The 72089-nt window shown below is 34.4% G+C and overlaps 6 protein-coding genes across 7 annotated transcripts in view; 1 reads left to right on the top strand and 5 right to left on the bottom strand.

Annotated features, from left to right (window-relative positions):
- Positions 1-572, bottom strand: part of LOC110702299 — a 1067-nt gene extending 495 nt beyond the window's left edge. Inside the window, exons 1-2 of the mRNA XM_021880002.1 lie at positions 281-572; positions 1-137 (exon numbers count right to left, since the gene is read on the bottom strand). The exon at positions 1-137 is cut by the window's left edge and continues 495 nt beyond it. Coding sequence (XP_021735694.1) covers positions 1-137; positions 281-572 — 429 coding nt within the window. The remainder of the gene's footprint in view (positions 138-280) is intronic.
- An 8003-nt stretch (positions 573-8575) lies between these two features.
- On the bottom strand, positions 8576-9846 carry LOC110702533 (putative elongation of fatty acids protein DDB_G0272012). The gene has a single exon (XM_021880253.1). The coding sequence runs from the start codon at positions 9634-9636 to the stop codon at positions 8839-8841; it is 798 nt and encodes a 265-aa protein (XP_021735945.1). The 5' UTR covers positions 9637-9846; the 3' UTR covers positions 8576-8838.
- A 29246-nt stretch (positions 9847-39092) lies between these two features.
- LOC110702531 (protein FIZZY-RELATED 2-like) lies at positions 39093-47292 on the top strand. Its single transcript, XM_021880252.1, has 10 exons — positions 39093-40114; positions 40561-40683; positions 40870-40974; positions 41106-41285; positions 41445-41507; positions 41592-41786; positions 45095-45196; positions 45271-45333; positions 45517-45585; positions 46857-47292. The coding sequence occupies exons 1-10, from the start codon at positions 39596-39598 to the stop codon at positions 46908-46910; spliced, it is 1473 nt and encodes a 490-aa protein (XP_021735944.1). The 5' UTR covers positions 39093-39595; the 3' UTR covers positions 46911-47292.
- Positions 47293-53225: 5933 nt separating this feature from the next.
- On the bottom strand, positions 53226-57301 carry LOC110702530 (protein STAY-GREEN 1, chloroplastic-like). The gene is made up of 4 exons (XM_021880251.1): positions 56676-57301; positions 56339-56509; positions 55854-56021; positions 53226-54080 (listed from the first exon to the last, which is right to left on the bottom strand). Exons 1-4 carry the CDS (start codon positions 56805-56807, stop codon positions 53673-53675), a joined length of 879 nt encoding a protein of 292 aa, XP_021735943.1. The 5' UTR covers positions 56808-57301; the 3' UTR covers positions 53226-53672.
- A 3375-nt stretch (positions 57302-60676) lies between these two features.
- Positions 60677-65328, bottom strand: LOC110702529 (pto-interacting protein 1-like). The gene is made up of 7 exons (XM_021880250.1): positions 63960-65328; positions 63365-63612; positions 63139-63265; positions 62338-62593; positions 61686-61818; positions 61507-61593; positions 60677-61356 (listed from the first exon to the last, which is right to left on the bottom strand). Exons 1-7 carry the CDS (start codon positions 64243-64245, stop codon positions 61231-61233), a joined length of 1263 nt encoding a protein of 420 aa, XP_021735942.1. The 5' UTR covers positions 64246-65328; the 3' UTR covers positions 60677-61230.
- Positions 65329-68133: 2805 nt separating this feature from the next.
- Positions 68134-72089, bottom strand: part of LOC110702528 (pto-interacting protein 1-like) — a 7075-nt gene continuing 3119 nt past the window's right edge. For both annotated transcript variants that reach the window (XM_021880248.1, XM_021880249.1), the window contains exons 3-9: positions 72021-72089; positions 71249-71496; positions 71023-71149; positions 70266-70539; positions 68856-68988; positions 68680-68766; positions 68134-68537 (exon numbers count right to left, since the gene is read on the bottom strand). The exon at positions 72021-72089 is cut by the window's right edge and continues 36 nt beyond it. In XM_021880248.1, the coding sequence (XP_021735940.1) occupies positions 68403-68537; positions 68680-68766; positions 68856-68988; positions 70266-70539; positions 71023-71149; positions 71249-71496; positions 72021-72089 (1073 nt within the window). In that variant the 3' untranslated portion in view covers positions 68134-68402. The remainder of the gene's footprint in view (positions 68538-68679; positions 68767-68855; positions 68989-70265; positions 70540-71022; positions 71150-71248; positions 71497-72020) is intronic.

The following is a 72089-nucleotide window of genomic DNA, read 5'->3' as shown; positions in this document are numbered from 1 at the left end:
ATTCTTTTCAGCAACCAATAATGTAGAAATAAGCTCAGAATATTTTGCAAAACCTCTTTCACGGTATTGCTGTTGCAATACAATGTTGTTAGCATGGAATGTAGAGAGTGATTTCTCTATCATTTGCACTTCAGTGACTGGTTGATCACAATATCTCAATATTGATACAATTTTATATAGTGATGAATTATAATCACTGACAGATTTAAAGTCCTGAAATCTCAGGTTTGTCCACTCAAACTGTGCTGAAGGAAGGAGTACCCTTTTGTGGTGGTCATACCTTCCTTCAGGCTATCCCATAGTTCTTTGGGATTTTCCACCATTAAATACTCAGTTTTTAAACTGTTATGTAAATGATGCCTTAAGAGAACTATAACTTTTGCTTTCTCTTGATCAGTAGGAACTTTAACTTGAGCAGGGGCATCTTTTTCGTTTCCTGGGATGGTAATTTCTTTGATTGTATGTTCCAATCCCCGAGCCTTTAAATTCATTTGGGCATCAACTGTCCATTCAAGATAATTATGTCCGAACAAGTCTAATACGTCAAATTGTCTTTTCATCAAGTCTCCCATTTTAACTACAATCAAATAGATAATTATTATTAAGTCAATTGAGTAAGTGATAATTAAAGTAATCAAATTATAATCATAATAATAAGCCATTTTAAAAACATATTTTGCTTCTCCCCCTTGGGTTATTATTATGATTTACATAAAGTTAAGCTAAAATAAAATATGATAATTACGTTAGTTAAACAACAACAGCAATAATAATGATAATAATAACAATAACAATAAATACTACTACTATTACAACATCACCGACAACAACAATAACAACAACAACAACAACAACAACAACAAAATAATGACATACATTAATGATAAGACAAAAGGAACATTTATTATAACAAAATGCACTTATAATCTACCTAGAAGACAAAAAAAGAACTTGAAGTACTACGGAGATTACATGCATTAATTCCCTTTGTCGAAAAACCGAGCGCTACTTATGTAAAATGATGAAAATCATCATTGCCATTAATAAAACTACTAGGGCCATAATTAAAACTAAGTATAGCTTTAATTTCCTTAAATCTTCTTCAAAGGTAAAGGGGTGTGGAGGTTGTCGGTTGCCGGCGGGAAACATGGTGTGGTGGCCGGGAATGAGCGAATAAGGGAGGAAGAGGAAATAATTTGAGTAAAAGTGAGGAGGGGATAAGGATTGTATGGTGAAATAAGGGGGGTGTAATCCGCTTTTTATAGGGGGTAAATTATCCGTTTCAGCTTTACACAACTGTAAAAATATCATACAATGTTCTAGTAGAATGGTAAAAAAAAATTGTAATCAAACTATTAATATTTACAAACGTAAATAAGTATAACACTGGGATGCAAGCCGTAGTGGTCCGAGAACCCTAATCTATTCATGAGGTCAAGGGTTCGAAAACTGAAAGAAATATAAAAGGTGTGTAATCTGAAATAAAATAAATATAAAGGCTGCATCATTTTTTTTCATTTTAGTAATTATGCATAAGTATGTAAGTATGAACATGATTTGTGTGACCATGAAATTTACCTTATTAACATGCATACAACAATAATTTCCACATGCAAAAGTAATTATATGTTACTTTCTATAACCATGCATGAGAGTTACCAAACTAAATATCATAAATAAGGTACGTATTGATATCCTCATTTTTATCAACATGGCTAATTATGTAGAGTAATTTTGTGGAGAAATATATTGTGAGTTTCTGGTTTAGAGGATCCCGTATGGGCAACTATAGAACATACTCCTCAAAATATATTTTGTGAAAGAAATTGAAATTTTTTGTAAAATTGGATAATCGGTATAGGTATACCTGATTGAAGATGGTGCTGATAACGTGTTATGAATTATATATATAGAGAGAGAGCTAAAGAAGTATTTTACTATTTGTAATATTATCGCACTATAGATGAAAATGAGAATGGGTGAATTTGCAAGTGCATTTTCACCATGTATTTATAGTAGAAACATGCTACTACTAGATATACATTAGTCATACATATAGGTTACTAGGTTTGGAAAATATTGGCTAATACATTTAATGGTGATGACCAAGAAGACCAAATAATTGTGTGGCATTCACACAAGTTACTTCATAACAATAACATCATTGATTGAAACTCAATACGTTTACACACCTTTTGTACAAATAGAGGCTATAGTATGCATAGTATATGCATAGTACATAGAAATGATACAAACAAGAAGTCAAACTAGTCAAAGTGCTTATAAAGAGTCAAACGTAATCGCAACAAAGAGTAACGCATGAAAATAATGCAGCAACAATATCAATTTTGGCCAGGAAGTTTGCCGTCCAAGAAAGTATTAACATGGCCTTCAATGGGAGGCCCCATGCTCCCACAGGCTTCGACCGCAAGCCCATCGGCGTTAAGACAACCGTTCATTGGGGATTTGGTTGTGCCGGATGCACGAACGACCCCTGCATCAGCACTCACTGTCACTGTCACCGGAAGATCAACCAGGTTTCGGGCACCCGAGACAGCATAGGCCATCACAAACATTGTCATTGCCAAGAATACTAAAGACTTTGTGAGTTGAGGAGCCATTTCTGTTTAAAGTTTTTAGTGGTATGAAGTCTTATGAGGTAGAGAAGAGAATATGTAAGTATGAGTAATTTTGAGTGTAATTTTATGATATGCAATGTAGTATTGTATAAACCCTTTATATAAGGGTTTCGAAATTATTAATTAAGAAGTTTAACATCTAATAGTTGTGTTCATGTTGTTATATGCTTTAAAATAATTTGTCATGGATCATGAATTTGGATTAGTGTATTATACTAGGCCGGTTTAATATAATACTTTAATAATGCATGTATTACAATTATATTTGATATGTAATTAATTGATCTATTCAACTAGCTAAGAAAGGTGGTTATTATGTTGCACGTCAATTAAATTCCTTATTTTAGCATTAATTTTTTGTGATGTGATATGGATGAAGACGGGGACTACAATATCTTGTTCCAATATTATACTTGATTGCCTCAAAGATGTCGTTTTTAAAGAGATATCTTTGAAAGGTCTTTGAAACATGAAGGACCTCTGTACAGGTACATTGTTACAAACGAAGGGAAAATTCTTATTTAATTGGGTTAATGTGGTCTACTTCACGGGTGATAGATGTTTTTAGCGAGGTATATGGGCCTCTATTCTTGGCTTGAACCCTAGGTAGATGTCCAAGTTTCTTTGGCTTAATTACGAGCTTGGTTTCAAGTTCAAACAATATCTTAGATGAACCAAATTCTTAGATGGAGTTACAATTTAATACGGAGTTCTATATGTGTCTCTATGTTCTGACGTTTTCCATTAAATGAAGGAATATAGTTTCACATACATGAGTTTTGTAGTTCCTATTTCGTTACAATGAAGCCTAGAAATTAAACTTGTAACTATATATACTTCGGATTTGGAATTTTCACTTATAAATTAGATTTAGAAAGTTCTACCTCAAGAACTTTACTTATATAAGCTCAAAATGTAATGTTTCAGGACCAACTCAACCAATAAAGCTTAAGCTGATGGTTGAATTCCAAGAATATGGCGCTTAATATTCCGCTAGAAAGTAGGGGTGGATATGATTTGAACCTGCGATCTTTGTCTCACGTATACTGCGATACCATGTTACAGGATCATTTCAACCAAAAGCTAAAAGTTATGGTTGAAGCCTAAGAATATGTTGTATACTCTATCACGTACAACTCAACATAAGTACTATATATATATATATATATATATATATATATATATATATATATATATATATATATATATTATCAAACTATTCAACTAATATTTATGAACAATTCAATTCACAATAGAAAGATGAAGGCAACAATGGAGCCTATATTCTTTTTTCGATTATTGTTGAGGTATAGCTAACCTTCTTAAACAACACATGTAACGACCACACATTGATGAAATAACAGAGAGCTAAACACTTTATAATGCTAAGAAATCACTCCTCTTACTGCCACATGGTTTTGGAATGGAACGAACCTCTTTGGACTTGTAACTTGGACTATCTCTCTCTTGGTGACGTTTGCGGTCTAGACCTATATTTAATATCATCTTTCATCAAAATAGTGAGATTAATATATAATTCGATCATGAAAATTTTAATATATTGGTCATCAATATATATGAATAATTATGTAATAATTAGGGTCACTAAAATTTTGGCCCGATCACTATGTTTAACATCACTTCAGCTGACACCTACGGATCTCCAGTGCAACATAACATTATTGTGAACCATGTCCAGTTAAGTTTTTCCCCGAATTTATTATCTCTTTGATTTAAAAGACTATCTTGGGTTGATCAAAAGCCAACAATTAATGGCCCAAAAAGAACATAAATCTTCAATATAATATAACTAGACATTTTTATAAGGGTTATCCTGTGAATTTTCAACCCGACCCGTTTTCTTGGGTCTTGAACAAAGTTTTTTGACCTGTAATCCGATATAACCTGAACTCGTTTAACCCGTAAATTGGTCAAATCTGTGACCCAAAGTGACCCAACCCAAAATCACTAGTGACGTGGAGAGACCCGACCCGACCGACTTGATTGACAGATCTAGTTATGCACCAATTATATATTGCAAGAACACACACCATCTATATCCTTTTAAAGATGTTAAAGTGAATGTGAATTAAGGGCTGGTCTTAATCATTTTTTCTTCATGTCATGCATCCTATTGGGTTCGAATTGAGTTCAAGTTGAATCAAGTTCGGTTGATTCAATTCGGGTTCAAATCTACTCGGTTAAGGTTTGATACGTATTTGAAGTAGATTATTTTATTTTCTAGTTAAGGATTGGTTTTGGGTTTGATCAATTTTGGGTTGGTTCATCGGTGGGCTGGAATCAAGTCAATGTTGGGTGGGTTAATTGTCGAATCGGGTTACATTTGGATCAAGTAAAGATTAGGTTGGGTTTGTCAAGTTCGGATTAATTCAAGTATAACTCATCAGTTTATTATTATGTTCATGTTTGGTACAATATTTGTCATTGTATGGTTCTTTTTGTGAAAAACTGAAATTAAATCAACTGGATACCTTATTTATGTTTTTGTTACCTCTAAAACATGTCGTGACATTATTATTAGATAACAAGAGAAAGGAAATGACATTTACACCATTTTTAATTTGTATACGTAAAGGCTAGTATACAAAACTAAACTGAAAAGCAAATAAACAAACCAAACTGAAGGATACATGACTAGTTGACTACATAAAACGTACAAATCAATGAATTGAAACAAGTCAAACCAGTCAAAGTGTTTAAAAAGTAAATTAAAAACAGTAAACTCCACTAAATTAAAGAAGTGCATGAAAATAATGCACCATTGACGTGAGGCAATTATATGATCAGTTTTGGCCAGGAAGTTTGCCATCTAAGAAAGTGTTAACATGGCCTTCAATGGGAGGCCCCATGCTTCCACAGGCTTCGACGGCCAGTGCATCGACGTTCAAACAACCGTTCATTGGGGATTTGGTTGTGCCGGCTGCACGAACAAGCCCTACATCCGCATCCACTGTCACTAACACTGGAAATTCATCGAGGTTTCGGGCAGCCGTGACAGCATAGGCCATGACAAACATTGTTATTGCCAAGAATACTAAAGACTTGGTGAGTTGAGGAGCCATTTTGGTTTAAAGTTTTTAGTATGAAGTCTTTGAAATACAAGGAGAATATGTAAGCAAGAGAGGTGAAAATATAAATATTGAGTTTAATTTTATAATGTGCTTGGTACGATTGTATCAACCCTTTATATAAGGGTTTCGAAATGATTAATTAAGATGAATAATGTGATAAAGCTATATATGCTCAAGTTGTAAGATGCATTAAAATATTTTGCCAGAATACATTATTAAGATTTGTAAATCATATTATTAGGTTTAATTTAAGTACTTTTAACAATGCATGAATTACGCTTTCATTTGATATGTATTATTTGATCCCTTCAATGATTCACAGAACACAGCTTGCAGTTTAATTGCCTAGGATATTATGTTGCACTTCAATGATTTGGATTTATATATGCGATTTCTTTTAAAATGTTGCTTTTAAGGAGATATGAAGTATACGTATTCAACTATTCAAAAAAAAAAAAAAAAATATACGTATTCAATATATGTGCAATGGTATGGGCCGGTGCACAAGATTGAGGCCCATTTAAGCCCTAACCCGACCCAAGAGTAAACGGATCGGACAATTTTCAACTTTAATGGGCTTTATATTGATCTCTGCTAAGTGTTAACCATATCAATGTCTAAGTATACTTTAAGGAACCTTATGAAATGTACTTGTAGTATTTTACAAATACACTTTAGAAGCTCTCTTATGATACCTTTTTAATACGGAGTACTATAATTTCAATAATTGGAAGTGTGCAAGTGATTTTATTGGTGCAAATTAAAATCAAATGATAGTATTAAGGGTACCCTTGACCCCAAGCTAAGAGCTGGCTTAACCTAAATTTGATTGTATTTCATACACATCCAACTACATACAATTGTAAACACGTAACTCGTATTTAATTAATTAAGTATTTTCCTATCCAACTACATATGTATTAATTATGTATTCCTTAAAGTATACTTAGACATATACTTGATTAATTAATAAATATTTAGCGTACAAGTTTTTTTTTTTTTTTTAAGAAAAACGTAATTAATTAATTAATTAATAAGAACTATACATGTAATTAATTAATGAATATTAGCCTATACACTATTAATACACATATTCATTAATTACGTATAACTTATGAGAACTTCGTACTGTACTAATTAAGTATAATTTGCATGAATACTTTGCCTATCCAAATTAATATTTTTTTTTATGGGTATCCAAATTCATATTTTGTATAGGTAAAAGTCTCATGAATTAATTGATGAATCAAGATAGGCTAATAGAATTATGCATTAATTACGTAATTTTATGTTTGTGTGATCCAATTCAATTATTTACGTAATAATTTACATATTCATGAGAACTAAATATTTAATTTATTACTTACATGTATAGGCTAAATATTCATTAATTGATTATGTGTATAGCCTAACTATTCATTAATTACAGAGGTTTTTCAGTGCGGCAAGCTACATGGTGCGGCACGGTTACTTGTATGGGTTACTTGTAGAGTGTTACTTGTATTATGAGGTTACTTGTATCGTAAGGTTACTTGTATCGTAAGGTTACTTGTATGTGTTACTTATATTCTGAGTAACTCGAGACCAAAATCCCATACCAAACCAGTAACACCCTACAAGTGACCCCTGATCAAAACCAATAACAGCCATACAAATAACCCTAGAATACAAGTAACACATGACAAAACCAGTAACACCCTACAAGTAACCCCGACCAAAACCAGTAACACCCATACAAGTAACCCCAGAATACAAGTAACACCTACAAGTAACCCCTGACAAAACCAGTAACACCCTATAAGTAACCCCGACCAAAACTAGTAACGCCCATACAAGTAACCCCAGAATACAAGTAACACCTACAACTCCTGACAAAACCAGTAACACCCTACAAGTAACCCTTGTCGCATCATGTGGCCAGCCACATACAAAAATTTGTACATTAATTAATATATAGCTCTCATGAATATTAATGTGTATAAGTAATCGTATAAGTAAAAGTTATACTTAATTAATGAATATTTATTTATACACGTATTCATGATAACTTATACTTTTTTTTTTTTTGACAAGCATGATAACTTATACTTAACTATTACGAAGTTCTCATGAAGTATTATGTATTCATGAGAACTAAATATTGTAGACACGTGACCCGTACTTAATTAATACTTAGCCTATCCAAGTAATCCAACTACATAACAATTGTATTTATCAAATTAATATACTTTGTATAAGTAAATGTTCTAATAAATTAATCAAGATAGCCTATTAAATCACTTGTTAGATTTTATGCACATAATCTCGTACAATATATGATTATTATCCTGTATACTACTATACGACGCTCTATATAAAGAGAGTCATTTCTAGGGTTTAATAAGGGTCAGATGGAACAAGTCACAAAGAGTCAAAGACCCCATCTCCTCCCTACTACATATCAAATATTATTGGTACATAGTGTGGAATAAGCTGACAAGGCCTTATACCATAAACAAATATTAAAACCTAAGCCTTTTGGAGAGAGAAATCAAGAGACCTACGAGAGTTGTTATACACAAATTATCAATCTAAATATTGGTTTCCTATATTTTTCTACCTCCTTATTTACTACTTCCTTCATTCTAGTAACATTGCAACAATTAGACTTTTACACTATTCGTCATGCTTGTTTGACCACATACTATAAATTTATAAGTAAAGTAGCATACAGTCATGTGAGGTCTTGTTAGATTCATTTTGTAAAACACTTTTACAATATCAACTTTTTATATATTTCAATTTTCACTCTTATATAAATATGAATATTTAGGATGCATAATTTCATCTTTGTTGCAATATCAGTGAGACAGAGGAAATATGAAGTAATAAAATTTACAATAAAACTTAATATAACAAAACTTGTTCAAAATATGGTAAAATAATGAGACATAAGATTCTCAGACAACAAATGAGACAATTTATAACGCTAAGGCCCGAATTTAATATAGCATTAGTATACTTTGGGCCAAATTGAATTATATGTAGTATCACACAAACAAACTTAAAAGAACTCTAAAATAAAACGATAATTATGGATCTTGATCTGCATCAGAGTTCCTTGGTGATCACTCCTTCTTGTTCTTGTAACTCTTGGAATAAAAATCCACAAACAAATACAAAAGAGAAGTATTAAACACCACACCAAAACTCCAAGCATATTTAGGACCAGAACATGGGTACTTCACCAAATGATAGTACAGTGCAACTCCTGCGGCGAAAAACCCGAAAATGAACTGTATAATCTGTATATTTGTGACCATCCTCTTCCAACTCGGCCGCACTCCAAGCGAGCACATTAAGTAGTACCCGTACATAACCGTATGGACCGACGCGTTCGTGACTACCCCTAAGGGAAACAACGACTGAGCCGCGTCGATCCAAATGTAGCACATGATCAACACCATTGAATGGTGAAAGACATGGAGAAATGACAGGCGTCTTCGGGTGCTATTCCCGTTTAAGAGAATCAAGAGTGTGTCTGTAAACTCGAGGATTTTGGACAAGTAGAAGACGTAGCCCCAGAAGAAGACGGGGCCACGTGTTGGGGTGTGGTTAGCAGGGAAGCAGAAGATCCAGTCGGGGTTGGGCATTTGGGATAGGGTGGAGAGGCCGCACCCGACGGCCATCAGGAGGGATAGAGAGAAGGAGAAGAGATTGTAGACTATGGAGATGGAGCGGAGGGGTAATGAGACGGGCCGAAACGAGTACCGGGAGAGGAGTAATGTCAAGGAGATGTAGGAAACAACGGTGAGAATGAGGAACTGAAGTGATGCACCATTTGTTGTGCCTGTTTTCCATTCAAAGTTGTGTATTGTTGGGTGATATACTAGCCAGTTTTTGGCTGTTTTTATCACTGTTTCCATTGTTATTTTGATATTTTTTTTGTATGGGGGAAGTTTGATGACTTTAGAGGGAAGAGAATAGAATGTTAATGTTTATGTTGGATGAGTCATTGTAACTTCTAAGATGGTTTCCTTTTATAGAAGAATTGAAAGTCTATGTATCATTTGCTTTGAATTAGTCATAGATTTTGAGTGTGATGGACTAAGGACTATGTCTTAATTGTCTTGAACTTGTTGAAACATTTTCATAATATATTTTAACTTATTATAAACTTATCTCAACTTATATTATAAGAAGAAAAAAAAATGAATCAAATAAACTCTTGGCCACTCTTTTCAAGAATTAATTAAGGTTTAACATTCAATCCTAATTGAATTCAATGAGATAAGTCACCTTGTTGGAAGGGTTCTCTTTGCTTACTTACTTACTTCCAAGAATCTTCTACTCACTATGTTTCCAATTAAAAGCCTCATTTACCTTTTGCAAAAGTTTTCAGGTAGTAAAAGTTTGGTTGTATGTAATGGTGAATATAAAAACAAGGTAGTCAAATTTGGTTGATCGAGAAGAAGTAAATAAAATAGTGTCTCTTTTCATATATGCTAAGATATATTGGGCAAAATGAGTTTTATTGGAAATGGAGGAGCTATATCAACATTATCAACATTCATCCAAGTTATAAAGTTTCAAAATTCTATCGACTTGTAATATTTCTTTGGGAGTATACATATAACTAATTTTTTGTACAAGTATAGTGTGGTACTATATTAACGCTAAAATCACATATTTCTCAAAATTTTAAATGGAGTAGAGAAAATTGAGCATATGACATATGGTACACATACCTTTAAATTTAATTTTGTAGGCTTTAAACCACATTAGTTTTTTCTAGTAAATAGTAATATTCTCTATTTGTAGTGGAATGTTTGGATTAGGTGAAAGGTTAAATTCAAAATGACTTTGAGATAATGTATAATGTGTCTTGCTAAACTCAAAGTCCACTTTTTCTTTGTGCACCAAATGATATAAAGTAACAAAATTTACCTTTGTTTTCATTAGTTAAAAGAATAACTTGTTATTAGCACTAACAAGCTCACTCTATCTCACACAATTTATGATAAAAATTTGCTTCAATTGAAGCTTCATTTTTACACACTCAACTTTAGGCACGCCGCCGGTACACGACCATTTTCAAGATTTTAAGCAACAACTACATTTATTCAAACAAGTAAATATCAAGTATTACTTTTATTTTATTTATTTTAAACTAGATTTCATACATGATATTTGCTAGAAAATGTTGCAACTTTAGCTTTTAGGTTGGAGAGGGTGATAGGTGGCTTGTAGAACCACACAAAATGTTCGACGTAATTTATGACTCTGCTTTGTTCTATATATTTTATTTGTTTTGTATAAGACAAATAAGTTATGTCATAATGAAAATTAATTCTAACATGGTCACAAAATAATTTGTACTCCATCCATCCCCAAAAGTTCAACCATTTTGGTCTAATTTTAATCTCAAAATGATCAACTCATTTGTATTAAAATACCAACCAATTTACAATAATATTTATGCAAAATTAGCTTTCTCACATAAAATTATATTTTTTTCATGTAATTTTATTACTTTCTCTCTCTATTTTTTATAACCCCATGTAAATTTATCTTTCCATTACACTTTTACTTTTTTTGTATTTAACTTTCTTAATACCCGCGAAATCAGTCCAAAAGGGTCATTTTTTCGGAGATGGAGGAAGTTCTATATTAATGAATATTCACATAGGTTCGTACTTCGTATAACATAAGCCTACAAGTGTTTCTACTATATAAATTGAATAAAAAAAGTCTTCATTCCTGCATATTTATTGATCAAAATGCATGCACATAGTCTTCTGTAGTCGCTTAACAAATGACGAGTTCAAATGTTCAGAAATTCAGATAGTATTGAAGTATTTAGGGTCTATTCTAATTGACTGAACTGAACTGGACTGAAATGAGCTGAACTGATTGAACTGAACTTGGCAGTGAACTTAACTTAACTGAATATTTTATGAGAGAAGGAAATTAAGAACTGAATTGAATTGAAAATAATCTGAATAAAATAGTAACTTAGTATTTTAGAGCCGAGTTAGGGAAAATGAACTATGAGATTCTCTCTATTGTTGAATATTTATAATAGTTTAAATAGTACACATGCCAAGGTTGGTAACCTATACTCCATATATGTTATTCAATATTACTCCTACTAAGATTTTTTAATTTTTTAAATGTTAAAATATATGTTGTAAGTTGAAACTAATGTAGGAATTTAGGTACTCTAAGCGCAGTTTTATGAATCATATTTATACGCACCTAAAACAAGATTACATGCATAATCGACAAATTTAATGGCTTGTTAATTATTCATCAATATGTAGATTATTTAACAAAATCTAAAATCATAAGATAGGAAACAACATTCCTAAAAGATAACCTACTATAACCATAAATCCTAAAGATATATTCATTATTACAAATTTTTTTATGCGGCTGGCCACATGGTGCGGCAGGGATTACTTATAGGGTGACACTGGTTTTGTCAGGGGTTACTTGTAGGTGTTACTTGTATTTTGAGGTTACTTGTATGGGTGTTACTGGTTTTGGTCAAGGGTTACTTGTAGGGCGTTACTGGTTTTGTCAGGGGTGACTTGTAGGTGTTACTTGTATCATGAGGTTACTTGTACGGGTGTTACTGGTTTTGGTCATGGGTTACTTGTAGGGTGTTACTTATTTTGTCAGGGGTTACTTGTATTCTAGGATTACTTGTAGGGTGTTATTGGTTTGGTATGGGGATTTGGTTTAGAGTCACTTGTAGGAGTTACTCAAAATACAAGTAACACCTACAAATAACTCATACAAGTAACCCCACGATACAAGTAACCAATACAATTAACCTCATAATACAAGTAACACCCTACAAGTAACCCATACAAGTAACCCCTGCCGCACCATGAGACTTGCCGCACTGAAAAACCTCTGATTCATTGTCAATAAGCAAAATATGTTACACATATATTTTCCATTATGATTTGATCCCATATCTCTAACACCCTCTCGCAATCGATTACTCTGTTTGTCACCTTCATTTTTTTTCCACATTGTTGAAGCCGATCGAGATGCACTAATTTGTGTCTCTGTTGATGTGGCCTTCAATTTTATTAATTTTTTTTTTTTTGAATGATTAGAACATTCATCTTTTCGAACTTGCAAAAAACATTATAACGAGAAAGTTTTTTTTTCTCAAACTCGTCATTCATTTGGTTTTTCCACACTCAAAGCATTTAAAACCCTTGTCTCACGGCACTAGAAGAACCAATATAAACTCTGTCTTCCAGGAGAAGCTATATGTCTTGTACCACAGAGTGCCAAAATTCTTTTTTTTTTAAAAAATCAAATTACAGGTCAAAGCTCAGACAGTCAGACCCTTGTTTTCACCTCGTCAACAAACTCACCAAAAACTTCCTCCCATGATTATATTGGGGCAAGCATCACAAACTACAAACAATATCACGCATGCATGATTCTTTTAAGTATTAAAAAATCTAATACCTCCGTTAAATGTATGTGCAACTTTGGGGTATTATTTGTGAGATATAAATATTTTAAAGTTGCGCATAATATTTAACGGAGGTAGTATATATAATTTTGGCTAAAGGTTCATCCCACCGGTAAGTTTAATATTCTAATCTGCCGGCAGGTGAAATTTTTTTTGCTAACACTCCCAAGATCTAACCCACTCTTGATACCATGGCAAATTTAATAGCTTGTTTATTATTCAATAGGTAGAGCATTTATACAAAATCTAAGATCATAAGATAGGAAATAATATTCCTAAAAGATAAACTACTATAACCATGTATCCTAAAGGTATATTCACTACTAAATATTATTGACTATAAATACTGAAAATATATCACCCATATATTTTACAATATGATTTGATCCCATATCTGTAACAATAACACACAAGAACCACATAATTATACGTTTGAAGCGTGATTTCCACATCACAACTTGATTGACAATTAGGGAGAGAATAAAGCCCTAAGCGTTGCTCGTCTATCGAATGAGTCGTCCACCAATACTAGATTGGTCAGATGAAGGAGAAACACCACGATCACCACCTTTGCGGACAACCGACACCACCATGAACCAACACCACCGTACACCTAGGCAGCGTAAGGAAAGACAGAGAGTGCCTAGAGAGAGTTTGAGAGGGTTGGTCTCATGTTTGCTAACTTGGGTTTTTTAATTAACAGTAAAAATTGTCTTATGAAAAACCTAGACACCTAAGTTTATAATCATATTATAATTAGACTAGAAGCAAAACCCAAAACCCTCTACACTCCTCCCTGTGGCCGACCACCTAGAGGGATGATGTCCAATATGGGTCTCTTCCTCTTATGCTCAATTATTTAGGCTTTTTGTGTGACCTTATAGGACATCAATTTTTGGATGAGGTCGCGCTCAGCCAGCGAATGAACATTTATTTCTGAACATTACATTATAGAAAAATGAACATTTATAATGTAAGAGTAAAATAAAGAGACAATAAAACAGGAAAAAAAAATTGTACATTCAATATCATATACGGAGTAATTGAACATTTCAATTGTAAATAAAAATGAACAAATGTTATTATTTCTTATTCATCAAAAAAAAATTTAAGTTCCAAGTTAAATACCTGGATTTGTTCAATTCTATATAATTTAATACCAATTAAAACAATATGTTTTTTTAATAATGAACAAAATTTTAATGTCTTACAAAGTTATAATATTAATGCATGAACATCCTTTATTATAAAAACAACCCTTTATACAACTGAGCAAGTATAAAAATTTGTATTAACTAAAAAATAAAATGAATATTAATTTTTATAAGAATGAACATTATACGGCATGAAAATGAACATTTATTTAATAAAAATGAATATCATACTGCATGAAAATGAACATTTGATTATTGAAAATTACAAAAATATTGTAAAATATATTCAGTTAGAAAATGTTTATTTTTAATATAGTACTAGGTTAAGTCACGTGCCATGCATGGTAATAATTAAACTTTATAACAAAAATTATAAAGAATGATGTTAATTTAACAATAATTTACCAAAAAAAATATTTGTAACAAAATAATAGTCTTTAATTAAGGATATTGATGGTTAAAGTTGTATCTCGACAAATGTGCAAATCCAACTATAACATATAAAAAAAGGAAGAGTATTATATAATAAAATAATTTTGTTTGGTTGATCTTATAAATGTTATGCATAATTTTTAAGATCTATATAAAGTATGCTACCAAAGTATTTTTTTCTATTTTTAATTAAAATAAATTTTAAGTTAGAGGAAAAAAATTGATAATATTTTAATAATCTTGGATAATGATATACCAAGTATTTCAATGCCTTAATTTTAATCTATGTTACTATATTTGTAACTAAAAGATTCCTAGTATATAAAATATATGTTAAAAAATAATAATAATAAAATTAATTGAGTATGATTGGATTAAATGTGTTGGCAAAATGGAAATAAGTATTATTGTAGGTTATTGGAAGTCATTCAAATTTGGCAAAAAAAAATAAAGAAAGAAAAAAAAAGCGGGAAATTTTTTAATGACATCATAACAAGTGTCACTTTAGGTTCGCTTTTAGTATAGGTTAATTGATTGATATGTTCAATCGATGACCTTAGTCAGTGTTGGCTGAGCGCAACCTCAGCCATTAACTATTGCTTATAAGATCTGTTTAGTTGGATTTTGGTCTATTTAACTAGCCTAAAAATCGTTATCTCTAGCTATGATATGATGTCGAAGAATGTTACTGAATGTACTTGTGGAAATCAATCTAGAGGTAATTAACTAATTACCATGGAGGATTATAATTATAATTTAACTACCTCTAGCTATTAACATCGATGCATTAATTTTTTGTCTTTATATTAAAAAAGTATACTTATTTTGTTAAAAACCAATAATTGATCCTACAAAAGACAACTGACACCCTATCATTTCGATTTATTTTTGTTAGCACTTAACAGTTAACAGTTGACAGAATATGAAAGCCATGAACCACATTGAAATGATAGGGTGCAGGGTGCAACTTCTCTTTAGTCTGGATCATTTTTTACCGGTGTCGACCTCCACCATTGCCGGTTCACTGTGGAATGATGTAATAGGTGCCGTCGTTTAGCATTACTTCACTATCGATCCAACTCATTCACATGCTAGGTATAACATCGTTCTTTTATTTTCTTCCCATTGTTTTTATTTTTTCCTCGAATTTTATATAATTATTGTTTTTACCTTGTCAAGCTCAATAATTTTTTTCCAATTTGGTTGTTCTAAATTATGCCACTAATTGTAATTGCCGATTTTTTTTTAATTTTATTTATGGTTGAGTGGGGCATTTATTTTGAACAGAATTAGGTTGTGAAATATAAAATTGTGATTTGCTAAAAATCAATTTTTTATTGGGGGAATCAGAAATCATGAAATTATTTTTGGGATTCAAATGGAATAGGGTGTTCAATTAGTGAATTGTGTAGCCATGAGCCGTGTAACTATAGCCCACTACCGGGCATGGGTTCATAGTTGTCCATATCACAATATAATTATTATTTTTTTTTTCCTTTTCCTCTTGATCTTCTTCCTCCCTTAAATCCCATTTCCCCACCTCCATGGATAGCTCCCATTGTCGGCCAAACCACCGCCCACCACATCTTCACCTCCGACAGCAAGGAACCCATCCCACCAGCCACCACTTTGTCAAAACCCAGAAACATGCAACCACCTCCATTAGAAATCACCAAAAACCACCCAAAAAAAAAAGAATGAGCAATGCTATGGAGTACTTCCGGCTGATTTTCATGGCCTTCTAACACAGATGCGTTCCTTGTCAGAAACACAAGCTTATGGCTCTAGCCATTAAAAAGGATGAGTTCTATGCTGAAATTGAAGACATTAATTGTTTGTCGGTGCTTAGTTATTATTGATTTGTATAATGTTATTATTAGTTAGTATACTGTTATTATTGGTTTGTATATTGTTATTCTTGATTTGTATATTGTTATTAAGAGGAGAGAGACTACTTTTTCACAGCATGACAAATAGTACGCAAAATTACATTTTTGCCCCTGATATGAGCCCAACGAGTCCATACCTGATTGTGGTCTATCACTACTCCCCCATGAGCCCATGATTACCAAAGTAACCACCTTTTGTGGGGAAATTGAAATCATAATAGAAATCTTGGGATGCACCAATTTCAATTTCTTATTAATTATTTGTGATTGTTTAACATACACACTTTTTGAGTTAATTCTTGGTTTCTAAGTCAATTACTTTGTGTTCTAAATTTTTAAGTATGTTTTGGACTTTTGGTTGCCTTAGAGATGTGCCAGTTTTGGCACTTATTTTTGCTTCGGACATTTTGTGAAAAACTACTTTATAAAGCTTTTTTTTTCTTGTGAGAAACTACCTAATAAAAAATGTTGTAAGAAATTATCTTATAAAAGGGTAATGTTGTAAGAGACTACTCTTGGTCGAAAAGTCACAAAAAAAGTGTTTTATAAGTTAGTTTTTCACAAAATGTCCTTTTGCTGCTTATCTGATCCGTCAATAGCCCATACTTTAACACTTTTTAATAAGACGCCAATTGAATAATTGATAAACGGGCATGGGCCACACCCGTCATAACTGTCCACTTTATACGATTAAGGAAGCCACCTCAAAATCATATGGCGATGAGGGGAGTAGCCCCTTACCCTTATAAAGTTGACACAATTATCTTTCTTTCTTCAATGAGGGATAAACATCCAAATACAAACTCTCACTTATAAAGTTGATCAATGTGAGACAACACATGTACACCACTCACATGTGGGTTTTCTGAGTGGTGTGTGGTGTGTTGTCTCACGAGCTCAGCTCCCCCTCACATGTGATTTGTCCATAATATTGATCCACATCACAACACAACCTAACCTGGCTCTGATACCATGATAAACGGGCTTATGACACACCTGTCACAACTGTCCACTTTATACGGCTAAGGAGGCCACCTCAAAACCATATGATGATGAGGGGAGTAGCCCCTTAACCTTATAAAGTGGACACAATAGTCTTCTTTCTTCAATGTGGGATACACATTTCAATACAAACTCTCACTTATAAACGCAGCCAATGTGGGACAACACACCACTCACATGTGAGTTTTCTCATGAGCTCAACAATAATGAAAAGGTGCAAACGAAGCAAGTAATAAAATACGGAGGGCATATATTACTACGTATTATGGAACCCATGTAAAGTAAATTTGGTGAAAACTACTCTTTTTAAAAAAAAATAAATTAAAAAATTATTATTATTAAACTTAATTCATTTAAATTTTGTCATTTTGTATTGAAAATTGTAGTGTAGTGTATTGGGATAAAAATTCGTGGCGCGCATCGACTATTATTTAATCTTTATAGATTGGATGTACATCCTTCACTTATCATCAATAGATTACTTGGTTATATTCTTCAAATATTGGATGTACAGAGGATAGCACGAGCCCCTCGGGTTACAACGTATGTCGTTTGCCAGTAGTCACCAGATAAGAATGTTAGTTGTTGGCTTGTTGCTAATGCTAGCCAGGGCCAAGTACCAACATGTAAAGTGATTGGAAGAAACATAGTTTTCACTGTACTACATTTACAAAAACAAAAATGTGAAAAGCAATTTTGGTAGATGTAGAACAATAATTTAATTAGCGCCACTCATACAAATTAAACTTGATTGATTTTAAAAGTGATAGGATTAAGTGTGACGTGTGTAAGGATGTCAATGGGACGGGTCGGGGCGGATGTTGGCCTTCCTATCCCAACCTAAAATTTTCATCCCCATCCCCGTCCCCATCCCCGCGGCGGGTCCATTTCTTATTTGATAATGACCAATTCAATCTATATCTATATTTATATATTAAAAAGCGTTCCTAAAACAAAATATATTCTACGTGTCACCTTTTTCAAGTTCGACATGTCAGCAATATGAATGCTTATAACAAGACTTGAACTCAAGATAAACAAGTCTTAAGTTATGAGTTTTACCATCTTAGCCATTTATTAATTGTGTTTTTTTATCCAACAAAATTATAGTTAAGTTAGATAAGTTAATTTGTATCATATTATACTATTGAAAAGTTTGTCAGGAAAAACCTTTTAAAGTAACCTTTTTGTCCAAAAAACCTTTTAAAAATTTTTTGGCCAAAGAAAACCTTTTAATTTTTTTTTGTTCAAGACAACCAAAACTCACTTTCCGACGTTGACTCACCATTCTCCGGCGTTGACCACGTGTTTACAGCATGTGCCACGCACATGACCCCTATTTTCCTAATTACACCCCACTTTGCCTAATTTCACACCATTTTCCCTCTAATTAAACACTCTCTCTCTCTCATACTCTCTGTATTCTATTTCATCTCCTTCTTTCCTCTGTGTTCTCAAATTCTCACGTCATTGTTGGAGTGTAGCAAAATCGAAGCAGTAGAAGGCTTTATCACCAATTTTCGACAACAAGTAAGTGATTAATTTGTGTAACTCTGACTTTTTCGATTCTTGATTGAGAATTAGGATTTTTTTTTCCCTTTTTAATTTTTCTCAATTATGCAGCGACTATGGGTCGAGGAGGTGTTACGAGGTGTGGTTGTGGTTTTCCTTTTGCGAAGAGGACTTCATGGACCCATGATAATCTTGAGAGTAGGAGAGAGAGAGAGAGAGAGAGAGAGAGAGAGAGAGAGAAGGAGAGAGAGTGTTTAATTGGAGGGAAAATTGTGTGAAATTAGGCAAAGTGGGGTGTAATTAGGAAAATAAGGGTCATGTGCGTGGCACATCCTGTAAAACACGTGGTCAACGCCGAAGAATGGTGAGTCAACGCCAGAAAGTGGGTTTTGGCTGTCTTGAACAAAAAAAAAGGTTTTTTTGGACAAAAAGGTCACTTTAAAAGGTTTTTCCTGACAATTTTTCCTATACTATTTGTTTCCATTGAGTTCGACAACTAAAAAATGTTTATAGCAAGACTTAACTCATAACCAACAAGCCTTACCATCTAAACAGTCAAATTTGATTAGCAAATTAAACAAGTACAACTAGCAACCCGGGGCATCGCCCAGGCCACACACTAGTTAATAGTGAAAAAGCTAACTTTTGCTGTGAAGTATTTTAACGCCCAAATTTGGGCAAATTTTTTTGGCGAAATTTGAAGTATTTTGACGCCAATTTTTTTCGTTTTATTCAATCAATCAAATTAAAATTCCATCAAAATAAAATCAAATATCAACTACTACAACGCAAATTACAAAATAGATAAGAAATTCCACAAGATATTGCACAGAAAAAATTTCAAAATTTTTTTTTTCAGAAAAATCAAAGATCAAACTCGAATTAGGGTTTAATATGCGATGTTATTGTTATATAATACATCAGTTTCTTCACCTCAAACTTGGATCCACCAAACCTCGCTCCGTCTTCTTCCTTTCGCCTATTTAGAGAGAAAACAGATAAGCTGGAGGACGAAAAAAAAGAAGCAAACACGGGTGGGCGTGCGAATTGGAGAAGAGAAGGAATAGACAGAAATTGAGAGAAGTGAATAGACCTGGCAAACGGGTCATTCGGGTCGGGTTTGGGTCTGGTCAATTTGGGTCTAGTCAATTTTGGGTCATCAAATATTTGGGTCGAGTTGAGTCAATTCATGTTTCGGGTCAAATTCAGGTCAACACTTCGGGTTAAGTTTGGGTTGGGTCAGTTTGGTTCGAGTTGGGTCAGTTCGGGTCGGGTCAATTTATAGGTACAATTTTCGGGTCAATTTCGGGTCGGGTCAATTTCAAGTCGGATCAATTCGGGTTCAATTCGATGTTGGGGTTTGGTAAGTCCAACTTACCGCGGAAACGACCCCGACCCAAAGAACCACTCGCAATTAATAAAACCATAAAGCATAACAAATAAACATAAAAGGATAGAATCGTAATTTACATTTGACGCGTGCTTCACCCGACCTAATGGGCTCTTACTTGAAAGCTTTAGCTCCGAAAATACCGAGCCTCCAACGGCATCCACCCACAAAGGACGAACACCGACTTTTTAGGTTCGATACCTTGGAATTAGCAAGGTCCGACCAAAACCCGAGTGATCAAATGAGTTCAAAGGTTTTCACAATGGTGATGCCTTTTTCAACTCTCTCTCAAGTGATTTTCCCAATACTCCAACTTGGGTATTTATAGGGAAAACAAGAGAGTGAAAAGGCTCTCCCATCAATGTGGGAGAATTTGATTTTTCCATTTTATTTTAAAGATAAAATAAAATAAATAATCAAACTAGTAATAAATAAACAAGTGGCCCAGCACAAGCGTGCGAGCTGCTTGGCGCTGCTGGCCAGCAAGCCCAGCATAGCTTGTGCGGGCTGCTTGCGCACTCGGCCAGTAATTCGCGCATCAATGATGCGGTCTGCTTGCTAAGTGCTTACGCGCGTTGGCCAGCGCTGCTAGCATGTTGTGCTAGCATTGGTGCATCTAACACGCACCAGCCAGCCTAAGCTTGGCTTGGTGCGCATGCTAGCCACCATGCTATACCAAATGCCCCTAGCACTCGATTTGCTCGGGGCATTCCGATGCTAGGGGTATTTTGGTTTTGTTGATTTATTATTTTCTTGTCTCGTCTTTTATTATTTTGACTCGACTTCCGATGCTCGGTTTCGACGCTCTAAGCTCGAATTTCCGACGTCTAAATATTTAATACTCGGGCGACAAATTAATTTCTTCCGAATTAATTCGTCGAGTCGGTTCGTATATTTGCTAGGGTGCGACCCGAAGGGTTCAGTCAAGATTAAGCTGTAATATTAATTATACATTAATATTACTGATCGGAAGCGGCCTCCACCCTGGCATTCCGATCACTTGACCTTGCTGAATATATTAGCTTTCTAATAATTCTGAACCCGCTATCAAAATAATACACTTGTTCGAAGGACACCATTCCTTTCAATCTCCCACTTGTCCTTCCGGACAAGTGCGCATTTAGTGTACAACCTTTTTCCTATGTCTCTTAATGTCTCTTCATGAACTATAAGGTAAGATTATTATGTCATCCTTATTACGTCCAGAAGTGTTTCTCAATTCCAAGTCCGACTGTCAATAAACAGATGATTTCTAAAATCCATCCGAGCACGGCCATGCATTTTACAGTCTCGCTCTACGAGAGGCCTTCTCTACAACAAAGACATCTTCCCTATTTTAGTAGGGGGGCATTTCCAGTCTTGTAATGTAGCTCCTCTTACTGAGAGTACCTAGCCGCCCGAGTGTTGCTGTTATAATCCCCTATTACGGCAAACGTTTGACAACATCAAAACGAAATAATACTCAAACAAGAGAACTCACAATACTCATGGTCAAGGAAACAGGTTCCGTTAGCCATAATGAGAAGTATACTTATGACGATTTTTAATCTCTTAAAGTATTCTCATAGGTCGATCCAGTATGGTTCTAAACCAATACCTATGCAAATGATTTATGACAGTCATGTCCTCGTAGCAAAGGAAACAGTGCTATAAATCAAACTACACACTAATTTCAATTGGTCATTAATCGTCCATCGTTTAAATGACCTCGATTAGGGATAATTTTCGATTATAATATTCAATGTTCACTTAATAGGTATTTCCTTATCAAGACTGGTCTTGATACCCTATTTTGAATATTCCAATAATCGAATGGACTCATTATTTAATCCTAAACCACAATTAAATAGCAAACGAAGTAATAAAATATTGCATGAAATTTATATTACTCCAAAACTTGAATGATTTTTCTTAGTGTCTTACATTAAATGTTCAAAATTTAACTAAAACACTAAACAGGGAAATCAAAGCCAATCTCCTACATGCCTGATTCCCATACATGCCTGATTCCCATTGCCTCAACGTGCTTGTTGTGCATCACTTGAGGCAAAGGCTTAGTAAGTGGGTCGGCTACGTTTTCATCCGCTCCAACTTTGCAAATTCTGATTTCACCATCTGATTTCCATTCTCGAATCATGTGAAACCGCCGTTTGACATGTTTGACTTTCTAATGTTCCCTTGGCTCTCTGGCCTGAGCAATAGCTCCATTGTTGTCACAATAGAGGGCTATTGAACCCTTTATGGAGGGTACAACATCAAGTTCACCAATGAACTTACGAATCCAAACAGCCTCCTTAGCTGCTTCAGCAGCTGCTAAGTATGCACTCGGCTTCAGTCGTAGAATCTGCAGTTGTACTCTGCTTGGCACTCTTCCAACTGAACGCTCCTCCATTCAGAAAGAAAACATCTCCAGATTGTGATTTGAAATCGTCTCTATCTGTCTAGAAACTTCCGTCGGTATAACCTTCAACAACTAATTCTTTTGAACCACCATATACCAGGAATTTATCCTTGTTCCTTTTTAGGTACTTTAGGATATTCTTGGCCGCAGCCCAATGGGCCTCTCCTTGATCTGATTGGGATCGGCTCGTAGCACTCAAGGCATACGATACATCTGGCCTAGTACATATCATGGCATACATGATTGATCCAATAAGCAAAGCATATGGAATCAAATTCATTCTTTCCCGCTCATCAGGTTTCTGTGGAAACTGCTTCTTGCTCAGGGTTATGCCATGTGACATTGGCAGGTGACCTCTTTTGGCCCCTTCTATGCCAAATCGAGCAAGTACCTTATCAATATAAGTACTTTGACTCAATCTAATCATCCTTTTTGATCTATCCCTATAGATCTTGATGCCTAGTATGTACTGAGCCTCTCCTAAGTCTTTCATTGAGAAACATTTTCCAAGCCAGTCCTTTACAGACTCTAACAACGAAATGTTGTTTCCAATGAGCAATATGTCATCGACATATAAGACTAAGAAGGCGATGTCACTCCCACTGACCTTCTTGTAAACACAAGATTCATCTGGATTCTTGATAAAACCAAACTTACCGATGGCTTCATTGAATCGCAGATTCCAACTTCTGCTAGCTTGCTTTAGTCCATAAATGGACTTCTTAAGCTTACAAACCTTCCCAGCATTGTTTTGGTCGACAAAACCTTCTGGTTGTGTCATGTACACAGTTTATTCCAAAATACCATTTAAGAAGGCGGTTTTTACGTCCATCTGCCATATTTCGTAGTTATAATATGCAGCAATCGCTAGGAGGATCCGAACGGATTTAAGCATTGCGATTGGTGAAAAGGTTTCATCGTAATCAATACCATGAACTTGTCTATAACCTTTTGCCGCCAATCTAGCTTTGTAAATGCATACATTTCCATCTTTATCGGTTTTCATCTTGAAAATCCACTTACATCTGATAGGTGTATAACCTTCGGGTAAGTCAACCAAGTCCCAAAATTGATTTTCAAACATGGAATCCATTTCAGATCTCATGGCCTCATGCCATTTAGCAGAGTCGGTGCTTGCCATCGCTTGCTTGTAGGTTGCCGGTTCATCTCCATCCATAATCAGGATGTCCTCTGATATCTCGTTTAATACTATACCAAGATATCTATCAGGTTGAGATCTCAGCCTCTAAGACCTACGTAGGGTAATGGATTAAGCATTTGCATTGTTGGTTTGACTTTGCACATTTTGATCATTTTGACATGCGTCAATAGATGTTGTTTGACTGTCATTCTGATTTTGTTGCTCATCCTCACGAACTTCGTCAAGTTCGATTTTCCTCCCACTTGTCATTTTGGAAAGGTTTTCCTTCTCCAAAAAGACAGCATCGCGAGCAACAAACACTTTGTTCTCCGATTTGTTGTAGAAGTAATACCCTTTGGTTTCTTTTGGGTAGCCCACAAAGTAAACCTTGTCAGATTTGGGATGAAGTTTGTCAGAAATCAATTTCTTGACATATGCTTCGCATCCCCATATCTTTAGAAAAGACAACCTAGGAGGTTTCTTTTTCCATAGCTCATATGGAGTCTTTTCTACAGCTTTTGATGGTGCACGGTTCAGTGTTAGTGCCGTAGTTGGAAGTGCGTGTCCCCAGAAAGAGATAGGAAGATCACTAAGACCCATTGTTGATCGTACCATGTCCAACAAGGTTCGATTTCTCCTTTCGGATACTCCGTTCCATTGTGGAGTTCCTGGAGGTGTCAATTCTAAAAGTATACCTTTTTCTTTCAGATGGTCATCGAATTCTTGGCTCAAGTATTCACCACCTCGATCCGATTGAAGGGATTTGATTTTCTTGCCAAGCCGATTTTCAACTTCACTCTGAAATTCTTTGAACTTTTCAAATGATTCAGATTTATGTGACATTAGGTAGACATAACCATATCTACTATAGTCGTCTATGAAGGTGATAAAATATCGGTGTCCATTTCTTGTGGTTGAGCTCATTGGTCCACACACATCAGTGTGTATTAGACCTAATAAGTCTCCTGCCCTTTCTCCTAGCTTGAAGAATGGCTGCTTAATCATCTTTCCTAATAAACATCCCTCGCAATTCTCAAACGATTCTAAATCGAAAGAGTCAAGAACACCTTCTTGTAGAAGTCTCTTGATGTGTTTGATGTTAATGTGGCCAAGACGACAATGCCACAAGTAAGTTTGGTTTGACTCCATGGTCTTAGCTCTTTTGGTAGTATTATTCACATTATAAACTTGTTTGTCCAGATCAAGCACATAAAGACCATTTTCAGAAGAACATTATCGAGATAGAACGAACATTCATTGTCTTTTACTCGAAATTCAAAACCCTTGGCGTCCAACGCCGAAATTGAAATGATGTTTTTGGTAATGTTGGGAACATAATAAACGTTATCTAGTTCCAAAACAAGCCCGGTGGGCAAAGACAAACTGAGAGTTCCTACGGATACGACAGTAATTTCAGCTCCATTGCCGACCCAGAGTTCAACCTCTCCCTTCTCTAGCCTTCTAGCGTTCCTTAGTCCCTGAGAATTGTCACAAAGGTGTGAGCCACATCCGGTATCTAATACCCATGATGCTAAGCTAGTGAAGTTAAAGTCTATAACGAATATACTTGATTCAGAAGCAACGGCTTCGTTCTTCTTATCTTCCTTGAACTTGAGGCAATTTCTCTTCCAATGTCCCTTCTTCTCATAGTAGAAGCATTCAGAGTCAGATTTAGAATATGCTACCTTCTTCTCTTTGTTATCCTTGGTAGCTTTAGGCTTAGGCGGAAAGTTTTTCCTCTTGCCCTTCCCCTTAAAGCCTTTCTTCTTTTCGCCTGAGAATTTGAACGGCTTGCCCTTTTTTTTATCACGAGCATATCATGCTTCCCCTCATCCTTGAGCGTTTGCTCTGCTTGCTTCAACATACCATGAAGCTCGGTGAGGGTTTTCTCCATGTTGTGCATGTTATAGTTCATCTTGAATTGATCATAGCCTTTGTGCAACGAGTGGAGAATGATGTCAATTGCCATCTCGGTTGAATACCCTGCATCAAGCCTTCCCATGTTCTCAAACAATCCTATCATTTTGAGTACATGTGGGATGACTGGCTCTCCTTTCTTGAGTTTGCTCTCAAGGATCTGCCTGTGCGTTTCAAACCTTTCAGTTTGGGCCTGCTCTTGAAACATATTCTGTAATTCAAATTTGATCTCAAAAGTTGTCTCCTTCTCAAAGAAAGTCTTTTGAAGCTCTGGAGACATTGTGGCCAACATGATGCATTTGACATCTCGATTGGCACTTTGCCATTGATTTAGGGCAGCCTGAGTCACCTCCTCATTGGGAGCCTCGGGCATTTCCTCATCAAGGACATATTCCTTTTGCTCTTGCATGAGAACAATTCGCAAGTTCCTTTGCCACTCAACTTCTCCTTGTCGAGAATTGAGCGTAATGAAAATTGGTTGTTTGAGTTATTTGAAGACATGATTCTACAATTGAAAGAATTTGTAATGAAAAACCATTCATGAAATTTAAATAAGATTGAATTCATGCATTTTAATCAAACTTATTTAAAACGTCTTATTCACACATTTAAAGTTGTCCCCAATTTGGTGAGAATAAGTCGATTCCAAGATCCGAAGAAAAAAAGAGTGGTTAAGCATGCTTTGGCTTGTCTTAACACTCAATCTCCTAAGGTAAGAAACGCTTTGCTAATGGCTCCAAGCCATTCTTGGTTGAATAAATCGTCGCATCTGATTCTCTCTCAACAATTTATTCACTTTGCCAAGACATGTTAGGACTCCATCACTCAAATCGTTGAGTACAACCAAAACAAACTTTCATACCTGGTATGCCTTACTTCCTAGGAGAGGTAGTGATGCCTCGCTTTGGCGTAGCCCACCATTACCCTCGTTCGGCCGGTAAGTGTTGTTTTGGAATGACAAGTTTTTACTCAATATTTAGGGACCTAGGGTTTCTATGTTGGTTGATTTAAATGAACTTAATTAATCATCACAACATTCGAAATCCTAAACATGCATCTAACATATAATTCATATACATAAACATATATATATCGAAAAACATAAATATATATGCATTTGGAAACTAGCATGACCCCTTGAGATCTTCAAATCTTCAAAAGGTCTTCATTTGCAACTTCATGGCTACGTCTTCCAAGAAACTCCATCTTCAAGACTTGACCATAATTAAATGCAACTACTAGTGTCTACGATTAGGACTAATCTAAATATTAAGGTACAAAAATACTCAACGGTACACAGACCGTATTTAGATTTACAAAAATACATCACGGATCGCAATTCGTATTTTCTATCCTAATCGGGCCCCACTAGTTGCCATTTCATAAAACCTGTGAGAGAATATACATTCCATTCATCCATTCACTATTTGTGAATGGCCCATGCATTTTACAACGGTAAACAAGTAACAATACAAAAAACACACGTGAACTAGTAGCTAATCTATGTGGTTAATCCAATTAACACACCTAATTAAAACTAGTCAAAGTTGTTTTAACCGATTATGTAAATAAGCACAATTTAATATTTGAAACTCCCACTAAATTCCGCATCCAACTTAATTAATCCAATTAATTAAGCCGGTAATTCCCAAAATTTGTCAAAATATATTTTTCCAATGCCGCTCAAAACCGAGGCCTAGCCTCCAAAATTTATTAAAATAATTGAAACAAATTAGATTAATAAAATAATTAAAACTACAATTTTTAAGCAAAAATACGTAGTCCAAAATGTCTAAGTGCTAGCACTAAGACACGTAGTGCTCACATTTCGCACAACCGTTAGATGCTCAATGAACGTGGGAGTGGGCCCGATGTCGCTAAGCGTTACACCGCCCACATCAGCGAACTTTCACACATCAAAAACGTGGCCCTTGATGGCCATGTTGAACGAATTCATTGCACTACATTGCTTCGCGAGCAACGTCTACGCATACCCCTAATTAAACAATGCATGCACCAAGTCCAAACGATACACCATGTGCTCGTGCCCCGCATCACCGCGCCAAAGCAGCCCCAAGTGCACGCAACACAACACACACGCACGCACGCACATGGCAGCGTGCTGCTGCTGTGCAACGCTGCTTGTGCTGCTGCTGCTTGCGGCCCCACGCACCAACCACGCAATGGCTGCACGCACAGGGCACGGCAGCCCCTTGGCAGCCACATGCGGGCTGCTGTGCAGCCCGGCTAGCCAAGGGCGCTCATAACTTGTTTTGCGTGCCATTAGCCTCAGGATTTGATCCCCAAAATTTTTGCGTGACTTTCGAAATTAATTCTAAATTAATTTTAGAACTAATTTAATGAGAAAATTAAAATTTAAACAAGTCTAACTCAAATAAAATTTTAAAGTGCATGCAACCAAAATAATTCCCCAAAACCATTCTTTAATTAAATTGATTTAACTTGGTGCAACAAAAATAATAGGAAAATATTAATTTAATTAATTTAAATTAACTTTGAGTTTTGACAAAATAAGAGAAAGTTGGAAAAATGAACATAAACTCAATAAAGATTCCAACTTTAATACTTGTGAATCCTTGAAAAATTATATCTTCCAATATGAAGATAAACAATTTTTCTATCACAAAGTTTCAAACTTTATGATTCCAATCAACTAAAAAAATGATTAAATCAATAAAGTTTAACAAAAATTCATGGAATTTAGTAATATAAAACCATTTTCAGAACACATTTTCCACCCAAAATTCACTTTTTTGGGTCGAAATCTGGGTTCGGGGCTGAAGGTAGCTTAAATACGAGGTTAAAATAGATAATACGAGCTACTAATCTTATTAGCAACTTAAACCAGAAAAATTAAGCCATAAAAATCACCTTGAAAAATATTATGATTTTAAAAATAAACGAGCGTGGCTCCGATATCGCTGTTGGGGTTTGGTAAGTCCAACTTACCGCGGAAACGACCCCGACCCAAAGAACCACTCGCAATTAATAAAACCATAAAACATAACAAATAAACATAAAAGGATAGAATCGTAATTTACCTTTGACGCGTGCTTCGCCCGACCTCATGGGCTCTTACTTGAAAGCTTTAGCTCCGAAAATACCGAGCCTCCAACGGTATCCACCCACAAAGGACAAACACCGACTTTTTAGGCCTGCTACCTTGGAGTTAGCAAGGTCCGACCAAAACCCGAGTGATTAAATGAGTTCAAAGGTTTTCACAATGGTGATGCCTTTTTCAACTCTCAATCAAGTGATTTTCCCAATACCCCAATTTGGGTATTTATAGGGAAAACAAGAGAGTGAAAAGGCTCTCCCATCAATGTGGGTGAATTTGATTTTTCCATTTTATTTTAAAGCTAGATTGGTGCAGCTTTGGAGGGGGTGGAGAAGAGAGTGACAGAGGACATGAATGCGGTCTAATGTGCCGAATATACTAAAGTCGATGTGCTGACGACTCTAAAGCAAATGCATCCTATTTTGGGTAATTTTACCCATGCCACGTGGTCCAACCAGATCGTGACACTTGTCATACCCCGATTAGTCCAAATTGGACCAATCCCCATTTGTCATGTGTCATTCTCATAATCTGGGAGAAAAGGCGGCCTTCAAGGGCCTAAATCCCGAGAAAGCCGTAATTCGGCGCAGCCTAACAGAATTAAATTAGAATGATCTAATCAGGGGCACATTTTCCGATGACCCTATAAATAGGGAGATTTCTCCTATTTTTGGGACACATACAATTATTACAACATAGCCTACATTCTCTTACATAAGAGAAACACCTGATCTCGGAATCCGAGAAGATCCTTTTTACTTTTCGTACCTATTTCATATTGTCCTACGCATTCTAATTTGATCGTCGGAGGTGGAGCTCCAACAACTCGGAGTCGAAGCGTGACAAAGCTTGGCAAGCTTATAAAAGGAAATTTTATGAAAGATAAGTTTTAATTTATGAAAAGATAGATTCTCTAAAGTTTTTATCTCATAAAATTCGGTTTTGAAAAGATATTATTCTTTTCATAAAATTTATCTTTGATAAGTTTTCTAAAAAGATTTTCTTCATAAAAGATTTACATAAAATGTGTTTTGTGAAAATCGACAGTTTTATAATTTCTATATTTTGAAAACCCTACTTTACTTACGAGTGCTTCTTGTACATAAAGTAGTATTCACAATTAGCACGGGGTGTGAGTTTATGCGTGAAGAATCTGAAGAGAGCTCAATTGTATAAGTTTGCCAAGTCTAAACTTTGTCATATTAGTTTTTGATTTCATGTGTAGCTTTCCTGTCACATATTATAAGTCAAGTGTTTGTATTGTTTTGGTTTGGGCGAGTGAATTGTTTATTGCATACAGTTTTGTAGCCTTCTATATATAAGCTGAGTGAAAAACTATTCAGGGTGTACGAAGAGAAACTAAGTCAGGGACTTAGATTGGGTAAAATAGGGTTCTACTTTGGTTTAAGTTCATTCTGGAACTTGTGAGTTTAGGTCTGATTATAATAAATTGTAATAGGAGAGTTTGCCCTATTATAGTGAAGTGTTTTGGAGTTCGAAATCCCTTAGAGGGTCGAGGTTTTACTTCCATTTGGGCCCTGAAAAGTTTCCTCGTAAAATACTGCGTGCTGCGCAAGTTCCTTTTAAATTTGGTTTTATATTCCGCAAAAAGTAGTCACTATGAACTCACTTACAATTTACACCCCCCCCCCCTCTTGTAGTGTTCGTCTCAACTTACAATTACATAGCTTCAAAATCATCCTGTCCCATTTTTGGCCCCTAAGGAGAACTTCCATTTCAAATCCCTTGACCTCGTCAAAACAATTTAGTGTAAATTTTTGCAAACGAAAAGAGAAAAAGGTACATTTATCAACTTCAACTCTTACGGTTTTTAAAGTCAAAGCTAGTATTTACGTGCTAACAAATACTCAAAATTAGAATGAGGTGAAGTAAGGAGATCCTCATCTCCAAGCACCTTCACTTAGTAAAATTCGAACCCTAAACATCTGGTCGATCATAATCTAAGATAAGAGTCTTATCAAATGAGTGAGCTTTGATTATTGGTTATACACTTATTGTACTAAGGGCCTGTTCTCATAGACTGAACTCAGCTGAACTGAACTGAACTGAAAGGAAATGAATATTTTATAAGAGAAGGAAATTAGGAGCTGAACTGAAAATAAATGTATGAGAACAGGTCCTAAGAGTCTTATCAAATGAGCGAGCTTTGACTATTGGCTATACAATATATTCCTATTTACTAAGATATCTTTTAAAACTGGCCTTTAAAATTTAGTAAGAAGTCACCTCAAAGATGGAATAAATTTTATTCAACCTAGGTGACCTCTCAAGCTTTGCGAGATGGTTTTAATGTCTCATACGTAACAAAGTTCACTCATTATAGTCAAGTATTAGTCTTCAACAAAAACATGAGGAGGACTAGAGGAAACTTATAAAACTAAACAAATACAAACATCCAATATCAATTCTTTGGAAGGATTATTTTAACATGTAATCTGCTTGACAGTATTGTAACGCCAATAGTTTTGAATTTTTGATGTCGATCGACAGTGCTAGTTTACACTAGTAAGAACTTGATTAAGAAGAATTCATTTTTTGCATTTTAATAATCAGATCTTGACAAAGTAGATTGTTTTTTGTAAGTATGAAGAAACTATTATTGTGTTGATGACCATTTGTTAGTACCTTGTTACAAATGCATATAGTTATTAAGAACCTCTATGACTTATGAGTGCACCCTATTTATTCTCGGGTTTGATATATGCTAAATCATTTTTCCCATCGTTTTCATATAAAAGTTTCATTTGCGCAATACATACAAGACCTTAGACAGTGAATAAACAAACTAGGAATACAATTATATAAAAGCTTAGAGTTTTTGAAAAGAATATGGTATTTTCCAATGAAATAAAACTTTAATCTAATGAGGGAAAAATCATGTAATGCCTTAGCACTTCATCACTTGTTTATATATAGAGTTCTAACCAAGTGGATCAAACTCATCAAAGTGAGCACTCCCTCTGTCGCTATATAAATTTTCGCATCTATAATTATTATTATTTTTTTTTTGAGAAATTCACCGCCTAATTAGAAAGAACTTTTAAAAACGGTTGTACTATTTGATTGTAAAGCACGTCAAGTTATAATACACACATTAATTAATATGATCACTGAAATGAGCGAATACTTTATTCAACATATATACAAGCGAACCAAGTGAACCGAGAGGAAAAAATAGCAATGTGGTTATAGCTAGGGATGGTATGTAGAGAATTAAGCTATTAAAACGTAGAATGATTTTTTTTATTTTAAAAGTGTATTCATATATTCATAAACGGTCCAAATAATACAAGTAATGCACTTATTCAAAAAATCCGATGTAATGTCACATAATCATTGCCACCAATTAGGGATACTCTATCAATAATGGGGCCTCGATTTCTCTTCATAGAAAAAGGATTTGGGGGGAGGTGGAGAAGATTGAGTGCGGATCTTTTAACCATAAAAATTGATAGATCCCAAGCACAAAAAATCAACAATATATATTAAGTTTGGTATTGAATTACTTTCACTTTATACAGATCTAGCCATGATTAAGCAACAAAAAAAATTATAATCCAAGTTTGCTTGAATTTTGGATCATGCTCTGGATACCATCACATTATATAATGTGATGAAAGCTTAAGAGTACCACTAAACAATCTAGAGTAGTAGCTTAAATAGCTATACAAAGTGTATAAAAAGGGGTTATTAATTATAAAGTAGGAATGATTAATTACAACTAATCAATACAATTCAATCATGCGTGAATACAACAAGGATATAATTACTTTTCCTACAAACGTTGTCCAAAAATATAATTGGGATTGTATATGTTGTTTAGATATCATAGTGTAGGTGGTTATGCCCTTTGTTTGTCTCAAAAGCTCTTTGGGAGAGATTTGAATATCATCTCGAGTTACAGTGAATTTCTAATTAGCGATCTTAGATTTGTCGAATATAATTCCTTGGTTGCTAAACATAAATACTTGCAGGTATATTATTTGTTTGTAGTTTAATAGTGCACATAGACATTATGTAAAAAATAATATTTTAATGTACAAGTGGTATTAACAGTTTGTAGATTAAAAAAATAATAAACGTTTAGTGTAAAAGACAAACTGGAGTCAAAGGGAAGAGAACACAATGAAATGGTATTAGTCCCATGTGAATTAGTTAGCCCCCTTTTAACAACTATCAAGGGGTCTTGTGGTCCCGATCAATGAGTCAGAGTCCAAAGAGCAACGCATTATGGTTTAAAGGCTCGGGGGTATAATGTGGTCACCAATGGGGTTTTGGGGGTAATTCCATTCGGCCTAAAACTTGCGAGTTATATTATGTGAGCTATGATTCTGTTTTGGACCTATTTTTGGCTTATTCCATTTTTAGTTATAGGAGTACAATATGAACCCCTTTGGTTTAACCTAGTACCTAGCTAATTGTAATTTGAACTATCCTCAATATCAATAAAATTTTGCTCTCCTTGGGTCATTTGTGAAGTTGTGAACCACGTAAAATTTGTGTTATCTATACTTATCTATATCTATACTTAGTATTTAAAAACTCAAACCACCATCATTCATATGTCACATGTCCTCACAACTTATTCATATGCCACATGTCCTTACAACTCACCCATATGCCACATGTTACTTCGGTTACCTTTTTAATATTAAAAAATTAAATTAAAAATATTACATAATGTTAAAGTCTTTATGCGTAACTTGCACATTTAAGTAAGAAAATAAAGTGTTTCATTTCTACCATGATAGAATAAAGTAGAATATACTATTATATAAACATATATATGAAGTATAATAAAAATAGTCTTTTTATCTCTTAAACTTAAAATATAGCTTAAACTAATACGAAGAATGTCATTTCATATTCTACAATATTCATGTATATATACTTAACTAAATTCCTTCATATTCTTCCACAATTCCACCCTCATTTTTTTAATAAGTTTTCACAGCATTCACCTCAAAAGTCTTGTAACAATAACTTCGTAGTTTCAACTATTGAAAAGCATACATTTATATAAAAATAACATAAGCTATAATACGTGCATTGAACGGGCCAAAATGCTAGTTCTTGTTGATTTCTTTACCTATCCTTGCATTTGTCGTGACAAATTAAAACTAATCTTACTTAATTTTCAAAACTAATCTAAGACAAATAGAAATTAGTTAAGCAACATCCTTAAATTCAACTCAATATTTGTTATAACGCATATTTTTGTTGATTAAGAGTCAATTTAATAAAGTAGTAATTGTACATAACTACATATAATGTGTGTGGTTGTTTAGATTAGGTTTGGAAAAATCGTTGCCAAAGAAACTTCATAACATCTGGCCCAATAGGCTTTTGTTACCGGCCTACGTTGAAGCCCAATATCCTACACATACCCAATATGATATTATTGGGCTCAACAAGAAAATAAAAATTTTCAACTACGTCCTTCAACTTTATTGGATTCCTAATTTCTAATCATTCTATCACAATTATAGCAGTACAGCAGCAGTTTACCTGCTTCAAATATCTCAAATGGGTGTTCCCTTCCTTTCAAAATATATTCATCTCCAATTGACTTTTGCACTACTCACATATACCATTTTGACCTCTTTGGTGAATTATATTATATAAAAAAGGTTAAATAGAGTCATGTTTGCTTAGAAATCATTTGAGTGTATACTTTATTTATTATGATTTATACTTATTGAGAATTAAGCATATGTGATAGTCATAATGAGAATTTTATATGTAAACAAATGAAGTTAGGGATGTCAGTGGGGTGGGTTAAGTAGAAGACCCGCCCCATCTCCGATAGGTGGTGGGGCGGGGATGGGCATAAAAATCATACCCGCGCATGGGTGTATTAAATTTTGAAATATCATCGTATATGACTATATGTAGCGATGGCAATGGGTCGGATTTGGATTGTGCCTACATAATCGACAAGATCAACACCTAGACCCGTGGCCGTATGTATAAACTATCCAATTCAAGACCCATATTTGCATGAATGATAAAGTGGATCTAGATCCGACCTAGAGCTAAATCTTAATAAAACAGACCTAAAACGTATCTAATGGGCGTAACAACTAACAAGTCTAGGATCTAAAATGGTGGAGGCATTTTTTTACAAAATTTTTAATCACAATATATAATATATTTTGTACTTCCCCTGTTTTCGTATGACTATGCTACTAGGCCTACTACGTACTGGAAGTCTTGAACATAAAAGAAAGTTCATAAAACTATCTTTAAAATATAATAATCTCATATCACAAATTCTCAATAATTTAAGTTCAAAAAAGTTGTAATTCTTCAAAAAAAAAAAAAAAAAAAAATCAAAGTTTTAAGTCTTACAATTCTTAAATATTAATCCCATCAAATTTTAAATACTACCTTGGTTAACTATTATTTGCAACAAAGGGGTATTATTTATGAGATATAAAATATTCCTTTGTTGCAAATAATAGTTAACGAAGGTAGTAGTTTATTACACAACATCGACTGTTTTAAGATTTTGGTTACTCTTCAGGTTAAATTTTTTTAAAAACTCAAGCTAGATTGGAGTAGATGAAAAACAAATACTTTTTATTGTTCGAGTCCATATGGGTCAAATTTTGGTTTGTAATTGTTGTACCTAGGGCTAAACCCAGATCAAGAGTACATGATGATGAACTTTGATCTTTTATGCTAAAGTTCTTGGGTCCAAACCCTAAAAATTAAGTTAAAATCTAATCAATTTTGGTCAGGTCTTGAACCCATTGTCATCCTCAAGATATCGTCATTTCACTTATCATTAATTTTGCTTCTCATCATGAGTTTAAATCATTCTCCAAATACTATGCATGCGAGTGCAACATAAATAATACTCTTTCCTTCCTTTTTTTTTAGATGGTTACACTTTGAGATCTTCACAGCCAAAAAGAAATAGTCAAAAAGTTAGAAAAAAATATCAAAACTTGGAATGTTGTGATAAGTTGAGTAGAGGGATATAAGAAAAGACAAGATTCTTAATAAATTGGCTAAGTAGAATGCATTTTGTAAGGAATAAAAAAAAAGGTTAAGTTAACTATTTTAAGTAAAGTGAGAAAAAAGTATAGTGAAAATGAATCTAATAAGGTGAGTCATATACCCTAAAATGAATTAAAGTAAATGTAACCATTGATTTGTAACACTTTTGTTAGAAATTGTGATTACTATATTGAAATAGAAGGAATAGTTGAAACTATCTAGTTGTATTGCCTACAATAACAATAGTAGCACTACTCCATTAAGTTAAGTTAATAATTGTGAATTTTATAAAACTCAAGTAATTAAGACAATACTAAGTGCATGTGCAACAATGAGTTAGTTGTTTTTCCCAATCTAATTGATCACCCAAACTATTCGCGGATAATGATAATGGTTGAACAGAATGCGAATAAATGAAAAGACGAGCGATGATTATTAGGCCGGTGACAGAGACATAGTTAGCAGATAGAGTCAAGTTGAGCTCCATTCAATACACCCACAATCCATTGCTAGCCCTAATTTTGAGTTGTTCGGCCACACTTGTCACTACAAATCAATTGTCTTGAATGTGTACAAATAACAACTGATCCAACTCGTGACATAATATATCGGACATAAAATATGATTACTCTAATTTCAATGTTTATTTCCCTAGTATAGATCCCCCTATAACTACACACATGTTAGATCACAAATACAGTAAAACTATTGATGGATTGCATAGATGAGTAATATTATGAATGAAACATGTGTAAATGTTTTGTTAGATGACTTATAGTCTTTTAGTTCCACGTATCCTATAAATTTGTTTCATTGAATGATATGACCAAATCGATTGAATGATGCCTTTCCTTGTTGTGCGGTGAAATGGGAATAACATACATATATATAGGTGAATGATCATAAGACTACACGGCACAAGCCTAGCTGTTTGTACAAAACTATCAATTAACCAAATAAACATTTTTGGTAACCAATTGCCAGCTGCATTGGTACCAATGTCTTGCCAATTTTGGCAGCCAATTGAAGCCACACAACATGTTACATTTGAGTAAATAACTACTATTTGTATGACTTGGGATTTGCAACCCCTCAAAAGCCTAATTATTCCCAAACCAATGCATATAATATACTATTAGAGTATTAGCTTATTATCTTATTACCTTGATATCTTTTTCTAGTATTGGTTAAGTTATTCTATCTTGTATTAGTACTTTGTATGTTTAGTAGTTTTTTACCCCCCTCGTTTGTTATTGTAAATTTGTTCGGTTGATAAAGAATCAAGCAAGATCTCAAAATATATCAACATTTCGGATATAGTCATGTGAATTAGAAAGAAACTAAACTTTCATTTGGCTACAAAATATTATCAAACCGTCTCTCTAAAAAGGCTATTGTATGTTCTAGGCTTCAGTAGTGTGTGAGAGATTTCGCACGGTGCTACATCTACTCAACTAGTGTAGTTTATATGTAGGAATCCTCCACACTTCATTAAACTTGTCATGTATTTGTTAAATTCGTATTACCAACATATATGTCATATAATGTTGAATGCATAAGTCCTAACTTCATATAAATGAATGGCGAGGGGAAAAAAAAATTCAAGAAGACAATTATTTAAAATCTTAATTGTTAAACCCCCTACTGCTCTTCATCTAGGCTTAAGAATTAAATCCTTGTCCATGCAATGGGGAGTTGTGTGGGTGATCTTGGACCTATAGGTGGCTATTTAGACTGGACAACCCATTAGCCTTTTATGTAACATAATTTTAGTCAATGTAACTCCCTTGTCAGATAAAAGGGGAAAAATAATTACCCAAAATCATCATTTGTGTAATTTTAGCAAAGTTTGGATCGAATATCATGAAATTGTCAATTTGTCAAGTACTCGTACAACCATAGTGTACCTTTGGTGTTAATCTAAGCTAGGTTAGATGTTACCAATATGAAAGTAAGTTTTTAGTTACACATTTAAATCCACAATAAGAAGAATAATTGATGGTAATAGTACATTAAATGCTCATGTTTCTTTATTTTACTGGACTCCCAAATTTTCCAACTTAACAATGAAAGGGCCACAAAGGAGGAGGTACTTACACTACCACTGTAAATTCTTCAATTATAGCCTTAGAGCACCAACATCAATGATGTGAGGTTAAGGCTTAAGGGTATACTCCTTCATCCTTTTTCTTTCACCTCATCCACTAAGTTGACCTACCCCTTGCTCAAGTCTTCTTTGAATTACTATAATCTTGACCCAAAATCACCACTATCTATACCTTTGTTACTATATTTGCACACACCTCATCTCGATTTCTCTAATCTTTAGAATATATAAAAAATATTAATGTTATTATTACTTGATACATTCATCAATAAAATAATAAATAGATATTAAATTTCTCTATATACATTTTTAATTACTTAATACGATCATGACCTTTATTCGATTAAGTGGATCACATAATATTCGATATATTGAAAAATCAATATACTCGGCCTAAATAAAAGATTGTATACATGTTGTGCTCGAGGCTTACTCATGCACGACACGTCTTTTTGTGCTTGTGTCATGCCATATTAGCCAACGCAATACTCATACAATCCATAATTCTCTCATTTCGATAAAGCGTCCACGTGTTTCACAAACACAAACACACACTAATATACACCCCATAATCCTACGTCTCTTTTTCATGACAAATTATGCTTCAAGTCAATGTGCTAGTGTCGTCTTAATTTTAATGTAGGAAGAGCCACAAAGGGCAAATAATGTACACAAAATTTGATCTCAAACTTTATTTATTTACCAGAGTATCACCTCCTAAAAATAAAACCAATTAAAATAGTTACATATTTTCATTTCGATTCAGAATTATATTATAGGATAAAACCGACTTCTTCAGATCGAAGTAATATAGAGAAAGAAAGGGACACAAAGCCAAAACCACATTGCAAAAACAAAAGCAAGTAAAGCAACCAAAACCCACCCAAAATTACCAATATTGGTTAAATAAAACTCAAAAAGTTCCCTAGAAAAACAATGTTTAACAAAAACCACTACAAAACTTTCCAATAATTTTAAAAACCCTTGATTTCGCCCTAATTTAGCCCTGTAAAAATTTTCCCGCAAAGCTTACCTTTTCTCATCATCTACAGCCCTAATTTTCCCGGGAAAAATTAACAGCCACTCGACAAAGTTCGCAGGTGAAATCAATCTCCATTTTCTCTCTCCTCCTCTCTCTCGCTTTCTCTCTCCTCCATCTTTCTCTCTCCTCTTCACCAACTCTTCCTCACATGGTGTAGATCATCTTACCCCCATTATCGTCTTCATCTGCCCCCTCTTTTATTTTCTATATCTTCTTCTTCACGCCTCTCTCAAAAACCCCAGGAAAAAAAACCCCATTAAATCTAAATCTGCATCTTCACAAACCTTCAACAATGGCGGATGAAGATCTATCTTCATCATCTAAGCCTTATCTCATCAACCACCCTTCAAAAATTGCTCGCCCTTCTCTCTCTTTGGACAAGAAAATCGATGAGGGACCCACTACCCCATCTCAAATTATCGACCGAATGATCAATTCGAACCACTACCCTTCTCCTTCTAGAACCATCTTGAGTGATCGATTCATCCCTTCTAGAACTTCATCGAATTTCTCCCTGTTTAATTTGACGCCGTCGCCGAGTAGTAAGAATCAGCCCGATGGGGCCCGGAGTGAAGAGTCTCCTAGTGCTTATACATCGCTTCTTCGGGCCGCGCTTTTCGGGCCGGATTCTGGGTCGTTCTTCCCTGGTACGCCGGATAAAGGACCGCCTAATCGGAACATTTTTCGGTTTAAGACCGAGACGAAGCGGCCATTGCCGTCGTTGATGCCTTTCGGGCCCGATGATTCGATCCCCGGTGTTAGTTATAGCCCGGTTAAAACGCCCCGGAAAGTACCAAGGTCGCCTTATAAGGTATAATTTTGATTTTAATTGGGTTGTAATTTTGGTATTTAGTGCTGCATTGACTTAAATATTGGATTTTGATAGTGGGGGTTTTGGGGGTATGGGTTAATTTTGTCCAACTGTGTGGGATTTGTTACTTTTATGGAATGTGATTATCATGTGTTAATGGGTGTTTAAGGTTATGGTATTATTGTAACTGTTGTTTGTTTTAGGTTATTGGGTTGACTTGGATTTATTGTGATTAATGTGGATGAAATTTTGATTCTTTGGGTTTGGGATCTTTTGTCCGATTGGTTGCCGCGATGGTGATTTAGGGTTTGATTTGATTGGTTTTCAAGAATTGGGTATTGATGATTTGATTGGATTTTGATTTGTTGGATTGGTGGTTTTGTAGGGTTTATGCTTTAGCGATTGTCTGTATAATGTTGGATCTTGATGGTGTGTTTTTGTGGTAGGTACTGGATGCACCGGCATTGCAGGACGATTTTTATTTGAATTTGGTAGATTGGTCTTCACATAATGTGCTTGCTGTTGGATTAGGAAATTGCGTTTACTTGTGGAATGCTTGCAGTAGCAAGGTAAGCGCTTGAAATCCATTTATTGTGTGCATTTTATTGTTTTGTTTGCTGATCATAGGCAATGCTCCTAATTTGGTTATGTAGTCTTAATTAGGGTTCTTGGTTGAGTTTTGCGTATGTATACAGTCATTTCTTGAATGCTTTACTTGTATGGAGGGTTCTGATGATATTAATGTGTATGAGCAGGTGACTAAGTTATGTGACTTGGGGGTTGATGACAGCGTTTGTTCTGTTGGATGGGCTCAGCGGGGGACACATCTAGCTGTTGGTACAAACAACGGCAAAGTTCAAGTAATTAATGCTTGTTTAACTGAATGAATACTTTTTTTGCTGAAAATATTTAGGTCAGACGTTGAGATTGATAGATTGCTTTATATGACGAATCAGTAGAACTAATATATGGCAATGTGGTTTTGCAACAGATTTGGGATGCCTCTCGGTGCAAAAGGATCAGAACTATGGAAGGCCATCGGTTCCGCGTGGGTGCACTAGCATGGAGTTCTTCTGTGTTGTCTTCAGGCAGCCGAGATAAGAATATTTTTCAAAGAGATATACGTGCTCAGGATGATTATGTCAGTAAATTAACTGGACACAAGTCAGAGGTTTGTAGTAACTGTTTTTCAGCCAAATTATCCTGATTTTGTTGCTTTTATTGAAATATCATTCCTTATGAGGGTGTGACTTTCTTGTCATTAAATACTTTACTGAATATTCTCCTTCTGTTCCTGTGTTGAACTGATAAAATCTATTCATTGATTTAGGTTTGTGGGCTTAAGTGGTCGTATGATAATCGTGAGCTAGCATCAGGCGGGAATGACAATAGAGTAAGTTAACCTAGTTATATGTTGGGTGGAAATAATGCTGGAAGTTCCTAGTCGAGTTACTCATATAATGTTTGCTTTTTTCAGCTTTTCGTATGGAACCAACATTCAACTCAACCCGTATTAAAGTATTCTGAGCATACAGCGGCAGTTAAAGCAATTGCTTGGTCTCCCCATCTTCATGGGCTTCTTGCATCTGGTGGTGGTACTGCTGATAGATGCATTCGTTTTTGGAACACAACCACTAATTCACAGTTGGGGTGCATGGACACTGGTAGTCAGGTTAGTTTTATGCAATTATGATGTATACTTGTATTTCTGCTGGTTATGCCTTTCTACCTTTTAAATTATTTCTTGAAATTTTTCACTTTTTAAGATTACAATTGAAGGATTTTAATTAGTTGAAAGTTTCTCAAGGGTAAACAGTCTATTGTGGTAATAAGCACACTCTATGCCAAATTTGGGCAACCATTGTATTATGGTGAAAATGGCTAAAACTAAATGTACAAGTGAAAAGGTGAATGTATAAGTTTTTGCAGCGATCAATTTCTTTCCCAACAGTTGACTTTAATTGTCACTAATAATTAATGCTTGGAGCTTTTTTTATGGAAAACCTTGTAAGGATCTTCGTTGCATAGACAACTTTGTGTGCTTTTATATGGAGGGAACTATTTTAGAGTGGAGTGGGTGGTGGCTATTGGGTTATGGAGTTTGAATGACACTGCAATATGCATCCTACATTTTTAGTGACCTAATTTGTTGACATATTGAGCAATCGAAACTAGATTTCCTTAGTTTCCTTAATGTTTTTTATTGGGATAGATGCTTTTCATAATGATTAGATGGAACATGTAAAAGCTTCCAGTAATGTAATTTCTTATGTCATTGCATGTACCTAGAATATTTAATTGGAAGCTATAGATTGCAAGCGTAAGGTTCTCTCTTTGATGGATTTCCTATTATGAAGAATTGAAGATGGAGAAAGATTGCCATTGAAATGTTTTGAATAGTTGCAGCTTTCCAAAATGCTAATGTTTTAGTATTAAGCTACACAATATGATGGAAAGAGCAAAAAATATATGTAAATGTGATAAGGGAGATATATGACTTGTAGCAAATAACTAAAGAATGAAAGGGATGTATTAGCAGCGAACTGTTTCTTTTGCCAACCCTTCAAGATTAGTTGGGCAAACTTATTGAACTAATAGCTTTTTTCCAGTTGTCGTGGATAATTAGGCTGTTTTAGGAGTGCCAGAGTTTTGCACTTGCTAGATTAGAGTGCTTAAGATTTGAAATTCATTTCAATTCCCCAAAAATTAGTGGCATAAACTATAAAAACCTAAATGGAAATGGCATGATGTAGCTGTATATTGTGTGAAGTTTAATTCTTGGATTCTTAAGACTAGGCATGAGAACATTATGGACATAGATGCTGGCTTGTTGTAGAAAATTGTTAGAACAGTCTGTATAGATTCTGTGCATACTTTTGTGTGGAGGCATGTTCTTTTCAATGGAGAGGGGTTGCCAGGGTGGAGAAGGTAGTGGCTATTTGTGTGTATACTGCAGAGTTTTTTCCTATATATGATTGACTTAATGTCTTAATTAGCTGCCAATAATGAGCAATTAAAATTTTAAAACCAGGTCCCGTCCCTGTAGTACCTTGTTAGAAGAAGACTGCAAGAATGGATGCTTTTTGCCTCGCTAATTTTTAGAAGGAACACATAATATTTGCCGTCATGGAGTTTATGTAATACCTTATTGCCTCGTGTCATGTACTGAGGTCATATATTTCTCTAAATGGAAGATGTAGACTGCAATTAAAGTTAATCTAATGCCTTTATAAATGAAGAATTTTAAAAGGTTCAAATCAAATAATATTCCTTTTGTTCCTAAAGAAAAATTCTCGCATTTGGATTTTTCACATAGATGAAGCATAGTGGAAAGAGGAAACTTAAGAAAACTTGTGGGGATGGAGTTACATAAAGTTAAAGAATCAGTTATGATGGAGAGTGATAAATATTGCTTTAAATAGAAATGTAAATTTCTTTTTGGACATCCATATGAGAAATAAATGAAATTTTCTTGGTAAAGGAGAATGTTAAGTCGAAGGATCGAGAACATTTATTTCCATTTGAATCATCCAACACCAAGTACTTGTTATATTGATGTATTAACATGTACTATTAGTATTACTAGATGCTTAAGGTTATGTATTTATTTACTTGTATTTGTTATGTTAAAAATTGTTAATTTTCCTTTAATTAATGTATGGAAAATTAATCATGCTCTTTTTAGGAAGTTATTTATATAACTTTGTAGTTAAGGCCATGTCTTAAAATATCCTTTTCATTTTAGCCAATAATTTGGATGAAAAATTAAGGGTGTTATTAAAAAAAAGGTTAAGTTAGCACAGCCTAGTTTTAAGAGAACTAAGATTTTTTTTTTTTTTATTTTCACTTATTAAATGTTGTGCTTCCTATCAATCCTATGCAATTTACTACGTAGAAATTTGAATAATGAATGGGATTTTCCTTAGATAAACTATCCCTTATACTCTATAGCTAAGTGGAAAAAGATTTATATCGGATGGAAGTTTCATTGCTCATAAAATTTCTAGGTTTTATTACCATGAATCTCTCCATTGTATCTCCTCTTCATTGTCTTCTTTACTATTGTACATTCCTTTCCTCTTTCCTCATCACTATCATTCTCCACACTATCATCTTCACCACCCCTATCCTATCCCCTCATCTTTATCATGCCCTTGGTTAGCACTTCTCACTACCTCTTATTAGAGCTCCATTCTTTTTCCTATGTGATCTACCCTGTAAACAATTTAATGCCATTACATTAAATATTCATTTTTTTCCCTCCATCGCTTCGTCTAGGGACTAAACGGTAAAGAAAGAGTAAAGAAGAGTGAGGGGGAGAACTCTAGAAGAGGGAAAATGGAAACACTCTAAGATTTTTAATAACCTTATTCAAAATATTCTTTCAAACTAACATTATTTCAGTAACAAGGGGAAGGCAGAAGAGAAGTGAGGTCTGAGAGAGTAAGTAGAGCATCTTTGGCAACAATTAAGCATTAAAGACAAGAAAATAAGAACGGAAGAGTAATTAGAAGAGGTGATGGCTCAAAATCGTGAAACTTGAATTCAAATCTTGTATGGTTGTACCTCTTTGCCCAATATTATATTGGTTTTCTCCTCTTGATTGTGAATTGGGCGGAAGAGACAGTTGGATGGTAGTGATTGTCAGAGGGGGTTTTGGTGGTGGTGATACACCATAATAAAAATTATGCTCAGGGCACATACTCCATACATTATCTTTGGCAAAAAACATGCCAAAATGTAAATGTGCTATAGACAAGTGTGTAGATGGTTACAATGCTTTCAATTTGCCTTTTCAGGTAGGATCGCAATTACTGTTCTCATGATCAATTAATTCTTTCAATAATACCCACAGTGCTCACATGATTGAATGATCCTTAATTAGTTAACTGTATTGTGCTACTGTGTGTAGTTTCTGTTTATTTAACTTCTATATTTTTTTTTCCCATCTCTTTAATTTTATTTTTATTTTCATTGCAGGTTTGCAACCTTGTGTGGTCTAAAAACGTTAATGAACTTGTCAGCACCCATGGATACTCTCAAAATCAAATTGTTGTTTGGAGATATCCTAGCATGTCAAAGGTAATATTTTAGTCTGTTCATTGCAGTATCACCTGAATTTTGTCTGTGCCTGACTTTTTTTCCTTGTTCTGCAGCTGGCAACTCTAACAGGACATACTTACAGAGTCCTCTACCTTGCAATTTCACCAGATGGGCAGGTGATTATAGATATTTCTAATTCTAGTTGTAATTTAACTCCCTTTTTGTTTAGAGGTGTTGATTTTAAGCCTATGCTTTTTAATTTACTTTGTGATGTAATCTGTGTAATGAGTAATCCGTACAGTACTTTCTTCAATATTATGCCTAACTTTAGAATCTTTGATAATGGCTTCTACTTTCAGACCATCGTAACTGGGGCAGGCGATGAAACACTGAAATTTTGGAATGTCTTCCCTTCTTCGAAGTCTCAGGTTAGTTTTCTTCTCCATGCTATATGCATGAGGATCTATTGTCTTCAATATCAGTAGAAACTGCAGTGATTCTTCTTTCTGATATGATCAGATTTGATTAGATTATACAATTTGTTCTTCCTCACTTGCATTGGGTTGATAACAATATGCATGTGCACACCCTAGAAAATTGTTAGGCTAAATCAATTTTTGGAAAATGCTACCCATAGAAGCTTTTATTTTATTTTATTTTATTTAAGTAATAAATAAAAACAGAAGTAAATAAAGGGAAGAGTGATAATATGTCCTCATTGGGCTCTCCCATCCTCTATTGAAAATGGATGGAGTCCAGCTCATGTATCATGAAATTGAATGTGGGTAAAGTCCATTAAAATATGGCTAATCCTTATCATTTTACATTTCCATCTGAATTCTTTGTTGTGGGAGGAGAATCTCGGCTTTTTTTCCTGGGGGGTGGGAGGGGTAGGTTTGGTGATGTTTTCTTTCTTTTAGAATAGGGGTTTCCATGGTCAAATTCTACTACCATGGCTCAGATTTGGAGTGATGGGGGGGTGGAATTTGATCATCAATTCCCTGAATTAGTGGTGAAATAAATCTTACAATAGATACACGGGTGGTTTTGGTGGGTGAATTCTGACTTTCTGAGGCCCTGATGGCCGAGAATGATTTAGTGTTTGTGGAACAGCTCGCCAGAATAGGGTTCTGTTTGGGGTTATTTCCTTACAGTACATCACATGGGTGGTGATGGTGTATGGGATATTTTATTTTTGGAGGTTATAGATGAGCCATTATTATATGAATTATATCAGTGCCATTTGATAGTATTTTATTTTGTATGATGGTATGCAAGGTTGTATTGGTAGTGACTAGTGAGTGATGGTTTGGGCATGTTGATAGCGGGGGCTGTAGAGTGCATGGTGAGAGTTAGGGGGTGGGAGTTTTTTTTGAGGTACTGAGCAGGGGTTTTTCCCCTTATTACATGATCTGCGCCTGTATCAATGCTCTTTTGTGGATTCCCAACTGTTAATGCCAGCGTCTTGCTCATCTTTTCTGTAATTAGGCTTCCCTCAAACCTAAGTCCCTCTACATCTCCCTCTCCCTTCTCTCCGTATTGTTTGGGAAGGTGGCACGTGGACTTACCATGCTACACCGTGTCTCATGAGCTATTACACCTTCTCTTGTTGCAAATGTGTTAGAAATACTTAATACATTGTTGTTTCTACTACTGTTGACTGTTGCAATGCGTTAATGACACCTTATTATGCATGCAGAACACTGACAGTGAGCTCGGATTTTTATCTCTTGGAAGAGCTCAAATACGGTGACATCTACAACTTATAATCCTATTTATTGTAGAAAGCTTATACAATTGAGCAACAAGAGATTGCTCGTCTCTTGGAGGTTCCAGAAAAGGCTGTGGGGAAAAATTGAAAAACGATAGCGATTTGTCTTCCTCAGGCAAGCCCTACAAGTTTTGGTCTACTGGTGCCCGGATTAGCTCACTTGTTCGAGTAATTGGGGAGCCCCAACAATTTTGTCACTAGAGTTGATGGAAATTGCTACTAATATTTTTGTCTGAATACATGTATAGAGTGGGAGTTGTTCTCCTGTTATAATATATCCGTAGGGGCCCCAAAGATGATCAATCTTGTAAATAAGATAGTTGTCACATTACTATCATTTCTTATAGAGAGCATTTTCTGTTCACATTTTGCAATACCCCCTCCCCCCTTTCTCTTTCTCCCCCTTTTTTATTTTCCGTTTTTTCAAAGCTCTTTACGGAGTATTATACTCCCTCCGTTTTTAAATACTTGTTATTTTCTTCATGTACAAAGTTTTAGGAGAAAATGGAAAAAGTAATAAAATATGGAGGTAGTGGGGTGGAAGGAAGGATAAAAAATTGTAAAAAGCAAAAGTAGTTGAGAGAATTGGAGGATGGAGAATATGAAATTAACAAAATACTCGTATGATTTATGCTGGGTTTGCTAGGTGAGAGAAATAAATTAAATATTGTAAAAGATTATCAAATAAGAAAATGGAGTATTTATTAAAAACGGCTGAAAAAGGAAAATGAAGTGTATTTAAAAATGGAGGGAGTAGTGGTGAAGGTGAAGTTTGAATCAATGATATTTAACCAACTCGAATGGAATATTACTTCGTCCATTTCTAACTAAAATCTAGGTTAGAGACAGAATGAAAAAAGTTCAATAAATTCAGACAATTAGACCAAATCAAACCAGAATAGAATAAATCAAAACAGACCATATCAGACAACTAGACCAAATCAAACCAAAATGGAATAAATCAAAGTAGACAATATCAGACGTAGAATACTTTATTTCAGGTGAAAAGAACAAACTCTAAAACAGAATAAATCAAAGCAGACCACATCAGACAACTAAACATTAAACTATAATAGAATAGATTAAAGTAAACCATGTCAGACGTGGAACACTTTATTTCAAACAAAAAGAACAAAGCCTAAAATAGAATAAATTGTAAAACAGACCATATCAGACGTAGAACACTTTATGTCAGATGAAAAAGACAAAGTCTAGATACGAACGGTTTTGTCCCTTTTTTTTTTTTTTTTTTTGGCCATGTTACTCAGTAACTATTTGCTTAGGATGCTTAATCCCTTAATTAACTTGTGCAGATTTGTACATGTCTCTGAACAAAATCAGCGTAGCAGAATACGAACCTTGCACTCGCAGAGTCGCAGAAATGCAGCAGTGTGCAATTAGACAGCCAAGCAAGCATGTGATTAAGTATACTAAATATTAAATTTGGAACCATATTAGCGGCCTTGTGGCTGATCGTGTAATATACAAGTACAAAATTAAAGGCTGACTCTTACAAGTAGAGTCTTTCTAGATTCTAGCAGCCTGTGTGTGTATGACTGTATGTCACCCTTTAGCGCGCATATCACTCGCGTCTACAGTCTACTGCAAAGGAGCTGCTGCTGTAACTGCTGTGTTTCAGGATAAGACGAAATTAATGTAAGGCCAAGTTATGCTTAAACAATAACACTTCTTGTCTTGATATTTCTTTGTGCTTTTGAACAATCTTTATTTCCCGCCCAAACTTATTATGTACGGAGTACGGAAAATATCTTTGTTTCATAACGTTCTTAACATCTATTAACTATAACTAGGGGTCGACTAACACTTTAATAAACTAATCCTAGTACGTATTTAATCCTTAAACCTTAGCAATTAACATAAAGAAGAATTTTACAAATTATTTTAAAAAATTAAGAAAATAAAATAGAATTACTGATTGAGTAGTGAAACAAATCAACGATGACGAAGCTCTCCGTAATTGGGATTTGAAAAAATATTAAAAAAACTAGTCTTGTTAGTTAGGAGGCTTGATCCTAGGACCTTAAACACCAATCAATGAGATTCAAACCACTATAGCAAGCCTTTAATATATGCAAATGAGTAACAGGAATATTATTTATTCTAAATATTTATAGGGGCTAGAGTTAAAATAATAAACCACAAAATTGGGCCATGGGGGGCCGGGCCTCCACCCGCCCCCCATGTAGCTTTGCCCTTGCTGACATCATCCTCTCCTCAAAATGTATACATGTTGCTCTCTCATAAAAAAAATTCCCGCCTAATGCAATTAAGATGTCATTTATTTTTCTTAGTTTTCTTTTAGAAATTGGTTAATTTTAATCATTTTCATTTCAATCTTTTAACTGTGTCAATAAATAAATAATTTTTTTTTTTTGGTTGGAAACTTGGAATAAACAAATTGATATTGAGCTAAAACATTTTAGGTAACTACAACTTTTTTATCATTTTTTTTTAAAGGTTTCACTGTTATTTGTGTGTGTTTTACTAAGGATTGTGCAAGCAACCTAGCTATGAAGTCATGTCCAAATAATATGAATGTTTGTTATACCAAAATGAACTAATTAATAAGTATGCATATGGTTTGGTTAGATCAGATTGACTTTTAATTTTATATTTTGTTACTTAGTAATTTATAATGAATGATATATTTTTATGATCTAATTTATAAATATGTACGCTACGGGGAAATAAATTACAGATTCAATTTATTTCATTTTCTAATAATTTTTTAAATCCGTGTATCTCACGAGTCTAATTTAGTATTGTACTATTTTTCTTGCATTCATCCACCTTTTTATGCTATCTTTCTTATTTTATCCACTTTTTTATGTACCTTCTCTTTTTTTTCTTTTTTTTTCTTTTTATTTTTTTTGAAAATTTTCTCATTTATTTTAATCCTTGTGCAAAAACAATAAATGTCAAATATTAAGAACATTATATTAGCAAAATAACAAATGTAGTATTACTACATAAAGTAAATGATTATATTTTAAAAAAAAAAAGTCACTTCAATATTTTAACAAATACAACTTAACTATTTAAAACTTTGTGTTAGTCATAATGTTATAATTAAAAAATAAATAAAAAAAAGTGAATTTTTTAATTCAAAAAACAAAAAACTCCTCAAAAATAACTCTTAACTTCCCTAGGTATAAAACTATAAATAAAGAGAGAGATATATCAAAGGGTATATTTGACTTTATAATCATACAGTTAGGGATAAAGTTGTCATTTGCTACCAAAACTTTGCAACTAAGGTGTACCCAACAGAGGTGGTGTCAGAGTCAGAAGGGAGTAGCATTTTAGGGCTTTGTAAAGGGGACATAATAGGGTGTTGGGGCTAGAAAAAGGGAATTTGGGGCTAGGGAAGAAGAGGGTAAAGGGGAGGGAGGGGTTGTTTAGGGGTGGGTGGGGGTGATTTCAAGGGTAGTGGTGGCAGGTGGAGGTGGAGGCGGTTTTGAGGGTGGGGAGGGAGCCTGATTTTGATGGGTGGGCTGGGAAGGGGGGCGATTTCGAGGCTGGGGTGGAGGTGGGAAAGGAGCTCGGTTTCCGAGGGGCAAGGCTTGGGGTCGGGGAGGGGTTGTTGGGGGTGGTGAAGAAGGATTTATGTCTTTGTCAAGTGCAATTACTAAATATATCAATGATCAATATTATGGAGATAATTAGTTTATTTTTTTTTTGTCGTCATTGTCTATTGCTAGATATGATAAATGATATTTGGACTAGTCAAATAGTCCAAATTCCGATAAAATAGATCCTATATAAGGTTACACACAAGGGTATTGGATTGAACAAGTATGAAGCCCATTAATGGGCCTAATGAGGTAATGATAAGTCATGTGAGTAGGAAGGCTAGAGACCTAGAATAGATTGGATTGGATTAGGAGTTTGAGCTTCACATGGAATCTAATTATGTATTGGATTTATAAATAGAGTCCTTCCTTAGGTTTTAATGATGAGGCACAATTAACCCATATAGTGAATTGTGAAGCAAGCAACCAAACTTCCTAACCCTAATATCTCTTTCTCACACACGCCCCTTTCCTCTCTCCCATCCGTGCGGTCGTCGGTCCCTTACTATTGCACGGTGGTGGTTGTTGTTCGTGGTTAGTTCGTTCCTCTCCTCTCTATAGAAGGTTGATTGAAAGGGTTCAATCACAACTAACTAGCATTAGTGGATGTTCAATTCATGCCCGTGGACAAAGTGGAGGAATTACGTTCGGGGTTCTAGTTTTCCTATTGTTCTTGCTTGATCACACATGGAATCACGATTTAAAGGTAAAATTATGTGTTCTTTATGTGTTATGCTTGTAGATCCTGTTTAGGTACTTATGAATATTATTCATGCAATTCCGCTTATATTACCTAAAACCCTATAGGTGGAACTTGAGAAAGGGATTGCCGCATGTTATTCTTTTCTTTTTTATTTTTCGACATGTGTCCTTGCTAACTTGTTATAATAAGTTGATAATTGGATAATAAACCAATAAAAGTGAATACCTAGTGTGTTTTCAGTGTGGACAGCTAACATACGCCAAAACACTGATTGGGTAACCACTTACCAAGTAACCTCCGACCGAATAATCTCCGATTGAACGATTAACCTTTGATAGAGTAATCTCTGACTGATTGAGTAACCCCTGACCAAGTAACCACGGCCACACAGTGTGACCAGCCACATATGAAACTTTGTGTTGCTGCGGGTAAGAAAAGCTCGTCTCAAAATCTCACTTAAGTATAGATTCATTTGGAAATTTGAGGGAAGAAGAAGAGAGTTTTAGTGTCGCATATACGCCTGTTTGAAAGGAAGTGAAGTAACGGCCATTATAAAGAGTTGGAGCTTTAGCTTTAAAGTATTCTCCTAAAGCAAAGATAAGATTTTTAAAATCTATTTTTCCTTTTTCTTTTTATTTTCAATTTATTTTACCATTATGCCATTGATTAACACCCTCTTTATCAAGGAGATAAATAGAGGCTTATAAATGTTGGACAATTTGTGGTTTGCATCTCTTCAACTTAACGGGCAGTGAACATATTGGGTTTAGGCTAACTTTGAAATAGCTTACATGGGCCGTATGTTTATTTTATAGTCCTCTTATTTAGATGTGTATAAACTTATACAAGTTTCACATAGTCACATGAATACAGACTTGGGAAGTTTCACTTCTTGACATTACTCGTTATTAAATGTCATTTGTCAATTACTTCGGATTAAACTTGATGATTATTATTACAATTTGGATGTTACTAACGAGCGTCCCGGGGCGTTAGATAAGGAAAAATTATATTGGTTGAAATGGCATTAAGTTATGAATGCATGACAAAATCACTCGTCGTTCGGTGTAATTAATGTTAATTTTACTCTAATATTTTCACTTTCATTCTCTTATCTAACGCCCCGGGGGCGCTCATTAGTTTTTGCCTTACAATTTTAGGTTTATATATAGTCTATTTTGATTTGATAGGTTATCATGAATTAAAAAACTCTTGATTGAATCTTTGATTGATGATATCATAGTATACAATTCAACTAAATTTTTTTGTACAATAAATTATCAATACATCTTCATTTTCTGAATGAAGTATAGTCTACCATATCAAAACCCCCAAACTTTGGTGTGTTCTATTCATTTAATTTTTGGTTATATGAACTTATCTAAATTTATTAGCCATTATAAGAACTTATTTTAGCTATAAATTGAACTTGAGTAGCCTTGATTAACCCTTATCACAACTTATTTGAACTTATTTTTCCCGAACTTATCTTATATGAACTTATTAACCCTTTTCTGAACTTATTTTTCCTTAAATAAGTGGAAATAAAGTGAACACGACAGGGCCGGCCCTGTTCAGTTCACTTTATTTCCACTTATTTCAGGGTTAATAAATTCAAATAAGGGTTAAAAAGTTCATATAAGTTTAGGAAAAATGAGTTTAGATTAGTTCAAATAAGTTGTGATAATGGTTAATCAGGGCTACTCATCAAATTTAATTTATAACTAAAATAAGTTCTAATAAAGACTAGTAAGTTCAGATATGTTCGGATAAGTAAAATCGGGCGAATAGAACGCATACTAAATTCCTAGTTTCGCCACTAACTATTACAAATCACAAAAATTAAATAAAAATATTTGATGTGTTGCAAAAAATTGTACTCCATAATTCTAAGTAAAATAAAATATAATATTCCTCATAATACCGGTACTTAATTACTTACATAGGTAAATAAGAGATCTAAGAACTTTAATTAATGAGTTATAGAAATAACATTCAAACTTAAACTTGTTGAAAATTCTCCCCTAACCAAAATCAAATGTGGCATACTCCATATTATGTGTTGTGTAACAATAGGAGTCTTTAATTTAAACAAGATAACTCCTATTAGTCACAATATATATTACACGTACCAGTTGTTCACCAAAACAAATCAACGTGTATGTACAAAATTAAAGTCCATGAATTCAATCCTTTCAACCCCTTAACATTGGAGTGAGAGCGAGGTGATCTTGACAAGGTCACAAATACATACAAGCCTCCAACATCAGATCATCCGATACAAGGAAGCTCCTTTGTCCACCCGAATTTTCACTAAATTTAATATAAGTACAATTAAATTACCTAAGATAATTGAGTTTTCTACTTGTATGTGTTATATACAAAATAAATCATGGTTGTAATCATATATTTGGTGTTGTTTCAACCCAAGCATACAATATTTACCAATCACCGGGTCCCGGTGGGGGGGATCGAGACGTCTCCGGTAAGTTCTTGATCTAGCTGAGGTTGCTCATGTGATAGTGAAGGAGTCCAAGGGATCAAACTAGTTGGTGGAAAGCAACACCTACATGGTTCCGTGCAAGGCTCTAACATGTCCCATTTCGAGTTGCTTGTAATTGAAGGCTCTTCTTCGTCTTTCTCCTCATCATCATCGTCGTCACCTTGCTTGTTTATCATCATCATCTCCTTCGTGTTCTTCGAAGTGGGGTCCAGCGCGTACTTGAGTGGGCCCCAGCACTCGAATTTGTTGAACTCAGGGATGCTTGAATGGAAATACACCCAAACAGTTGCTTCTTGTAGTTCTGGGTTGTTGTTGAACAAATTTTCATCCCCATGCACAAATGCATTCAGTACCTGTCCATTTCAACACCACATCTCATGTTGTTTAGCAACATATTTGGACTCATGTTATTTTTTCTTATACTCCATTCTTTTCATGTACAGTAAGGTTTTCGGAAAAATATCTTCTGATAAACAGTTTCATACAGTAGTAGTCTAATTCAAAACTAAAAATCAGCTGTCGTGTGTCAAAAATAAATTCAAATAAGCTTAAATAAGGGTTTTCAAACAAAGTACAAATACGAGTATTATTGTTGTTCCATTTCCGGATCAGACAAAGTTGCATTCATCATATTGTATGACCCTAATGCAATAGTTAATACTCTTTAAATCTAGCATTGTAACTCCTGTACGTAACCTAACAATAATTATGGTTAATTATTTCTCCTAATATGGGGTAGAGGTAGGTGTCACATCTTAAATTATTATTCAAGAGTGCAACTTTATTAGCTCACTTACTCTCAAATGCAAGAAATGAACAATTTAATCAGAGTCTCCATTATCTCAAAGGAAACTATATTGAAATTGAATAACGATTTTGTGCACAAAAGCATTTGTGGTAGTTTACTTCAACTTATATCAGTTATATGTAATCAAACTCTCCAATTTACGTGCATTCGTTGATAAATAATGTACGGAGTACATTGATGATTTTTGTAGCAGCTCATTCCTTAATTTCAATTAATAATTACTCCGTACATTGCATCATTAGGTATTTCACGTATTTGGTATTCTTCTCACAAGCAAATGTCTTCTATACAAGTAAGAAAAATTATTTCTAAAATGTAGGCCCACTCTCAAATAGAAAAAAGATGAAAAAAAGGAAATAAAAATAAAAATATGAGGCTAGTTTTGAAGATGACCACAAATAAAAATCTCAGATGTTCAAATATGGAAGTGGGTTCTTGACAATGTACTCACTACTCAAGTACTCGTCAATACTTTTCTGTTCAATATTTTTGCACATGGGAAATTAACTATTTTTGGGTTTAGGATGAACAAATGCTAGTTTATTTGAACATGGAAAGAATTAAGATACTATTGAAAGTTGTTACTTTCATGGAGATTTATTTTACAAGTAATAACTAATAAGGAGTATAAATGTTATTTGGTTAAATATGAGAGATAAATTTCACTTATATAAAGTAAGCTAATTAACATTCTCCTTTTTAGAAAAAGTAAAATGTTGTGAAACTACTTAAGGTGTTGTGAACCAAATAACTTCTAATTCTTGCTTCCTATAATTACAAAGAGGTTTTCACTCTTCATTTTCCTTGCATTATGTCAATCAAACAAACATTGAATAGCCTTCTTCAACCGTCAACACTTGATTATAAGAACTATTAGTCAGACTCTAACCTAATGTTATTAATAGGCTATTAGATACGTAACAAATGTCATTTGTTTATATTTTTCTTTTTTTGGCAAAAATTTGTTCTTATTTTTCAAATATCAAAATCTATTTCAGATATGATTTGATCAAATTGAAAAAATATTCCGTATAATAACTTAACAAGTTTGTCTAACGCCCCTATTGCCCTATCCTTAGCAAATTGAAAAGCCAGTCGCCTAATTAGCAGCATAAGACTTGAGATTAGACTAATAAAGTGACTCTTTCTATACCACGTTTTGAAATGATCTCATTTAAAACCTAATTGAATGTACATTAATTTTTCAAAAGAGTAGAAGTATGTATGAGTACGACTATTAATTAGTATTAGTATGAGACGATCTCACTTAAAACATCCTCGCAAAATAAGAGGAAGGAAGACAGAGTAATTATCTTACCACAGGGAGTTCCTTGCAAAAGATGTAGTAACGCAAAGGAGCACACAAATCTAATAGGAAATGACCACCACTTATGTGACAATGAACATGTAGTGACATCTTCCCTTTTACTTTCTTCCATTCTGCCACCACTTCATCTCTATACAATTTGTTATACCATCCTTGCAACTATTAACAAAAAAAAACAAATATTAACACTTTTATTAATCAAACAAAAAAAAATCATAATTAACACCAAATTAAATTAAATTCCCCTGTTTCCCCTGATTTATTCAAAAAATACTAATTCAATGAATAAACTAGACTATTAAGAAACTAAATTTATTCTACCTAACCTAGAAAAACTCATGTGCTCAAGAATAATAGTTAATTAGTTACGTGTCGCTTTTTACTTTTACCGAATCATAACAGTGATCATTAATATCTTTTAAATATAATAAAATTATAAAATGGTTGAAATAAAAAGAATTGAAATTAGATTTTACCTGGGAATTGTTAATAGTTTGAGAGATAGCCAAAGTGAGTTTGGAGGTGATATCACTATGAGTGAGAGTATAAGTTCTTGGCAACTTTGGGTGTTTCTCTTTATCAACTCCTAAAAACAATACCTTCAATTTTGATGCTTCAAATATTGCTGGCCCAAATAATCTCATCACCTAATCTCAATCATCCACCAAAAAAATAAACTAATCAATACCCATGTGGCCATATATAATCCCACGGTCCGGAATCAGTTGTCACGTTATTTGTTCAAATTATACCATCAACGTGACAATTAATTCCAAAACCCGACTCAAATAATAAATAGATAGAGTTACTTACAGGGGAAAGAGATTGGCTTCTTTTGGATGAAGAAGATCTGCTACTTTTGAAATTAAAAATAGAGGATTTATCCTCAGGAAATGAAGGTTTGAGCTTTGATGGCAGTAACATAGAGGCAGTTAAAGTGGCCATCACTCAAAAATTAGTAACTACAGAAGTATTAATAAATCAATTAATTACTTCTGTATTTGTATTAATTAATGAATTAGAAGGTCCAATAATCTAGGAATTTGAACAAGATTTTATATGTAACAAGAGTAGTCTACCAAAGACTAGAAAGAAAAGAAAAAGAAAGAAAGAAGGAACAAGAAGATACTTTGAGTAATTGAGTATTTTTCTTTGCTTAAGAGTTTTAATTATAATTTTTTGGAAAACTTTGAAGGTTTGTTTTCCACTTTTTTCAAAGGAGGAGAGAGAAAGAAAAGCGTGTAGAGAGTTGATTCACAAATTTGGGGTTAATTTCTTAGTTCTGCCGGGAAAAAAGGAAATTGCTTGAAGTTGCTAGTAATTGAAAGTGAAATGTAATTTACACGTGTTTCTATTTTAATTTTTGTATTGATTGGAAATTTTGGGGACATTTTGGACCAATTATATAACGGCGGTATGTGCTTCCTCCTCTCATACGTAGTATTTTTGAGAGGATTTTCTATCTTGGAGTTTTGAAATGAATGTCATTTAAGTAAAGATTTAACTCATTTTTTGTGTTGGATTTGGATGAATAAATTTTTCGAGTTCGGGTTTAAAGAATGTCGCTAGGTAATTGAATTAAATATGAGGTTTCAATAGAACAAAATTTTTGATGACTACGACTGTGATGATCGCTGATCATTCCTAAATTATAGGAGATAAACGTCAATTTGTAAGCTTCAACGGTTTTCTATATAAATGAATCCACCCTTCACGAAAAAATCATTTGACTTGCTTACAGGAAAAACAAAACTACACAAGTACATCAAATTTTTACTCTCTTCGTTTTTAAATACTTGAATCACTTTCCATTTCCAACCGTTTTTAAATACTTGATCTATTTCTTTATTTGGAAAATTTTTACAATATTTAAAAACAAAAGGAGTAATAATACTACAATGTTTAAGTTTTTTAAGGGTAAAGAAAATAACATTTAATTAGATATTATAATAAATAGGTCAATAAGGAGTAGAACTAGAGGAAATGGAAGGATTCAAAATTCACCTTCTTTTGCTTGGAATGGATTGGAATGGGATTAGAATCCATTCCTTCTATTTTTTTTGTTTGGTTGAGTTTTTTTTAGTAATAGAATCTCGTACCCGAGTGATTCCAATTCCATCCCACACCTATAAAATCTCATACCCGCCTTTTCCTTTAAGATTCACAATCCATTCTATTAATGAAGAATACAATCCATTCAAACATTAAACCAAACAACTTTAGGTTAGTATGGATTTTAAAATCCATAACCCTCTATTATATTATGAGATTCCATTTCAATCCATTCTAATATAATGAACCAAACACCCCCTTAATAGATTGCCTTGTGACTTGTTATATTCTGCAATACTTTTATATTTAAGTGTTTATAGTCAATTTCACGTAATCCTGACTTCTTTACTACTCATTATAACACAACATATTTTCCTTAATCTTACTACTCAATCCAAGTTCAAGCAAGTTCAACAAATCAATTTACCCATCCCCTTCTCCTATTGTGTTCATTCTATTCATCTATCTAAAGTAAAATAAACAATGCACAATTCTTTGTATGAAATTGTTAGGATGAGTATTTACTCAACTCTCACCAATACTAGCTTAGTCTACTACCTTGAAATAACAATATCAACTAAGCTGGTCCATATCACATGCGTGCTATAAGCAAAGGGGACCTTCCACCGGAGCCATTTGGGGTCAGGCCTCCTGTAAATTATTGTAATTAATTCATTAATGAATTTAAATAACTTATATTTACTTATAAAATATATATATAGGGTATAGTGAATAGTTTTGAGCAAGAGATAAAATATTTAAATCACATCCCCTCAAATATTTTCGGTCAAGATCCGCATCTATAAGTGAATATTTCAATCATATCAATTTTCAAGTGCAACAAGGTTAATCCTCAAGCAAGCTAAGGGTATGTGTATAATACTTCTCCTAAATATTATTATTATTATAATTAGTAAGGAAAAGCTTCATCCTAAGAGGAGAATGAGCTTAGAGAGATTTGAACTTGATCTCACGTCTGAAAGTCGGAGAACCAGCTAACTAGTCTAGCCAACTATCTCATAAGATTCATAACCATAATACTTCTCCTATAACACTAACGAAGTAACTCCCATGATCGCTCACACCGCCAAATTTGTGATATCTAGTCATCTCACCTCAGTTTTACCTATCATAGTGCCTCTTTTATCCAAAATTTAGAATGCAATGCAATATACTTCCTCATGATAATATGCATCAAATGCATAAATATGTTGATTATTAAAGATAGGATTTCTAAACGAAAGTAAGGTAAGGAAGACTCTGATTAGAGTTCAACCATCACGGTTTTTTTGGTTCAGTATTTGCGAGCCAATCACTCGAAATAGAGGGAAGGGTTAAGAAATCCTAACCTCACCCAAAGCACCCTCACTAAGGGTCTGTTCTCATACGTTGAAATTCAATTCAATTCAGTTCAGTTTAATTCAGCTCCTAATTTCCTTCTCTTATAAAATATTCAGTTTAGTTCAGTCAATGAGAACAAACCCTAAGATTCGAACCCAAACTCATATGATCTATTATGAGATAAGAAACTTACCAAGTGAGCTAGCACTTTACTGGTAAATAATTCATATTATTGGTTAATGTACTATGATAGACGACAATAATAATATAGAATTGATTTTGACTATTAAGTAACAAGACTACAGCACGTTTATTTTGTGAAGGACTTGTGGTAGCGTCCCATATACAGGGCCTACATCTAAAATCTAGTGCATTATATTTGCTCTGAGCCTCAGATTAGTCAGATATGAAATGTCCCGACTCCCGAGTGAGCAGGCCATGCCACCATTACAAGCCTTTTCCAGCTCAAAAAGGCCAATTGCCCAATGACAGCATCATATCAACACTCAATTATTTCATTTTTTGTTTTTTTGAAACAACACTCAATTATTTCATAAACGTGCTAAATTGCATATTTATCTAAAATATTTGTTGGAACTAATTTCCAAATCATAATTGTAATTTGATCTCATCCTCTAATTTTCCTAAATAATAATGTTGAGTAAATGAACTTTGCCAATTATTTGGAATGTATATAATTAATGTATTGTTTATGACTAACCAGTAATGATATGTGATATTTTAAATGATATGTGTCAAAAAATGATATGTGATATTTTAAATGAACACAGAGTAGTGATTTAAACTAATGATAGCAAATACAAAGTAATACCATATATGTTATGAGAACCATTAGCTGAAATACTTACATGCATATTATCTTATCTGGTTTAATAGGTTAAATCTTAGTTATAATACCAACACGTAACCAAACCCTTAATTAACTTAAGCAATCAATTAGCTTAAAATCTCAAAAACATGTTGTAAATTTAAGGTGTGTTTGGATTGAAGGAAATAGAGGGACAAGAAGAGAAGTGAAATGGAAATATGAGATATCTTTCATTTGGATAACAAATGAGGAACAAGGAGAATTGAAAAGGAGCAAAATTGAGAGATTAAATTGTTAGAAATTGATCCCTCCATCAATGGAGATAATTGAAAGGAAAACTCATCATTCTTCCCTCCCCTCTTCTCCTCCCTCCCCTTCTTTTCCGTCCCCTTTCTTAATCCAAACACACTATTAATTGCTACTTGTTCAACCTTATTCTTCAAAAATCAATATACTGCCACAATGCCACATATCAAGCATATGAATCATATGATTATATCTATGTGCAATTATTAATTGTGCTCGAGGAACACTATCATAATCTTCATACACCCACATATTCCCAGAGCAAATAACATCTACAAAAACAATATAAATAAATAAGCAATTGACTTATTACACCAGGCTGGACTAATAAGCATCTCACCTACTTTCGTAGATTTTATTACAAAACTTTAATTTATTAATCTCAATCAAACACAAATACACATCCCAAGGCGCTTAGTATAACCTAATTAGACTAGGACTCCTTATGATAATATACTTATTTTTTCCTACACGTAAAATCCAATCCTTAAGGACTAGTAAAACAGTGTAGGACTACTGAAAAAACATTAAAATGGTATGGCTTACCCTGATTAGACTAGGATTACGCCTAGTAACTTCCCTTGCACGCCAAGGGTCCTCTGCGACCCGATCACTCATGTATAAAAATAACCGTCTAACCAATACAGTACAACAAACCCAAAACAACCCTTTACAGAATTACAGATAGCTCAAAGATGAGGTTGCCTTTTGAGTGTTGACCCATGCTACTCAAACAGTCAAATACACATCTTTCCAGAGGTCAAAAAAAAAAAAAAAAAAAAAAAAAAAAAAGAGTAAAAGGAAGACTGGCATTTGTCCCAACCCAACTGCACATAAACCTTAACATGTCTGGCTGGCTATGTATGGCGCAGCATTTAACAAAGGTTGGAGTGCAATGACAACAATGCTCATGTTTACCCGAAAATCAGGTTCAGGATTTAAGCACAATTCAGCAATTGCAGCCATCTGCATAATGAATTAATGATCCAATGTATTAGCATAGATTCTAGTATTGTTTCATTTGTCAGCAAAATTTACTTGAACAAAGAGAGAGCATGTCATTTAACAACCACCAACGAATTGGTATCCAAACCTAAAAGAAAGAATTATCCAAACCTTGGCAACACCTCTGCCACGATATTCTCCATCGAGTCTCGGATCAACACACTGCTCGACTTTGTCTTCACTGAGTTTGGGTCTAGCCTGACATCATAAAGTATATGCACTGTGTTAGGAGCAAATCCTAGTCATTTGAACCAAAAATATACCACTAAACAGAGCAAAATAACAAGTACCCATGTCACCAGACTTTGCTGTCCACGAGGTAAGGTATAATCAACAGGTTTCCGACCACTGAGAAGCTCAAGCAAGACAACACCAAAACTGTACACATCGCTTTTGCCATTAAGCTGCCCTGTCATCTCATACCTATGGACATGAATCAATTCCACATGAACAATAATCAGATTGAAGGCAAAATAGTTCGAGTGAATCTTCTAATTGGATAGAAACCTAATAAAATCTAAAGGTACTCCATCCTATGACTAATCATAATAGTACTCCCAGAGAGTAGAGTCTAGTTTCGTAAACACCCCTCCAGTAACGTGTGTCATGAGGCCCTCAAGACACTAGGGTTATTTATGTTGTTTCGCCTCTGCAGAGTTGTCAAGAAAATTAAGTCACAGAACTACCACAAGAATATGCCAGTGGTCCGGTGTTAAAACTATCCAAGGCCATTCATAAACTATTATTATACTAGTGTGATACTTTAATTTAAGTAACTACTCCATTCCACACCACATTAGTGTGCCATGGTCAGCCATAATATTTCCTTGATTGCAGAAAGATGAAATAAAATCATTTTGAATGTCATTTATGGTTATAAGAAATTCCTGAACATGCTGAGTATTTCCAAATAGAGGTAAATAAGGAGCAAAGAATCCTTACTCTGGTCCATGATAGCCACAAGAATGAAGTTGTGCTTCCATATCCAAAGCTTTATGTGACAGATCAAAATCACCAATCTTAGCAACATCATCATCAAAGAGCAGTATATTACTAGACTTAATATCACGATGAAAAACGGGGGAAGCTGCCTTCGCATGCAAAAACTCAAGCCCCCTGGCAGCACCTACTGCAATTTTAACACGTTGTGCCCACGACAACACAGGCCCAGGTTGTGCTCCTTCAACACCCTTCTTCCCTAGACAAAATATAACAGAAGTAAAAACTGACGAAAACAAATTATCACTTCCAAGAGATAAAAGCAAAAGGTCTCTCTGAATACACATGAGTACATGACCAGTTTCAATGGCTTAACTACAAGTATAAAATCAAATTAAAAGGACTTCACTAATATGCACAGATTATTCAAACTCACATAGCATAACAGATTAACAGCTAACAGTTCACGTTTCTTGCAGCGATTAGATATCGAACAAATTAGTGAAAAAAGAACCATGTATCACCATATAATGAAAACCTGCAGTAAGTAAACAAATAATATCATTTAGTAGTCCTTAGTCCTTACATGAGATGATGTGAAAAGCATCGAAATTCATCCATCTTATTCATAAAAACCAAAAGATAGAAAGCCCAAAGCTTAGATATGGCCAAAAAATTCTTGCATAAAGAAACTATCAATCAATCTGGACAAAAGACACCACAAACTAATAAGAAAAAAGGGACAATTGAAACTAAAGGAAATTAAAGGCCTCTAGGCTCCAAACACCACAAATTCCAGCTTACCGTGAAGAATGTCATGAAGAGTTCCATTGGACGCAAACTCATAAGCAAGAATATGTAGGTTGTCATCAACACAGTAACCAAGCAATTCAATGAAATTTTCATGTTTTAGCCTTGAAACCAAAGAAACCTGCAAATAAAAAGCGATAAAATAAGCACCTCAGTTTTCTAGGTAAAAATAGCACTTTAGTATATCAATAATTTCAATATGATTTCAAAGGTTGTAAACCTGGGATAAAAATTCGTCATCTGGTTGTTTGCTAGCATCCAGTTTTTTTATAGCTGCTGCACGCCCATTTTTAAGCTTACCATAATACACGCTACCATATGGGCCTTCCCCTATTAAAGCATTGGAGCTGTAGTTTTCTGTAGCGTCCCGTAGTTCATCCACAGAAATTTGCAGTACAACTATAGGCTGGACTTCCACTGGCGGATTGCTAGGTTCATCATCAACTAACTGATCATTTCCATCTCTCCCTACAAAATTTAATAAATTCTTACTTTTAAAACTCAGAAACCAACAGCATATGAAAATCAAAATAAACCAAGGATGCGTCACCACAATTAAATCAAGATTTCTGACATCAAGAACTTCAAATCAAACACAGACAGGCACACATGCTGACATGCATATGTATTAACAGCACACAGACCTATTCTATTCAGCATGATACACAGAGTACCTTTAAGACTATCATCAGAGTTCTAAAGCTATGAAATCAAATGCTTTCACAACATCCAAAGCAAGGCACTCATGAACAATTGGTTAATCATAGTTTATTAAGTAATCACTAAAAATAGTGGGTTAGGATTTTAAATAATACCATCAGAAACAGAGTGAAGGTCGGGGGAATTGAGCTGTATGTCCAGATTACTTTCCCAATCATCATGGTCTGGAGTGTCAAGACCTTCAAGGTCAATCTGGGTTTCGAGAATAGAAGGAACGGGAACCTCACTTTCTGAATCAAGACCCTCAATATCAATTCCAGCAGGTACGACATCCAGTTCAGGACCTGAAACCTCAGAATTAGTAGTGCCATCCCCTGATACAAGAGCCACAACTCCAGAATCACTAACCCCATCAACAACTTTTTCAGCCAAACCATCCATTATTCCAAGGATATTACAAGTTGAACAAATCAAATTGAAGATCTAAGGTTACAAAGAGATGTAATTTCAAACAGAAAATAAAGATAAAAATGATTTATAAATAGAATTATCAAATTTTGGATACAACATCAACAAAGACCTTATGGATCAAGCATTCAAAGGTAAAGGCGAAGTACAAAGAGGAAAAGGGCACAAATCAATATATACACCGCCACCGGTTACAAGTAGTTCTACGAGTCGCATTAAGGGGCTGTTAGATTGAGGTAGTGGGTACGAGAATTAACATACTTTATTCCCATTGGGGTTGTTTGTTTAACATTTTTCTTTGTCATTTCTTGATTACTTGATTCCTTATCCCTTAGGTTTTTCTTTGTCATAAATCATTATCCCTTTTCTCCTCTCAAATCCTAAAACACCATAGCCACCCCTCCCCTTCGAGACCCGCCAACCGTCTCCAAACACCATCTTAAGTCTCCTATCTACTTATCTCTTTTATCTTTCCCTAATTTTTTCCTTAATTCGAGCACCACCGCCCCTTAATTGATACCACCACCAACACCTCTTTTTTTTTGGTTTTTTTTTTTTTTTTTCCATTTCCTAAATCCTTACACAACCCACCACCAATTGCAAACACCACCACCAAAAGTCCAAAACCCCTCTTTCTATAAAATTTGTAGTACCATCATTGCAACTATTATTACATAACAAATATCAACACAATTTTATCAATCAACTTTAAAGTAAGTACTGCATAAATTAACACCGAATACCCCTGTTTCTTGTGATTTTGAACTAACCCCTCAAAAATATATACTAATTGAAATGAATAAACTAGACAATTAAGAAACTAGAACATACTCCATATCCTATGAACCCTACACTATAGTATAAATGTATAATGATATACTACCTCTGTTAACTATTATTTGCAACAAAGGAATTTGTTGCAAATAATAGTTAACGGAGGTAGTATCACAATTCACAGACGATAGTCACATGCGGAGTTATACCATTACAAAATGCATAACTTTGATCATTAAAATAGATAAAATATAGAAGCAAAAGTACTACAGATTGGCTTGAAATTACCTGGGAATCGTTAAAAGCTCGAGAGATAGCCAAAGTGAGAACTGAGAAGGGAAATTCCTAACTCCTAAGTCACTAACTTCCCTTTCCTAACACTATAAACTTATCGAGGGGTAAATATGAAAATAAAAAGAAATTTGTATTATAAAATGATAATAAACCAAAAAAAGTAAATATAAAATTATAAATATACCCCTTGAGCTATTAAATGAGCAAGGTAAGTGGTTTATAAAATTATCAAGGTTAGGAGTTCAGAAGCCATTGATGTTTGTGAATTAGTACTTTCTTAGTTTAGAAAATTAAAAGTGTTATGATTATTACGAAATGGATGAAGTACACGTAGAAGTGTAAGACTATGGGAGGCTGGCCTAGGAGTTTAGTGGGAATGGAACTTTCATTCCGGATTGGTGGAAAGTCCCATATTTGTTTGGAAAATAATCACACCTTTAACCGATTCACCATTAATAATCCCACCGTTATAGGGGATCATTTTCTATTGGTCCCTTATGACCAGTAACCTGAACATTGGGTAAACTTTTTTTTTTAATTTGAGTGACATGTGTCACTAAATAATTGGTCAAAAATTGGTAAATAAATTTTTTTTTTTTTAAAAAAAAAAACTAATTTTTTCTTTTTGAAAACCCAGCCAGCCCTAACAAACTCCGACAGCCCCTCCTCCACCGCCGAACCCCCATCCCCACAGCCACCCATTCCCACCCTTATCTACAAAAAACCGACCCAATTCCAACCCTCACACCCACGAAAACCATTGAACCCCTTAATATCAATGAATTAAAAAAAAATAAATCAATGAATCAATTTCTTCAAGGATGGCTTGAGGTTGAATTTGGGTAAGAGTTTCGGGGTTTTACGGTGGTTTTCGGCGGTTAAAGGGGGTTTTCGGCGGTTAAAAGGGGGGTTTTGGCGGCTGGGTTGGGTTTTTATGGTGGTGGTTGTGGTGGTTTTCGAGGGTGGGATTCTGGTCAGGGGTGATTTTGGGGGTTGCTTTTGGTCGGCGTGGGTGGTTTTCGGTAATGTGTGGTTTCGACCGGCCAATTGCGGGGGTTTTGGGTGGCAGCCGGTCGGTTTTTGGTGGGGCTAGGGTAAGGTTTGGCCACCGTTTGGGTTCACATGGGTGAGGGTGGCTGGTGGGTTTAGTTTTTTATTTTTTTCAGTTTTGTTTTTTAGTTTTTTAGTTTTTTAGTTTTTCAGTTTTGTTTTTTTTTTATGTTTTATTTTTCAACCAATTAAAAAACGACACATGACATATTAACCTATGAAAACAGGTTACCAACAGGTTAGAGACCAATAGAAGAAGATCCCCTACAAAGGTGGAATTATTAAATAATAATCTAAAGGTGAGATTATTAATGGCGAATCGGTTAAAGGTGGAATTATTAGAATCAATTTTTCCTATTTATTTCTCATATTTGGGAATAAAGAGTAGGAATAGATTTAGTGTTATATGGTTATAGTGTTATAAGGTTATACCCCATATATTCCCAAGTTCCAACACAATGTTACCAAGAAGGGCAAAGTATTAGGATGGGAATTGAAATAGATAGAAAAGGATTAAAATTTCATTAATGAACTGGTTAGAGAATTTTTTTTAATGAAGGTACTTTTGTAATCTTGTATGGAAGTACAAAGTACTAATATACTACTTACATACAAGTATTAATGTATTATAACCAATAAAGTGTTGGTTCACTTGGTAAGACTCTTATTTAAGGGTTTGGGATTCGAATCCTCCCAAATGAAGGTACTTGAAGGTAGAGATTTCTTACCCACCTCTCTACTCTCAAGTGCCTTTGTAATTAAGGCAATCATACTTTATTAACTTATTCAGTTGTATCTTTGTCAAAAAAAAAAAATAAAAAAAAAATAAAAAATACCTTATTCAGTTGTAATTAAAGTAAAAAAGGGTGAGCTTATGTGTTTAAGCATGTATGTGTGTTGGCATGTAATTTGACTGAGTGAAGAGAGAAGACTTATTTGACACAAAATATATTTATTTTCAAAATATCAACTTTTTATTATTTATGATTATCGGTAATTAAAGATATTACAAGTTGAATTTGTTCATTGGCAAACATGACTAAATTAATGTGTCAACTAAAAAGATACGGATAAACTATTATTATGTATTCCAACATTTAGTGCATATTTTTCCACCTCCTTTCTCTAAATTTTAACACAATTAGTATTTATTTATTTATTTATTTATTTGAAACATACACAATTAGTATATAACACGAACATAATGAAAGCTATTTTAGGCAGCAGATTATGGCTATAAGTCAAGTAGTCAGCCCTTTCTGTATCAGCTGTAACACCATTAAGGCAAAGGGTAGAAAAATGAAATGTCTATTGCACTTACTTTCTTCTCTTCATGCAGTGTCAGAGTAAAAAGGCGATAGCATCACCATCATATGGAGTGGAAACAGCTTCAACACCACCATTGGATCGGCGTAAAAGGTTGCTCGACAATTATACGTCTTAGATGTACTACAATCCTTACCTCCCATAGAGCGGAAAGTAATAATCTGGACAGAGTGTATATGATAGACTGATGGTTATCATCTGAATATAGGGCTATTTTACCATATAAACTTTTTATTTGAAATGTACTCCGTAAATAAGGTAAACACTAGACAGGAGATTATTTAGGGGCTCACAACCTGGCAGTTGCTGCTAGAAAAATGACCTAGTCTTTCTACTTGTACTGAGCGATAAAAAAATGTACAAATAATGAATTAGTCCTCGCTTCATAGGAGTTTAACATAACATACGAAGAATATATGTACTTCAATGATAAACAGCTATAATTTCATTCAACCGAAGTGTATGAGCTGGAAAAATGCGACACCAACATCCAGACCACAAAATAAATCAATAGCCACACTATGAGCAAACCAAAATTACAGCTTATCAACCAAAAGTGAGCACTGCACAAGCTAAAATAATTTTTCTTTAGTCCAGAAAATTAATGTCTCTGTATACTTTGCATTACCAAAAACCATAGCCACATATTGAGACGGACAAATGGCAGGGAAGGAGAGATCAAATGTTCATGAGCTTGGAACATCATGGCTGGCAACATGCCGCGCAGCATTTAACAAAGGTTGGAGTGCCTTGACAACGATGCTCATGTTTGGCCGAAAATCAGATTCATACTGTACACACAATGCAGCAACTGCAGCCATCTGCATAATGATTCAATGTATTAGCATAGATTCTTGTACTAATTCATTTGTCAGAAAAAATTAACATGCACAGAAAGAAAGCATGTCATTCAACAACCACCAACTGTTAGCCAAGCCTAATCCAGGTATGAAAGACGTATACCTTTGCAACAGCTTTGGCAGGATACTCTCCATTGAGTCTCGGATCAACACACTGCTTGACTTTGTCTTCACTGAGTTTAGGTGTAGCCTGACATCATAAAATTTATGCATAAATTAGGAGTAAAGCCTAGTTATCTGTACTAGAAAAATCAGAGAACAGAGCAAAATAATAAGTACCCATGTCACCAGACTTTGCTGTCCACGAGGTAAGGTATGATCAACAGGCTTCCGACCAGTGAGAAGCTCAAGCAAGACAACGCCAAAACTGTATACATCACTCTTGGCATTAAGCTGCCCCGTCATTGCATACCTAAGGACGTGAACAATGATCAGATTATAGGCGAAATAGTTGGAGAGTGAATCTTATAACTAGATAGAGGAAGCTAAATAAATCTGAAGGCACTCCATTCTATGACTAAAGAGGAGACTGTTTGCTTAATCATCAAGCCGTCAGTGTTCAGAATCTTCAGATGTTTCTATGACTGTAAAGATTGACCTTGTTGAACATAAGTTTAATAATACTCCCTTCAGAGATTTTTTGGTGATAAAGTGGAGATAAAATCCTGGAATATTAACTTACGTACCAGCACCAAGTCAGGCGACCAATAACCATCATCACTACTTATAAGGAATAAGCAGATATTACCTTTGGTGCAATAGTAAGAGGCTTACCAAGAACATTAAGTCAAAAGTCAATAAAGGTCTAGACTCTAGAAAGCATATGATGTACACTGCGTCACTGCCATAAAAGCAGATAAAAAATATCCGCACACTAAGGCCATACAACTATTAGGGTATTTAGATTTCAAGGGGCCCTGTTTGCTGAAAGAAAAAACAGATAATGTAGCTCCTAAAATATTAAAGAAAACCAAATAAAAAAGAAGGGAGAAAAAGGGATGTCGTTATGAGGACTAAGGAGTCAAGGCCCATAATACCACCCCTCCAGTGGTGTGTGTTGTGAGGCTCTATGAATACTAGGTCTTCTGTCAACATTGTTTCAGCTCTACAAAATATTCAAGGTGATAAAGTCACAGAACCAGAAGACTACACCAGTGTAAAAACTATCCTTGGCAATTCATACACTTATACTATAATTTAAGAAACCATCACAATCCACACCAAGTTAATCTAATGCAGGGTGTCATGGGGATTAAGTCACAGAAGTACGGAACTACCAGAAAATTATTTCAGTGTTCAGAACTATCTTTGGTCATTCATATACTATTACTATATCAGCTTAATACTCTAATGTAAGTAACCATCCCACTTTACACCATGTTAGTTTAATGCAGGGTGTCAAGGGGATTAACCGATTAACAGAACTATCAGGAGAATATGCTACTATCAAAACTATCCTTGGCCATGCATACACTATAATACTTTGATTATAGTAACCATCCTTGGCCATTCATTCATATACAGGGTGTCAAGGGGTTTAGTCTAATACTTTGAAGTAACCATTCCAATCCATATCGCATATGTGTGCCCTAGTATAATATTTTACATGAAATAGACCATTTTGATAGTCATACTGTGGTAATAAAATTCCCCAACATAGAAGAAAAAAAAGGAGTTTGAAGTCCTTACTCAGGTGCATGGTAACCAAAAGTTCCAAGAACTCTTGTCGAATGAAGTCGTGCTGCCATATCTGGAGCTTGATTTGACAGGTCAAAATCACCAATCTTAGCAACATCATCATCAAAGAGCAGTATATTACTAGACTTGATATCACGGTGAAAAATGGGGGGAGCAGCTTTCTCATGCAAAAACTCAAGTCCCCTAGCAGCACCTACTGCAATTTTAACACGTTGTGTCCACGACAGAACAGGCCCAGGTTGTGCTCCTTTGACACCCTTCCTCCCTAGATTTATAACAGCAGTACGTAAATATTGACGAAAACAAATTATCACTTCCTAAAAAAACAAAAGGTCTGAAAACACATTTCCAGGTTCATTAGCTAAACTACAAGTACATACTCACCAATATGCACTGAGCAATTGAGCATTCAAACTCACAAAGTGAAACAATGCAGTACTAAGATATTGAAGCAACTAATGAAAAAAGGACCACATATCACCATATAATGACCAAATGCAGTAAGTATACAATTGGTATCTATCAGTAGCCCTCAGTACTTACACAAAATGATGAGAAAGCATCATACTTATCTTCCACCTTAATCATAATTCATAAGCAGCAAAAGGTAAAAAGTCCAAGGCTTAGATAAGGCCAAAAATTTCTTACATAAAGAAAAAACCAATCAGTCTGGACATAAGGCAGTAGTAATAAGAGAAAAGGGACAATGGTAAATAAAAAAATATTGACAATTCAGAATACAGCTTACCGTGAAGAATGTCATGAAGAGATCCATTTGATGCAAACTCATATGCAAGAATACGTAGGTTACCATCAACACAATAACCAAGCAATTCAACAAAATTTTCATGTTTTAGCCTTGAAACCATCGAAACCTGCAAATAAAAAGGTTAAATAAGCACCCCAGTGTTATAATGTTCAAAATAGCACTATAGCAGGTCCAAATTTTCAATATGATTCTGGGAGTTTTAAACCTGAGCTAAAAATTCGTCATCTGGTTGTTTGCTGGCATCCAGTTTTTTTATAGCGGCTGCACGCCCATTTTTAAGCACCCCATAGTACACTCTGCCATATGAGCCCTCCCCTATTAAAGCATTGGAACCATAGTTCTCTGTAACTTCTCTTAGTTCTTCCACAGAAATTTTAGGGACAGCTATAGGCTGAACTTTCACTGGTGGCTTGCTAGGTGCATTATCAACTAACTGATAATTTCCATCTCTCCCTACAAAAATTTGAATTTAATACATATAAACTGAGAAAACAGCATATGATGAAGAAAATAAACCAAAGATGCCTGGTGGCCCAAACTTAAGACAATAAATCAGATTTTCTATCATCAAGAACTTCAAACATACACAGACAGGCACACATATGTGCATGTATTAAAAATAAAAATAAATAAATAAAAAAAGGGGGTATAAACGTATAACTGCTCACAGAATTCTAGCATTACAGTTCTTTTCATTATGATACATTTAAGATATTAAGTAATCACTGACAACTGTGGGTTAGGGTGAGTTGAGAAAAGCAAATTGAGAGATTCAAGACCAGCAAGCTCAACTGAGTGAAAAAATAGCAATAAGACAGAGAAAACTCTCAATAACTGTTTCCTTTATTTTATTCAATTAAAAGGTGAGGGTGAAATTGAGCAAGCTTAACAGAGATACTATTTCAGTTGTTCTCAGCTATATGCATACAAGGCATCATATTATACAAAACACAAGCAGTCAGCATGAACTAAAATACCTGCTAGAGTTCTGGGAATATAACCACCTCCATTGTCTGAATGTCTATGGGCTGCATCTCCTCCAAAAC

The sequence above is a fragment of the Chenopodium quinoa genome, unplaced genomic scaffold, assembly GCF_001683475.1.
Source record: "Chenopodium quinoa cultivar QQ74 unplaced genomic scaffold, ASM168347v1, whole genome shotgun sequence".
Taxonomy (NCBI): Eukaryota; Viridiplantae; Streptophyta; class Magnoliopsida; order Caryophyllales; family Amaranthaceae; genus Chenopodium; species Chenopodium quinoa.
This window is presented reverse-complemented; position numbering and strand designations above follow the sequence as displayed.

What these genes read in the sequence shown, in the direction of transcription:
- LOC110702533 (XM_021880253.1), bottom strand. Translation starts at nt 9,636, where the DNA reads ATGGAAACAGTGATAAAAACAGCCAAAAACTGGCTAGTATATCACCCA.
- LOC110702531 (XM_021880252.1), top strand. Translation starts at nt 39,596, where the DNA reads ATGGCGGATGAAGATCTATCTTCATCATCTAAGCCTTATCTCATCAAC. An exon ending in GGAATGCTTGCAGTAGCAAG is followed by an intron (nt 40,684 to 40,869) that starts GTAAGCGCTTGA and finishes GTGTATGAGCAG; the next exon opens with GTGACTAAGTTATGTGACTT. An exon ending in TCCCTTCTTCGAAGTCTCAG is followed by an intron (nt 45,586 to 46,856) that starts GTTAGTTTTCTT and finishes TTATGCATGCAG; the next exon opens with AACACTGACAGTGAGCTCGG.
- LOC110702530 (XM_021880251.1), bottom strand. Translation starts at nt 56,807, where the DNA reads ATGGCCACTTTAACTGCCTCTATGTTACTGCCATCAAAGCTCAAACCT. An exon ending in AAACTATTAACAATTCCCAG is followed by an intron (nt 56,022 to 56,338) that starts GTAAAATCTAAT and finishes TTTTGTTAATAG; the next exon opens with TTGCAAGGATGGTATAACAA. An exon ending in TTTGCAAGGAACTCCCTGTG is followed by an intron (nt 54,081 to 55,853) that starts GTAAGATAATTA and finishes TGAAATGGACAG; the next exon opens with GTACTGAATGCATTTGTGCA.
- LOC110702529 (XM_021880250.1), bottom strand. Translation starts at nt 64,245, where the DNA reads ATGGATGGTTTGGCTGAAAAAGTTGTTGATGGGGTTAGTGATTCTGGA. An exon ending in TCTTCATGACATTCTTCACG is followed by an intron (nt 62,594 to 63,138) that starts GTAAGCTGGAAT and finishes TATTTTGTCTAG; the next exon opens with GGAAGAAGGGTGTTGAAGGA. An exon ending in AGCAAAGTCTGGTGACATGG is followed by an intron (nt 61,594 to 61,685) that starts GTACTTGTTATT and finishes TTATGATGTCAG; the next exon opens with GCTAGACCCAAACTCAGTGA.